At 43.2% G+C, this 72,089-nt stretch overlaps 1 protein-coding gene across 1 annotated transcript; it reads left to right on the top strand.

Annotated features, from left to right (window-relative positions):
• Positions 1-34,934: 34,934 nt before the first annotated feature.
• Positions 34,935-36,546, top strand: CNR1 (cannabinoid receptor 1). The gene has a single exon (XM_080341868.1). It carries the CDS (start codon positions 34,950-34,952, stop codon positions 36,369-36,371), a length of 1,422 nt encoding a protein of 473 aa, XP_080197994.1. The 5' UTR covers positions 34,935-34,949; the 3' UTR covers positions 36,372-36,546.
• The last annotated feature ends 35,543 nt before the right edge of the window (positions 36,547-72,089 follow it).

Below are 72,089 nucleotides of genomic sequence, written 5' to 3'. Positions count from 1 at the left end.
GTACTTGTTAGTACTTGTTGGGAAGCCAGAACTGCAGTAGAACACTGATTTTTTTAATTTTTTTTTTTTTTTTTTGTGCCACACATTCACTGCTAATCCAAATAAATATTTCCCTTCTCAGATAGTTTTCTCTCAGGAGTTACTGCATGTTGTGACATTTTGGGGGAAGATGTCTGCTCTGTTCCTGCTCTTTCCCACCTTTTTTACAGAGGTGCTACAGGGCTCCAGAATTCACTTACTCTCCTCTTGGAGCAGTCCCCAGGTTCAAGCATGGCAAAGAACACCAGAAGGTGGCTGTGCCAAGCACTGCAGACCTCCGCTGAGATGCTCTGAGTATTCAGGGCAGGGCTGAGACCACAGCAGAACCTGGAGGAGATGCCACATTGCCCCTCCTAGGAGTGCTAAAACACTGCCATGGACCTCAACGCTCCCCAGAGCAGCTGAGAACCCAGAGGCACAAGTGTAATCCATAACCATATCGGCCTCTTCCCTCTCACGCTGCTCTCTCACCTCCCTCACACTCCTCACTATGATTTGTGTTCATGCAAAGTGACGTTATGCTCAGGCACTTTTGAAACACCTGAATCCCCAAGTCAGACAGACAGACTTGTCTGTAATTTCCTAAACTCTGCCACGGATAGTTACAATTGTCAGTTCTGGCATCTGCCAAGAGGCTGACTGAAACTGGATCACCAATAGACTTCTGACAGGTCTTGTGTTCTATACTGAATATCCCAAAGGAGCAGTTCGGCTACATAAAAAACCACTGGTCTGCAATATTCTGGATTTCTCAGAGAAGCTTCCAACACATTGACTGGTGGCTAGGAGCTGTTACGTGCACCATCAAGTCAAATACAGGTAATTATAAAGAAACTGCAAGAGTGAATAATGTATCACACATCATCATTTGAACATATGGACTTGCAGATTCTATCTAATGAGCAATAGTGTGTGTATTGCTGGGATCTCATACAGCTTGGGGAGTAGATTATATATTCATATAGTGTTATGTGGCAGTCCTTCAGCTGATATGTCCCCACAAAAAGAGAGGAGCTGCTGCAGCTCTGCAGTGATGCTGCTGGATGTGAGACAGGTCAGAAATAGACATACAAGAGAACCATGTGATCAGGCCCAGTTAACATGGGTTTATGAAAGGCAAGTCCTGTTGGACCAACCTGATCTCGTTCTATGACAAGGTGACCCACTCAGTGGATGAGGGAAAGGCTGTGGATGTTGTCTACCTGGACTTTGGTAAAGCCTTTGACACCATATCCCGCAGTATTCCCCTGGAGAAGCTGGCAGCTCACGGCTTGGATGGATGTACTCTTCAATGGGTAAAGAACTGGTTGGATGGCTGGACCCAGAGTGTTGTGGTGAACGGAGCCAAACCCAGTTGTCTGCCGGTCATGAGTGGTGTTCCCTGCAGCTCAGTATTGTGGACAATTCTGTTTTATCTCTTTATCAATTATCTGGATGAGGGGATTGAGTGCATCCTTAGCAAGTTTGCAGATGACATCAAATTAGGTAGGAGTGTTGATCTGCTGGAGGATAGGAAAGCCATGCAGAGGGATCTGAACTGACTGGATCATTGGGCTGAGGCCAGCTGTATGAGGTTCAGCAAGGTCAGGTGCCGGGTCATGCACTTGGATCACACCAACCCCAGGCAGTGCTACAGGCTCGGGGAAGAATGGCTGGAAAGCTGTCTGGAGGAAAAGGATCTGGGGGTGTTGGGCAGCAGTGGCTGAACATGAGCCAGCAGTGTGCCCAGGTGGCCAGAAAGGCCAACAGCATCCTGGCTTGTATCAGGAATAGTGTGGCCAGCAGGACTACAGAAGTGATTGTGCCACTGTACTTGGTGCTGGTGAGGCCACACCTTGAATCCTGTGTTCAGTTTTGGGCCCCTCATCATAAGGAGGACATTGAGGTGCTGGAGAGAGTGCAGACAAGGGCAATGAAGCTGGTGAGGGGTCTGGAGTACAAGTCTGATGAGGAGCAGTTGAGGGAACTGGGGCTGTTTAGCCTGGAGAAAAAGAGGCTGAGGGGAGACCTTATCACTGTCTACAACTACCTGAAAGGAGGTTGTAGCATGGAGGGTGTTGGTCTCTTCTCTCAAGTAGCAAGTGATAGTACAAGAGGAAATGGCCTCAAGTTGCACCAGGGGAGGTTTAAATTGGATATTAGAAAAAAATTCTTCACAGAAAGAGTTGTCAGGTATTGGAACAGGCTGTCCAGGGAAGTGGTAGAGTCACCATCCCTGGAGTTCTTTAAAAGGCATTTAGACGAGGTTCTTAGGGACATGGTTTAGTGCTAGAGTTAGATACTATTCAATATATTCATCAATGACTTAGATGGGGGAATAGAGTGCACTGTCAGCAATTTTGCTGATGACACCAAGCTGGGAGGAGTGGCTGACATGCCAGAAGGCTGTGCTGCCATCCAGCAAGACCTGGACAGGCTGGAGAGTTGGGTGGGGAAAAATTTAATGAAATATAACAAGGACAAGTGTAAAGTATTGAATCCAGGCAGGAACAACCCCAGGTTCCAGTATAAGTTGGAGAACAACCTATTAGAGGGCAATGTAGGGGAAAGGGACCTGAGGGTCCTGATGGACAGCAAGATGACCATGAGCCAGCACTGTGCCTTTGTGGCCAAGAAGGCCAATGGCATCCTGGGGTGTATTAGAAGCAGGGTGGTTAGTAGGTCAAGAGAGGTTCTCTTTCACCTCTACTCTGCCCTGGGGAGACCACATCTGGAATATTGTGTCCAGTTCTGGGCCCCTCAGTTGAAGAAGGACAGGGAACTGCTGGAGAGAGTCCAGCGTAGGGCAACAAAGATGATCAAGGGAGTGGAGCATCTCCCTTATGAGGAAAGGCTGAGGGAGCTGGGTCTCTTTAGCTTGGAGGAGACTGAGGGTTAACCTCGTTAATGTTTATAAATATGTAAAGGGTGAGCGTCTCGAGGATGGAGCCAGGCTCTTCTTGGTGACAATCAATGATAGGACAAGGGGCAATGGGTACAAACTGGAACACAGGAGATTCCACTTAAGTATGAGAAGAAACTTCTTCTCAGTGAGGGTGTCAGAGCAGTGGAACAGGCTGCCCAGAGAGGTTGTGGAGTCTCCTTCTCTGGAGACATTAAAGAAACACCTGGATACATTCCTGTGTAATCTCATCTGGGTGTTCCTGCTCCGGTGGGGGAATTGGACTAGGTGATCTTTTGAGGTTTCTTCCAATCCCTGACATTGAATCTAATTGATTTCTAAGGAAACCACTAGTTTTATTGTTTATATGCATCAAGTCCCCAAGCCTATTCTAAAAATGGCAGTGCTAAGCCCCAGCTGCACTGGGTGCCTAAACCAAAAACTGGAATAGTTTATATTTTTTTCTAGTGAAACATGACTAAGACACAAGTGCAAGGAGTTTCACACTCTTCCCTGTGCTGTCAAATAGTTAGTCTGGGCCCTGGAAAGGTTTTGATGTGGATCAAACAGTGCTCTTCCAGACAGCAGCCAGGGTCAGGGATTGCTGCAGGCCAGAGTGCTCTCGTGGCTGGGCATCGTGAGAGAAAAGGATTTCATTACTCCAGTTTATGCACCTGGCATTCAGCACACATAGGTCTGAAGCTGGGATTGTCGGCTCAGGTCAGCCCTGGAGCTCCTCCGTTCCTACCCCAGCCTCCCTGCTGAGCTTCATAGCTCCAGGCCAGGCCACTCCACCAGCACCACTGAAGGCATTGCCTCCTATCCATAACAACCGGGTGGCCACAAAATCTCCTGGAACAGAGGTTTCCTACTAACACCAGTTTATTGGGTTTGTGTGACAAGATTTTAGTAGCAGTGGGGGCACGGGGGTGGCTTCTGTGAGAAGATGCTAGAAGCTTTCCTCATGTCTGATACTGCCAGTGCCAGCCGGCTCCAAGACAGACCCACTGCTGGCCAAGGCTGAGCCCATCAGCAATCATGGTAGCACCTCTGAGATCATATAGTTAAGAAGGGGAAAAACAACCTGCACAACTGAAGCCAGACAGAGGAGTGAGAATATGTGAGAGAAACAACTCTGCAGACACCAAGGTCAGGGAAGAAGAAGGGGAGGAGGTGCTCCCTGCAGCCCATGGTGCGGCCCATGGTGAAGCTAGCTGACCCGCTGCAGTCCATGGAAGTCCACAGTGGAGCAGATACCCACCTGCAGCCCAGGGAGCAACCCACAATAGAGCAAGTGGATGCTGAAGGAGACTGTGACCTCATGGGAAGCCCGCAGTGGAGCAGGCTTCTGGCAGGACTTGTGGTCCCATGGAGAGAGGAGCCCAGGCTGGAGTAGGTTTGCTGGCAGGACTTTTGACACCATGGAGGACCGAGGCTGGAGCAGTCTGTACCTGAAGGACTGCACCCCATGGAAGGGACCCATGCTGGAGGAGTTCATGAAGAACTGCAGCCCATGGGAAGGACTCACATTGGAGAAGTTCATGGAGGACTGTCTACTGTGGGTGAGACCCCACGCTGGACCAGGGGAGAATGTGAGGAGTCCTCCCCCATGATGAGGAAGGAGTAGCAGAGGCAATGTGTGATGAACTGACCACAACCCCCATTCCCCATCCTCTGGTGCCAGTTGGGGAAGTAGAGAAATGAGGAGTGAAATGGAGTCCAGGAAGAAGGGAGGGGTGGGGAGAAGGTGTTTTAAGCTTTGGCTTTTATTTCTCATTACCCTACTCTGATTTGATTGGCAATAAATTAAATTATTTCCCTCGAGTCAAGTCTGTTTTATGCATGACAGTAATTGCTGACTGATCTCCCTGTCCTTATCCTGACACATTAGCCTTTTGTTGTAATTTCTTTCCCCCGTCCAGTTGAGGAGGGGAGTGATGGAGCAGCTTTGGTGGGCACCTGGTGTCCAGCCAGGGCCAGCTCACCACAACCAGGTAAATCTGGCCTAACTCTGGATCTGCAGCCCCGTCTTGGTAGAAAAAAGCTGGGGCAGTGAGCAGCAGTGTCTTTCTCAGCTGTTTTTCTGAAGAAGGAGCATTCTTCCGTGGGTTGCTCATGCTGAAGGAGAAGACACCCACCTCTGTGTCATGCATGGACAGAGTGACAGCTGTGATATATGTGACCCAAACGTCTGGATCTCCCATGGAGCATAAGCAGCCCTGGTTCCTAACCCAAGGATTCAGGACCAGGAAGGCCAAGGTCAGATGCCATAACACCTAAGAACAGGTGGGATTTCTGATGGATCTGGAGTTTGCTGCTCCAAATGGTAACCTGAAATTTCCATTCTATGGGGAATTACAACATTTTTCATTCATCTTTGGCATAAAAAGCCCCCAGGATTAAACTTCCCATACTGCAAATTTCTGTGAGGAAATATAATTGCCATCACCTGAAAGGTTTTCCTTCTGTTTTGATTTGGAGAGTTTTTCAATTTTGTAATTTAATTTTATATATTAATAGAGCATAATAATTATTTTAATTATAAACAATATCAGATACGGTAATGCAATAATTCATTAGTATTCTAATTGGTAAGTGTTACTGTAACTGGTATTTGCTTTGGTAATTGGCATTTTAATTGGCAATTGCTATTCCAAATGGCCATTGGGGTAATTCTTACTAGTGACTAGTAATTACAATGGAAATTCTTAATTGGTATTCTAATCGGTTTGGTAATTCATATTTGGTTTTCTCATTGGTAACAGTGCAAAGTGGTCATTTGTAATAGATAATTGGTTTGGTAATTGATTTAGCAATTGGCACTGTAGAAAGTACAAAATAAGTTATCAAAACACATTAATTAATTAATAATATAAAATATTTAACATTTTGAAAATAAAGCCAGTTTATGAAATGGACAATCAAACATTTCTAAACAGAAGAAAAAACTTACTGAAATCTCTAATTCTAAGAAAAATGCCTAATTCTAAGGACTTTTTAACAATGGAAATTTGTGAACATCAGCAAGATCCTCTCAAAGTTTCAATTTCAGCAAATAGTTTTTTGCCATTAAATAAGTACTCTCCTGGAGAATTTTTGATTTGCTTAACTGTACCACCCCATGGAATCAACACCCAAACCTGGTACATAGCCGGTCTATCACCTGCCTGCTACCCCTGTAGGATAAAAGGAGGGTGAAGCATCTCTGCGGGTACACAGTTGTGTAGCCACTTACATCACTCACATCCCCATGGCATCAGCACCATTGGACTTCTTCCCTGCCCCTGAAGAAAGTCCTAAATGTTACTGAACCAAAGGTGAGTTTACAGGGGCAGTGGGTGAGGGGATTCCTCTCCCCCTTTAAAGATCATGCGTGGGATCACGTGGCAGGAGATCAGCCCCACAGCCAAGCTGGTCCTGCTGAAACCCAGCTCTGACAGCACCCCCTTGCACACCTCCTGGGCAGGGTCCCCCGTGGAGCATTTCCTCATTATCCTGCCTTGCAACATCCCCTCCCAAACTGCCATCTGAACATCACCTCTCCCTGTGGATAGGGCAGAATTTTCCCCAATATAGCTCTTCAACAGGTATTTTTAATGCTGGATGAAGTCCACATATGGTAAAAGAAGATCAGCCCATCAAACAGATTGTTCTTCATTTTCCATTATTTCCGGTACTGAGGGTCCTTTGCCTGACATTCTGCAATACAGGGAATTCATAGTGCAATACACTGGGTCAGAAACCACACAATTTTGTTAAAAAAAAAACCCTTTAGAGTGTTGAGATATGCGAATGACATCCACATAAAGACAGCAAGGCTAAGATCTGAAGGGAAAAGTAACTAAAATTGTTCACTACAGCCTTTGATGCAAAAAATTCTTGGTTACTTATATAACTGATGGTACAAATTTTCAAAGAGAAATATCCAGAACTGCCAGTACTATTTCTGTCCCATTACGGCCTTTGGAAAACTAGTGATTTTCTTTCAGATGCATCAAGTTGAACATCCAACGTACACTCCTCCTGGCCAACACGCTTTGCCTGAAGATGTTTGAATATCTGGCTCATTAGATTGTGTGTTTCCATGATTGGCATTGAAATCCAAGATAGAAAAGACCCCTTCGGTCATCCAGCCCAACCCTCAGCACTGCAGAATTGTTCTCCCTCCCTCCCTCTTATACATTTTTGAGTGTTTTGTCCAGCCCAGTTATAAATGCTTCAGATAATGGATTCCCCCTAGAAAACTGCTCACCACTAGCAACCACTGTTATTATGAACTGGGACTGGGATTACATCCAGTCACAAGAAGAGAGATTTCAATGCAATATGTACAAAAGGAGAATGGAGGAAGCAGCCAAATTAAAGAGATGAACTGAATACAGAGAGCCTGTGTTTCAAAGTAAAAGACACACCACTTAATAAGAGACTGCATCTATTTCAGACAATAAGAAAGTAATCTAGACCTTTAACTACAAAACAGAAATTGGGTGGTTTTTTTCCATCAGCTGAACCTCCTTCAGCAGGTAGTAGGAGCTTTCATGAGAGCTCAGTTGCTATGATGGACATTTTGATCTTCAAACTGTAAAGTTCTGCTTGTAATTTCACCTGCCTGAATTCTAAGAGATATTTCCTTCCTCTACTTCAAATAACAATAAGAATGTGGAATTATCTTTAAGAGGCTCCTTATAAACTGAAATATGAGGTTGCATTTCTAACATCATATTTGAGACCACCTTTATCCTTCTTAAATTATTTTAAATCTCTATGAGGGTTTCAGCAAAACAATCGAAAATGCTTGTCTCTACTACCCAGTAATGTGAGGCTGATTTGCAGATCCTTACATAATGTTCATGGATTTTGTAGTGTGAATTTACATTTTTCAAATGCTTTTCCTTTCACTTACTCCTTTACCAAGTCTTGTGTAATTTAACCAATCAAAAATCCATTTATTTCTGATTTGAAAATTAGTTAACGCAAATAGACCCTGGCTGACATTTGCGAGTAATTTGCAAATGCCCCTATAGCCTGCAGTTGCTACTCTTTCCTCTTCCAAAACCACATTTACTCATGTCTCTTTGTGACTGTGTGTGGGGTATATACGTGTGTGTGCCACATATTAATTATTATTCACATCTAAGATTTCGGCTATGCCTACATTGGAGCCCATGGCAGACACTCCTTCAAAATTAATGATGAAGATACCTGAAGTTCTTCCTATACAGCAAAGATACTAGCTGAGATCAAAACCTCAAAGTAGCTGTGCTGTGTACCTTTGTGCCTAACAAAGCCCATGTGTGCTGAGTTCTGGATTCATGCTTCATTGCTATACTGTATTGCTTCTGGATTCGGCACAAGTATTAGTATGGGCAGCCTCATACAACGCTCCTTTGCCGGGGTAGGCTCGTCCTTCACTAATCTACAGGCAGTGTTGAAGGATTTGCTACTTCATTTCTGCTGTAAGAAAAAGCAGGAGAACCATGACTCCTATTAAAAAGCACAACATTAAAAACCTAGGTTTCTACCTTCCCCCAACTCTTTAGTTTGAAACTAATTTCTCCCCCAGCATAGAATCATCACATGCTCATCTTCTCTCCTTTTGCATATATTTTGAAGCTACTTTAAGCTCGAAGCTAATCTTAAAGCTGGTTTCAGCATTTGGCTGGGGACACCTTCCATGCTAGTAGCAGTGCTGGTCAAGTGATTGCTAACATTAGTCATTTGGCATTGTTCCTTTTTTTTTTTCCCCTTCTATCCTTCTCTCCAAGAGAAACTGTAGGAAAAATACAGGACATTTTGTTTTAAATCCTAACTTACATGTTTGATTGATTCAGTACCATTTAAACAATGCAAGATTACATCACCAAGTTAACTTTCACTTCTCCTGCAAAGGGCACTGACCTCATGATCCTGAAGATGGTGGTTCAATAACAACATTGGCCTAAGGACCAGCAATCTTCAAGTGCACTTCCATTCCAGGCAGCAATGCAACACAAGGATATCAGACAAGTTTAAACACATTAGCTCAGGTGCTGGAAACTGATTTACTGCAGTGGCACAGAGCTCTACATGTGCTAATTTAGGTTGCTTCTCAATTAACAGCTGTGTCCTTGTAGTAATTGCTATGACTTTCATCTGTTGTTTTGTAGAGTCTCACTACAAGAGAGGCCAAAGTTGAATCAACCCTAGACTAAGACACTTAATATTTTGGTATGTATGTGCAGGTGTTTAGGTGTTAACTATAGCTGTCCAAGCCCCTAAGGTAAGTCAGCAGAGAGCTCATCAGTGCAGTCAGTGGAATTTGCAGAGTAATTCAATTAGCTCGAACTTATAAACGTAGAACTTGACTGGGTTTCCAAAACTACATACATCTAAAGTGACTGACTATCTGAGATGTCTATGCTGAAGCAGCAGGTATGATCAGGACCTACAGGAAATCCATATACTTCTGGAAGGGCAACTGTAGGCAAAATAGGGTGCTCTAAGGAGGACTGAATTGCAGTTGAGGTGTATAGTTCAGTATGTTCAGTAATGGGTCAGCTGAGTCACTTGCCATGTTCTCTTGACTATATTGACTGGGACTTCACAGTCTACCATGGAGCTCAGACACCCCACGTGCAGACAAATACTCACTTTTAAGTGTCTTAATATACAGATGGCCACCACTCCCAGGGAGCGATTATGGAGTACAGCATACTGATAAGCAAGTCTGCTGCTGTGATGACCTTGAAGGATGGATATAGGCTTCAGCCTGTACTGAGGGACCAGAGCACGGTGACTTCCCATTCTGATACGCACCACTGTCTCAGTACACAAATACGGGCACTCCATTCTCCTCCTTTCCGTCCCACTCAGGTCCCCAAGACCCTTATCGAGCTCACCTCTGCAAATTCTCACATAGTTACACAATATACTCCAGAAAAAAATTACTCCCCTATTCCTGCCCTTAACATGTGTCCCATCCTCCATCTCCCAATATCTAAAATCTCCCCTGCCTTCCTGATGAGGTCAGAAAAGTTTTGCTTCATGCCTTTTATGTGGAACAGCCTGTTGCTAAAGACAAGAGAGGACAGACAAATGAGGGTACAACATCTACTGGGAAGTGGGCGGAGGTGAGAAAGGACGTGAGTAACCAAAAAACAATGACATAAAATCTCTGATTAGACTTGTCTTTGTCAGTGACAGGGAGGGAGGGTCAGTTATTGGTGGCTTGGTTTCTTTCTTTCCTCTTTTCAATGTGAGGCTTTGGTGGCTGGGCAGCTGGTGTGCTGTGACAGCTGCTTGTCACGCTGTTCATAATCGCCCCATTGATACCTTGAGCTGCCTCTGGCTGTTTGTTGTGTCCTTGCCCACCTGTTGTCTTTGGTCTAAGCTCCTAAACCCTGTGTTACAAGGGCTGTTGCTTTCCAGTGTGCTCTGTCTAACCCTGCCACCAGCCCCCAATTATTTAAGTAACAGTGCCGTGGGAGTTGGATTTCTGGTGGAAAGATTTGGCAATTTGCTCCAAGTGTGTGGGATGCCATGGGAGAAGGCATGGATAAATTTGCAGGGGTAGGAAATGAGGGAAGAATTAAGGCTAGTGTTGTCACTGGACATATTTTATTACGGCCATTTGGCTCATTACTAACGTACTATTTCACCATCTCTCACTGCACTAATACCAGTGGAAAGAAAAACCAGTAAGGTAAACCCCCCACATTTATGGTAGTTCTGTATGTATTTGTATGTTTTGGTTTTTTTTTATGTTTCTATGTCCATATATTCCCAATATGAGGCTCTGGAACATTTGGAGTCATGGGATCTGTAGAGACTTTCATCTGCTTGTAAACACTGCCAGCTCAATGGATAGATTGATTGCACTTGGGACAGGCGATCACATTACAAAAAGTGTTGTGTTCCATAAAAAATAAGACTTTCCTTTTTTTTCTCCCACTTCAGTCAAGTTTTCCAGAGCATGCTAGCCAAAATTATACAAGTAGTGACTTTACAAAGTATCTGTTATCTTCAAGAGACACTGACTCAGTAGTCTTGCTGCCTGCATTGCGTTCTCCAGTTTATCAGAGAGGGAGGTGGCAAAAGCTGGAGCTTGTTATATAATAGGAAGCTTCACGGTGACTTTGCACACAGCTAAAATGAACTGATGAGGAAACTAATATTCATAAAATACTGAAGACTCAATATAAAAGCTCTAGTTAGTCTCAGACAGTATGAATCTGAACTTTTCCACGGAGGGTTTGTTCATGCCAGTGTGCCCACATTGTTTATCAGAATGTCATCTTCCTGAAGAATTTTGACCTTGACTGTGGTTCTTCCTGGGTAACAGAGGCATTCAGAAATGAAATCTAAAGTAATAAGTAATACAGAGGCACAGAAACCCTAGATCAGAAGGGATAGCTGGCGGTCATGTAGTCCAGTCCCCATTCAATTCAGAAGTCACAAAAGGATGCTCAGGGCCTTCCCAAGCCAACTTTCAAGTATCTCCAAAGACAAGAGACTCTACACACTGTCAGGAAAGCCTGCTCCACAGCCCCACCACCTTCACAGTGAAAAAAACAAAAGAAAACAAAACAAAAATCCCAATAGTTAATGTGAATTTCCCTTGCTGCAACTTTGCCTTTTTAAACCACTGGTTACAAAAGACTAAAAACTCTTTACATCATCTCTTGTGACGCAGAGAAAGATCATCCACATGCTAGCCTGAAGAACCTGGGCACAGGAACATTTTTACAAGGAGCAAGCATTCAAGCAAAATTTGGGGCTGATTTCACAACAAAAAGAGGTTCATAGGATCAATGGGTTTGTGTCTGTCTGTCCCTCATTAATACTTTCTGAACTTGGTAGTTTGTATGATGGAAGTATGATGGAAGTATAGCAATCTCAGATGTCAGCTTTCTACAAGTTTAATGAAAAACAGTGGTAGATGAGATAGACTATTGTCAGTACCCTCATTGACAAAAAGCTGCAACTTGAACTCAGTTGTTATTAGATACCTGAGGATCCACATGGCACAAAGGCAGCCAGCTAAAAAAAAGACAACAAAAAAAGTGATCAGGCCACTAGCGCTGTATTAGTCATCAGAGAATCCAACCACGGGATACAAATCCATAGGGAACTAGGCTTCATTAGTTCTGCCGCTCATGAAATGCTTTGGTTTTTTTACCTTTACTCTTATGCTTCAGCTGAGTGGTCATAAATTTCTACGAGCAAAAAAGCTCCTTCACATAATCTCCCTTTATATATCATCCTTCTCTTACATGAGAAAGAGAATGGCTAAGAATAGCTGGTCAGATGATTTACTATTACAATTTTCTGCGGGTATATGGGATTTCTGGATGTCACTCAGCTGCCCTTAACAATAGCAAGGACACAATTGTTTCCATAGTAATACCCATTCCAAAGGGGTGAAGGTGTGTGTGCTGTGGGGGGGAGTACAAAGCAAGTGGGAGGCACAGGTTACACAGACTTGCATAAAGGACAAAAATCAGGCACGACAGAATTTGATTCTGTGATTCTTGCTATAGAAATTCCTTTTTTAAGGTCATCCTATTGGACTGAATCCAGCAGAAAACTGACTTAGGCAAGTATGCAGGCTAAGACTCTTTCACATTTTACACATTGTAAATACGTGGGAGAGCTTTATGTCTTTTGTCGCTCTTCTGTCTTAACCACAACTGCACCACTATTAATGAGAGAAGACATCCCTAGTTTGTGGTGACAGGGTACTACACCTTGCCATACTATTACATTTCTTACTCGATACAATAGACAAATGTGTTCCAGCAGGCTAGCCTCCTAAATAACCTAAAGGTCTAAAATAGATGGTCTCTCTGTGTTGCTCTTAAAAAGAGCTAACTGAATAACAATTTCCTGACAAACATGCTAAGTGTGTCTTACACCTTTTCATCGAAAGATACCTTCTGAACAGAGAAATTCTGCTGCTACAGCATCTGTCAGGGCTTTTCTGCCACATTCTAGTATTGTTGGTCACCCTGAAGGAAACAAGCACTGCAGAAACAAAGAAAAGCCAGTGCTGAAGTAAATAAAACACTTCTGCCCCTTTCTTCTATGGTTTTATAGAAAATGCTCATCACATGGTCTCCTAGCTGCAGCAGGAGAAGTACCCAAGAAGGTTTTAATAAAAATAGCTTTTATAAATGGCTGAGGAAGGGGGGAAATTGAAGGATTTATCCGCAATTCCATTTGTCCAAGATGGCTCCTTGTGCTGGTGCTAAAAGCTCTGCTATTGACTCGGCTGGTTATATGACCCTTTGAGCCAGAGCCAATATAGATGAGCAGAAGATAAGCTCAGGCCTCAGAAACAGGAAAAGGGCATTGGAACGTAGATAATAAAATAATCTAGTCCATCTTCTAGTCCTTAAATTATCCTGTTGGTTTTCTTATTATTCTGCAATATGAGTTGTGGATCTATATATTGTAGAGAAGTAGCTATCAAAAGAGCACATTTTACTTCTGAATCTCCTCCTCAGGCTGGAGTTCAGAAGTCTGCTTTCCCCAGCCAACCATAAAGGATGCTTCCAAGACAGTGTTTTCTCAGGGAGACATCATGGTGCTAATTTTCCTAGAGATAATACATATCTTCGGGCCCTTAATTTGTTTAGTGTTTTCTTCATAAAGTGAATTCATTCTGGAAGCCAAAAAGCCCTTCCCAACCACAAAATGATGCAAGAAAATCTAGCTCTTCTCAATGGGGCTCCAAGACAGGGTCATGCCAAAACACAATCACAGGAAGGCTTCCTCTGAAGAACCCTTGTCCTACCCGCTAGTTTAAACTGCTCTTCTGTAAGTTAATGCCGCAAGGTGAGCTGCATGGGTTGATGCCAGGCTGATCTGTGCCCAGAACCTCACTTCCATTAGGGTGGATTTAGTTTCCAGTGGATCCAGGGACAGTATGGGGCAGTGAAGTGACCAGCCGTCAGCATGCAGTTCCCCCTTGTCCTGGTAGAGAAAATGTTGAGTGAGCTTGAGCTTTGTGATTTGGGTGGTGGTGTTTAAACCTGCAGTTGTACAGCACACACATGCACAACTTGCTTTACAGAGCTGAAAATGCTACCTCTCAGCAACACAGGGGCCACAAGATTTAAGGAGAATATCCTGAAATAACAAAATCTGAGCTGACAGTGCTTGCATGACCAAAGTGCTTTATTAAACAAAAGCAAGGACAGAAGTGTACATTCTATATAATGAATAATCTGTGGGGCAGGAAGGGATAGCATTAGCAATCTTTGACCAGATGAGCAAATGTAGCCACAGTAATTATAAAAATTGCAGAAAAGGCATAGAAAAGCTAGTAGAAGCAAAAGAAATAGCCAAGCTGTCTCTTGAGGACCAGACTGTGATCCAGCCTGAGGGCTGGTACGAAAGAAGAGAGTGAAGTTTGTGTTTCTTTCTCCTTTGGAGTCGCTGCACGTTTCTACTGAAATGCAGGGAGAAGCAGGTTCTCCAGGCTGACCATGCTTCCCTGTGCCAGGCAAACTGATGGGGTGGCCCAGGCTGGGGAGGGAGCGGAGGCTGAGGGCAGGAACACCCTGGGCTACCCAGGAGCACAGCGGTACCACTGCACCCAGCAGAGTGTGCTATGACAGGGAAAAGACCCACAGCAGCACTCTGCATCCCATGGGGATGATGAGGATAGTGGATTATGAATTACTAGGTCCCTTTTCCTTCTGCAGCAGTGTGCCTTTCCCTGGGATAGTGCTTACACACTGCTATTTCCAGTGCGTTTTGTCATAGCAGGGATTTATAGTGATTACGATAGCAGTTGAGCTCTTTCCCTCAGCCTCCAATAACAGCCTCATTTTATTAAGTGCTGTTCAAATACATACACAGAAACAGTGCCTCCTCCGCACAGCTACATCTCTGAAGGAACTTGAGCTAGAAAATGTGTAGCTCCCATCCAAACTTGTAATTGTTTCTCTTTTCTGGAGCTGCACATGTATGTCACATACACTGATATATACTGTCCCTATTTAAAACCTGACATGATGGGTTGTTTTTGTATCTAGCAGGAACAAGGAAAATGTGAACAAAAGTCAAGAGAGAAAACAAATCTGTGTATTTCCATGAAAGAACCAATCTATTTTAGAGTCATCTTAGGCTGTGTTTTCAGTTGGGTTTTGTTTGTTTATTTGTTGGTTTCGTTTGCCATACTGATGAATGGTATCTATTTGCATCGCACAGAAGTTGCAGATATAATCCTAAGCCTATTTCCATTAAATGCAACACTGACAGCACCCAGCATCACTTGGAGACTTTCCTGATTTTGATGCCTCCGTACACTAGCGAAGGTAGAGCATCAGGAAAAAGCTTTGTCATCTTGTTTTCCTTAATTCCTTCTCTTCACCACACAGCTGTTTTGTTTATTTATTTATTTTAGGAACCTACTTTTTTTTTTATAAACTTTTCTATGCATATTTATAATGAAAAGAAGATCTGTGTCCTCATTACTGTTCTATTGCTTGGTGATGAAAAAACATGTTAACAAAGGAAAATGCTTTTCAGTCAGCTCATAATGTTCCCTGCTGTTCAACTGGGATTGTAAAGAGTATGGTTTAATGAAAAAAGGTGAGAAGGTGAAAAAAAACCACTAATGAGGGTGTTTCTCTGCATTGAAAGATCACTTAGGAGCAGCAGTGATTTCCTTTGTGTTAGAAAAATATAAAATATAAGGTTCAAAAGCAGCATCCCCAAGGTCAAAGAGGCCCCTCCTCTCTAACACAGTGTACTCACTCTCCTCCCTGACAACCTTCCTTTTCCACCTGGACCAGTATTTTGTAATTTTCAGATGGTGGAGAAAAGAAAGTCATGTGCCTCGGCCAGCTTTTAGATCTGAAGGAACACGCAAAAATGCAGCAGCAGGCGCTCAAAACCACATGCACCATTAACAGAGCAGCTCGTGACCCCCTCACCTAGAGCTACAGCCACAGATTCAAACTCCACAGAAAAAAAGATATATGAGAATCATGATCTCTACACTCGTGAGATTACTGCCATTTGCTCTGGAAACTTGTGATGAAGAGTGAGTCAATACCAAGCCACACTGAGCAGAGCACACAGTGCCGAATGGTTCAAAGCATGGAGCCAATTAGAGCTGCTGAAGCCAGAAGGGCCGCTCCGAATGGGAGCACCATGTCACTGAACACAGCAGCTTCTTCCCAGTGTGTCGGAGCCGAGACTTGGGCATCAGAGAGAGAATGAGAAAGGAAGGAGGAGGAGATGGTGGCCTTCAGCCCAAAGGACCATTTTCTAAGAGTCCTTCCCCAGGCATCAGCAAATGTGCGGCAGGCAACAGATGTCAGATAAGCAATTCTCCGTCTCTGAATGTGGGGAAGCCTTTGTTTTAGAAGAGAGGTTTCTCCATGGTGAGTGCTCACCAATCTTCTGGCTCTTCTTCTTTTCTGCCATCTTTGTCAGGAGCTGGTGGAAGGAACGTGACACAGCACAGTATCACCGCCATCAGAGCAAAAGAAAAAACCTTGTTAGTACCCTGCAGTGCCACCCACAACAGGATAGGCAAAACATTACAAAAAATCAATACAGCAGAAAATTAAGCTCAAATGTATTCTGCCTGGTATGGCTACTATCACCCTCAGTAGTAAACAGATTTTTTTTTTTAGATATGTATGCATTCTCAACTGTGTTACATGTCTCTCTCCTCTTCTTAATTCGTTGACTTCATAACCTAAATTACATAGAACACTGGTTAAATTGGTTCATCATTGCTCAACTCCAATTTAAAAGGACAAAGGAAGAAGCTGAAGAAGATAATATTTAGGGACCTGGATAGCTTTAGGGGATAGTTAATGATGGGACAGAGAGACTTGAATGCCTGCATCACTGGTTTTAATTTGGTTCAGGGGCAGCAGTGACACAAAGTCATTACCATATGAGAGCTCTTCGTTTTCCTGTGTGAGATGAGTGGTCTGGGTCTGCTCCTAGCTGGTGTCCATCTGTGTTACAAATCCAGCAGCACATCTCCCGCTCTCAGGGCCTGGTGTGGTGGAACAGCCAAGGTCAGGCTTGGGGAAAGGGCAGGGCTACCACACCACCCCAGCAACAGGCCAAAGTGAGCTGTGGGGACAGCCCAAAACAAGGACACTGCCATGTCTCGTCAGTGACACAAACAGTGACTGCCTGCTGGCAGCTCAACTCTTTCACAAGAGACCAACATTTGACTAAATACAGAACTGGATAATTAGCAAAGCCCCCGGGTAACCTGCTCACTTCCATGGGTTTTTTCATTCCCTGGACCATTTTATATTTTTTTTATTTGCTGGATGGCAGTAAAGCTACTCCTGGACAATAACATTTCTGATTGGGTTTTTATTGTTATTATTTGCAATGTGTTAGTGCCTGCAGGTCACAGCCAGGATTATGACTTTGTTGTAATAGCTGCTCACAAACTACTAGTAAGAGACAGCTCTGGCTTTGGCGACCTTATGGTTTAAAATAGAAAAACCTGAGAGTGGTGAAAGAAAGGACATACTATTGTCTTCATTTTACAGCTGGGGAGCACCAGCACAGAAAGATGAATAGCAGAATGTCCAGGGGTGCTGAGCTCCCAGAGCTCTTGCTGAACTCAGTGAAAGTTGTGGGTGTTCAACACAACTGAAAAAAAAGGGGCCAACATCACAAAACAAGTGATGGGCGGAATCAGGAGTTGGTGGGGCCCAAACCAACTTTGCTAGTTGATAGCTCACAGAGAAAATGTAGAAAAGCTGAAAAATCATGTTGCCTTAGGAACACTTGCCATTACGTCTGCTGCAGCAGCACCTGAACATGTCAGGTTCTCAGGCTCTGTGGTTTAGGAAGAGAAAGCTACTGCAGGAAACTGTCAAGGTTTAAAGTCTTGTTTTTCAGCCTTTCCTTTTCCTTGTCCAACGGAATTTCTACCATAGGCCTCGAGATACACAGGAGCAGAACTGTATTTATGGTGAAGACTCACCTCAACTTTTTCCAGAGATTTTTATGACTGTGAAATGGTGGAAGGGCTTGTGTGCACCCATGGTGCTCAGTGCTATCCTAGCAGCAGAGCCTCCTAAACTGGACAGATAAAGGTGAACCTCTGGGACAAGCAGACAGTCTTCTAAATTAGGAACGGACATAACACCAAATCTTGTCTCTCATTCGACAATGGTTTAAAAAACTGCCACACAAACCTTGTGAAAACCCAGTTGCCTGTGGACAGGACACAGGATCAGAGTGTTAGAAGGCAGTGTCCTCCCAAGTGCCTCTTAGGAGATCATTTATGTCTTGCTTGATAGTTGTATCTACCTATGGATGAAAGGATAAAAGTGAGCAAAACCTCCAAGCCTGTAATATGATGTGGCAGCAGGAAATACTCTTCAAAAGAAGAGATGGGAAAATCTTGAAAATAGTCATGGAACTCCAGAAAGCAAGCAATTCAAGTTCTGAGATGACTGAAGAACCTAACCTGATAATTGTATGGATTCTTGCTAAGTAAATCATTAGACTCACTCATTAGGTGCCTCTAATCAACCTAAACACATAAATAAAATGCCTTGTGGATGGAATAGAACATTCATGAAGTGATGGAAGTTAACTTCTCATAAAAAACATGAAATACAAGTATTTGAAAAAAAAAATCTGAGAGGGCAAAGCATTGGTGGAAGTAATGATTTTGAAAAAGCATGGGATCAGCTGGATTCTCTCACCTGTTACCCCCTTTCCTCTTCTTCCTGAAATGAGAACTGAAGGAAATTCCATTTGCAGTTGTACTGGAGGTAGCCAGCAGACACCTGATTGAAATATGCTGCTTTGAAATATGATAACTGGGAGCAACCAAAAGAAAAGTGAGAACTTCGACTTTCAGGGCCTATGTCCATCCCCATCTTTTCCCTCAGACCTCATCTTTGTTATTGAATGCTTTTTTCTTCAGTGGCAGCCAGGTTTAAAGTGGGAGTAAAGACAAGATTGCAACTAGCCCTTCACTATTTTAAGTATTTGGTAACCATACTCTTTAAAAAGGCGACTGTTGATGTGTTCTGGAATTCCACCATGTGATTGAGAGCCTAATAAAATTCAAATGTTTTAATTTCCCTAAGTGTTTGGGATTTAAAATTTCGCTCCAAATCAGAATAGCTGAATTCTTTACCTTGAGAAAGTTGTGGAGAACATTAATTTCAGGTCAAGGGAAATATGTGATTCAGCTTTTCAAATTTTGTGTTATTTTGTAATACATAATATAAAATGAAATATTTTTAAACCAGAACTCATTTTGAAGGAAGAAATTGAAACATTTAGCTTGGAAATGTCAAAATGAGATGTTCCCACACTGTTGGAACATCCCTCCACCACTTACTCTTTTTTAAATGACATTTTCAGTGCAACCGACACAAGTTTGCAAAGTGTTTCGATTTTGACAGGGTTGCATTTTCCAGTGGAAAGCTGTTCTTTCAGAGGTTTTCCAACCAGCTCTGCTGGGAACAGGTGTCACAGGATGGTAACAATCTCCCCTTTGCCAAATCGCTAAATTGAATGCAAGATCCTGGAAAAGCAGCTGGGTTGTGCAAGGTTTAAGGGGTCCCACCATGAGATGGTTGAGAACCTGGTGCTTGTACCACCTCTGGCTACCCATACGTCTTCTCTCCTGTGGAACTGCCATGCCCGTGGGCTGAACTGGCAGTAGCAACTGTGGAGGATTTTAGGGGAAAAAAAAAAACCCTCAGTGTGTGGGCATGGCTACATGTTCCAACACTGCAATTTCCCTCTCTACCATCCTAGTTTAGAAGTGACAGAAAGAAGGATTACCCTGAGATTGGAGTGACTCCCAGTTCAGGATGGGGATCTTTAGCAAGCCCTGAATGTGGAGGTGGGATGAGCAGTAACACTTGCCCTTAAATTGTCTCTGTGGGCTGATTTCGGTCCAGCAATGTCCACTGGATGTGATTTACCTTTGCCGAGGGGATGTGTCCCTCCACGAATGAGGAAAAGAAGCTTAATCTGGTAGGTTCACATTAAAAGAAAAAGTATGAAACTCTTTCAATAAATTAAAAAACAAGTCTTAGCCCTCTGAGAAGTCCATGCTTTCTGAAATGCACAGCCAAAAAGAAATCTGTTCTGATTTACTGCAGTGTTAAATAAAGTTCTTTTTACACACTACTTCCGCATGACCAAATAGACAGACTGACTAATATCAGAAACTCAAGCTGAGCACCAATGAGTTAGCCTTTTTTTTCTTTTCCACTTTTCTCTCAGGAATGCCATTTGAAATTATCTCCTTTCTTGTTAATTTAACAATTACCATTGGAAAGAGCCAGTGGTGGAAAAAATATAGGCAGTAATTATGATCTTGCAGACTCACTGTGGGAACCAGATGCAAGAAGAACATTGGACTGTGAGATTGGGTCTGCACTCCCCAGCAGATGCGCTTCCCTGGATGGAGCCTTGAAATTTTGGGTGCCTTGGGGGACCAGCTCAAGAGACCTTTAAGAGAAAAACTTCCTGTGAGATGGCAGGAACACCTCGAGTTGGGCACCCCTGAAAAATAATGCCATCCAAAATCTTTAACCCTCAGTTGTGAAGAGCTGAGTGCCTTTTTTCCTGAGAAATGAGGAGTATGGCATATTCCTCCTCCACATGTGGATGCAGTAGATGGACCAGTTAATGTCTACAGACACTATGTCAAACGATAAATATTTATCATGTTGCTGTATTAATATGTGTGAAGGCAAATACATATTTATGACACTGCAGAGGCAGAAGCATGTGGAGCAAAGCCAGCTGTATACGAGTGTCTTCAGGAACTGGCTGTTGAATAAAGTCCAGCTTCCTGGTTCTACCCATTGCCCATGAACCTTTGGAGCCATTTTGTCTCCCAGAGATGAGGGATTCCCCAGCGCGTCTGAGGGCTGCTGTGACCGCTGTCATGTAAGCCCCAAAATACCCAAAGCAGGGCTCAAAGATAGTGAGGAAAAGGGAAACAAACGATGGTAAAACTGGCGTTTCACAGGACAAAGTGGCACAGGGAAGGCGCTTGGCCTTCGGGGACCTATGACCGCTGTCACGGCCGGGGGCCCAGCGGTCGCCAATGCATCCGGCCCGCAGGGCGCACCGACCCCGAGGCCCGGGGGCGAGTGCGGGGCCCGTCCCCGCGGTCCGCGCCCGCCTCAGCTCCCGGCGGCATGGAGAGGGCGGGAGGCCGGGCCGGCCCCGCGGCGGGGCAGCGCTGCCCGCCCGGGTGGGGAGGCGCCGTCCGCCCCCGCGGGCCAGAGGAGGCGCTGCCTTCCAACATTGGCTGCGGGCCCCGCGCGTCGCCTCCCCCGGCCTGGCTCCCCCGCGCCCGGCGGGGCGCCGGCACGACGGGGCTCATCACGATTAATCATCCCCGGACCCGCGGCGGGGAGAACGGCAGGCGGCCAGCGGGGGGCGCGGGGCACGGCCCGAGCCGGACGGGGCGGCCGGGGCCCGCTCCCCGCCGCCCCCGGCTTCCCGACGTCCGCCAGTGTCCCCCGGTGTCCCCGCGTCCCGCCCCCGGGACGAAGTTTGGCCGCCGCTGCCGCCCGTGTCCCCCGGCGCTGCCCGCGCGTGCGGAGCGCCTCCGCCGCTGCCAGGGCCGGGACAAAAGGCACACTGACACGTGATGGGAGCCGGGCTTCATAAATGGGACCGGAGCGGGGCGGAAGGCGGGGGGGGGACACGCGGTGGCGGCGTGTGCCGGAGCCGCGCCGGGCGCCCGGCGGCTCCCGCGCTGCCTCCCCGCGCCGAGGCGGCGGCGGCGGCGGCGGCGGGCGGAGGCGGCGGAGGAGGGCCGGGGGCGGTGGCCTGAGGGGGGCGGGCGGCACATGGAGCGGCGGCGGCGGGGCGGCGGAGCCCGACGCGCCGCCTGAGCCCGGCGAGCGAGGGCGGCGGTGGTCGGAGAGGAGGCGCCGAGGGGAGGGAAGGGAAGAAGGGGAGGCAGAAGCCTCCCACCTCCTCCTTCCCCTCGCCGGCACCGCCTCCTCGGCGCTCCCCAGTGCCGGGGTGCCCTGGCGGGGCGGCGCTCCCGCTCCCTGCCGGGGGTCGGCGCGGCCGGAGCAGGCAGGGGACGCGGCCGTTGCCGTGCGGAGGGTAAGAACGGTGCGGGGCGTGGAGGCGGGAGGGTGTGTGGGGTCGTGTCCTCTGCTGGGGGCCAGGCGGCTGTCGTCCCCCTTAAAGTTTGTTGGCGGTGTGGGTGACGAGGGTCCGGGAGGTGACACCGCTGCCCCGACGGCGGAGCGACGGGAGAGGAGGGAAGGCGGCTGCCTGCGGGACCGTCCCTCCCCGGGACCCACCGCCGCGTCCCGCAGTGCCGCGACCCGCGCTGCGGAGGGGGCCGTGGGGAGCGCGGGTCTCGCCCCGGGCACGGCTCCGCTCCGCTGCCGCGGGCACCTGGGGAGAGTTGGAGACTGCTCCGGGAAAAGCCAGTGGCCCGAGGTGCTGCGGTTCGCTGTCGTGCTCCCGGCCGGAGGACGGGGTTCCCCGGCAGCGGGCGGAGGTGCCGGGGGCTGGTGGCGTTGTGCTTGACACGCGTCTATTCTTCTGTGCGCGGAGCCGGCAGCCTCCCGGGTCCCCACAGGACCTTTTCCGACATCGGGGGTTTGTCCTCTCGTCCAAACCCACCGGTGATTTACAGCGGGCGGCGTTCAGCTCGGTTTCCCTGGGCACTTGCCCTCCCCAAAGTCTGCCGTTGAGGCTGTAACCGAAATAAAAGGCGGTTCGTGATTTTGTGCGCAATGATGTTCCGTTAAGAGATGTTACTTAGGCATCCAGCATCTTCAGAATATCCCAGTAGGGTTTTTGATTGGTTCGCTTGTTTTTGTCTGAAATTCGGAGGTCTAGGGGGAAAAACAGCAGAAAGAGTGAGCTTTTTAAACTTCACGAAGTGTTTGTCATGTGAAATCTTCAGCTGTTGAGAAATAATTCTGAGTAACCAGATGGGCTTCTTTTAAATGGGCATCTTTTTGTCTCAAAGACGTCTGCAAATCTCCACTGAGAACACCCCTGGATGAGGTATGTACCAAGCCTTTGGTAGGAGCGAGCTCGTTACTGTGATTTCAGTTTGATTAAGTAAAATGGTGTCAGAAGATGAAGTCCATAGTTTTCCTTCTTTTATTTTTTTAAGATTATTATCAGTGTTATTTTCTGTATAGCAGCAAATGAACATATTAACAGTTTTGGTGTACGTTTTCTTCTGTCAGAAGATAAAGGGACATATATAACATAGAGCCAGATAGCAAAATACTCCTTGAGTATCTACAAGTTAAAAAAAAAAAAGAAAAAAAGAAAAAAAGGAAACAAACAACATAGTGTGGCTTTTTTAACCTGTTAAAGATGTAGCTATGTTTCTTTTTTTTTTTTTTTTCCACCCCCCCTTAGATGTATCGTCTTGTTTTCATTGTTATTGTTCACCTTTTCTTAAAGGAGTATAACATTCTCTGCTGGGGGTGGCATTGCTGTTCCCATGTAGCAAGATCATGTGAAGGATCGAAGTGATACTTAATACGATATTTAATATGCAACGTTGGAAAAATTACTTAGGCGTGCTTAATTCTTTTTCGATTACACCTCGTGTGGACTGCCAGCGTGGGTTTTCCCTTCTCAAGAAAGCAAAAAGCCCCTGTGACCATAGTAGGAATATTTATTATGCAGGCAGTGTTTATTAAATCAACTGTAAAAGAAATGAACGTAACATCTTTAAACAGTTTAGAAGATGAATGTGTAATTCCTGATTTGCTTGAGGTTAAAATTAGTTTTGTAGCAACCAGGAACAGCTTTGCTTTATTATCCATTGGTCTTTGGAATGAGAGGCAGAACCATTTGAATAAAAACATTTTAAAGCGGAATTGATAAAAGCAATAATTGTTTGACTGAGCCAGCAGGCATCTATTGCTGCGGGGCGGGGTGGGGGGCGTGTAGAAAGTGGGCTAGGTAAAGAAATCGACCATTTGCTGTGAATTCACCTCATCAACCATTTGACAATACCTAAATCCACATTAAGCAAATAAAAATACCGACAAAACTCAAGGGGAAGGGGGAAGCAGGTTATTGTATCATGAGAATGAGCCGGTGGGCGCCTTTTGATCCTGGCTGTTGTTCTTTGATGAATTATATTTGCTCACTTGCATAAAGGAGCCCGTTAAGCCCTGCTAAAGGAATGGTGTGTCTTGGCCAATGCAAGCCTTTCTTTCCCTTTCTCTCTTCACAGGTTTCCGACTGGACAACAAAAGTTTAGAAATGAAATAACTTTGGTTTTTTAGTAATTTCTGACTTTTAGCCTTTAATGTGGCTGTCCCAAAATGATTGCAGACTCTCACCCCACTGGGAATTTTGGTGGTGAAAGTGTTTCATGCTGGGGAAGGGGAGCTGGGATGGCTTTCTATTAAGTAGACGTAGGTGAGGAGATTAAGAGGTAAGAGAGAACCCAAACCCCTCTATTCATTTAGTACCGCCCAAGATTTTTACAAATACATTGCCATTCGTGGTTCTGCAGGTCTCGTGCACTATTTTCCACTCACCTAGTTTCTCTACTTCTGCACTTTTTAAGATAAATTACTGTAACTTCTTCAATGCAAACTTTGTGACCTCTCTCGAGGCTTGCAGTCAGCTATGTTGGAATCCATAGAAATATTTTTTCTCAATGGTAATTGGTCTTTATTTCTTTGCAGATGTCTATATTGGCTTTATCTGAGTCTTCTTCTGAAACAGTAAATGATTTTAGATATATTTCACTTCAATTTCCCAAATAGTTTAGGCTATGCAAAATGATGAATGTTCTACACAACCACTCATCAACCATTTAAGTGAGATTTTGGAGATTCTTCTCTTCTGTAGCAGCAAATTTGCACAGTCTGCTGCTGATTTAAAATATGTACTGCGGGCGACCCTATCACTGGGATTTGGCCAAGTTCAAAGCAGCTGTGCAGATGGACACAGAAGACAGAAGGCAGAGGGAAGTAGACCCTTTTAATCATAACAAGGCTGCTCTTGTTTTCCTATCTATAGTGGAAATGCATGCCAGCCCCTCATACTTAAAAGCAAGCTTGCGAATGTGTCAGAATAGACAGCAACAGCATTTGTTATTAATGCAAAGTTAAAAATGTGACAAACTGTCTTCTCAGTATTGCTCTTTACATCTCCATTTGTAGACTGACACTGTACTGCTGCAAGAAGTGCACATGCGATTGCTGGTGGTGGGATAAGAATTTCCTCTCCCCAGAACTCAGGCTCTTTGAAAGTGTGTGGCTTTGTTAATGATCGCTGAAACCAGCCACGACCTGTCCTTTTGAAATGGTTATAATGACTTATAAATCAATTTCTCATTAGAAAGAACTTTTTTTTTTTTTCTTTTTCCCGAAGGTGCCATTGTTACTCATGAAAAATGATTTGGTTTGCAACATAAGGTTGGAGCACATTTTATTCTGCCATTTGTGCCTCATGCAGGGGCATTATGGTGATGCACACACCAAGCATGGTTCTGCGACTCTTTGGCAGGAACACTCTTTATTGATCAAGCTACCAATATCCAAATTACAGATAAAATAGGTATTTCACTACTGTGCGTGTGTTAATATAAGGTCACTCATTATACTTTGGCTGGACTGTTGGTGAAAGTGGATGTTTCATATGTTTTAGATGTTGTCTTCTTTGTAGATTAAGGCTAGATGGTATCAAATTGTACCTCATCCTGTGTTAACCTGTTTAATGGCAGTTTTATATTCTTCTTAAGAAAGGCATGTTTATTCACTACACAGTACTGAGCACGAGCAGTTCCGTAGGGAATACTGTCAATTCCTCTTCAGCCCTCGCCCGAGTCATTTTCATATTTCTGCATTTTAGGAAACCTTTCAAAGTTTGTGCTTAGGGGCTTGGGGGCTCCCACTTTCCCATTGTTGTGAATGTGTGAAAAGTGCCCTAATTGTTTTGAGCCAATTCTGCCTCTGGTTAAAACAATATCATACTGGAGTCAAGACTATCATACTGGAGTCAAGATTATGTGTGTGCCTGGAAAAATAGGTGGAATAGGTTTGGAGTGTGTATATAGGCACCCATATGTATATATACATGCAAAATAATTTTTACATGATCTCTGTGATAATGTACTCATTTTAGATTCTTGCTTTTTCCCAAGAAGGCTGTGTGTGTGGGAATTCAAAAAGATACTCTGCACTCATCGTGCCTTATTTTTTATGCCTACACTTCTAGCTTGTCTGCTTGTCTTCTGGCTCTGGGAATTTGAGTTTACGCATGACAAACACTACTGCAGTGTTTGTGAGACTTTGCATAGTTGTTCTTCTAGGCATGTGTATGTGTTTGTGTATGTCTGTAAGAGTATGCATAGATATATATGTATACACACACATACAAGTAAAAAGTCATAACTCATCTCCCGGTATCTTTTAACTATTTCTCCAAATCTCATGTAATGTTGGTTGGAGTCCCTCTGCAATTGTTGTTCTGGCTACTTGGATCTCAGATTCTACTTTAATTCTTTCTCACTTCTCCTCTTCTCTCCCTCTGTCCTTTTTTTTAAAAAAGAAAAGCATCTGCATATTTCAAAGACATGCACCATTGCCAAGCAATCTGGTGTAGTGGCTTAATATGCTGGCAAATAATTTCACAAGTTGTTTGTGTGTGTGAAGGCAGTATATTTGAATATCATTATATTCTGAATGTAGCTATGAAGAGAGTTATCTGAGCTTATTTAAATTTTATGAAGGGCCAGACAGCTCCAGAAATGAAAGAATGTTTTACATTTTTTAATTGGAGTGCATATCTTCATCGTTCACTAATGCTGGTGAGGTGGAACATCACATTTACAGAAAGCCTTTCTGTCCTGTCTTCTCAGTGCTGCCAGTACTTGGTGGTCCAATAACAATTTTTGGGAGAAGTAGGCTCCTGAGGACTGAGGTGGAAGGGAAGTTGCTTTGCAATGTGTTACTGACCTTCTGTGCACAGACTTTCATTGTTGCCTGTAAACCCCGCTTTCCTTTTCCCCTCTTGGTGTGTTTACCCGCTTGATGGGTCACTCAGTGGCTTCATTTGAGCTCTCTGTCTTCCCTTCCACCTCTGAGCCCTGTATCCTGTGCTTCACTTTCCTTAAGCATTTTGATTTTTATTAACGTCCCTGACCTGATTTGCTCAACTGATCTCTCCTGGGTGTCCCCAGCTCAGTCCCTTGTGTCAGTGGGGACAGCACTGTCCTTTTCTGTGACCTTACTGAGCCCTTTGCATATTCTTTTGCTGTTTGAATACAGATCAGAAATGGACTTTCAAAAGAGCAAGTCATTGCCTGCAGAGCAGTGGGTCTGTTCTTTCTTTACTGTGAGATCTGAAAATCTCACAAGCCATATCGTTCAGCTTATGGAGATGTCTCTGAAGTTCACAAGTCTCAGAAGAGGAAGGAGATTGTGTCTCGTGAGTTTTCTTCTTCACCTGATCTGCTTTCCCCAAGCCAGTCACAAAGGCAATACTTCTCTTTCCCTAAAACCTGCATCCTCTGCCTCCCTGGGGCTCCCTCCACTTGGCTCTTCCCCTCTTACCATTCCCCGCTTTGCTCCCGTCTCACCTGGAGACGTCCCAGTCCCCGTATGAGGACAGTAGTTTTCTCAGTCCCTTTCATACCAATCACTTAACCTGCATTACCTGTGCTCTCAGCATCTCCCCTGCTCTCTCTCAAAGTCTGATTAAAACTTGTTATGGCCACCACAGCTTGTTGCGAGGGGAGGAGGCAGCAGACTTGCACTCTCTGCAGTTCACGAGAGCTCTCCCTGGAGCCTGGTGTTTTTGCTACCTTTCTGTCTCTAAGCCTTACTCTTTTAATAAAGTTCACTATTAGTTTCTACTGCAACAAATTATTGGCCTTTTTTGTTCTGCTCTGGCCATTTCATGAAAGCTGTTTTCTTGGAGTGGTTATTTCTGTTGTTTGGGGTTTTTTTCCCCTAATAAATGTGGTTTTCCCCCCAGTTTCATCCTCTAGACATTACATTCTTCTTTAGCATTTAGCATCCGGTGGAACCTGTGTCTTTCATGTCCTTCTCTTCTCTTTCAAATGACTTTTCTCCCTCAGCTATATGTTGTGTGCTAAGTTGCCGTCTCTTCTGCCTATTTCCAGGAGACTGAGTGTTCAGCCCCCATCTCTTTTGCACCTGGCTGGGCTTCTCTGTCTCCATTTAACATTTATGTCAATTCTGCTTAGCAGTAATAAGTGCTTTCACCTTTTGGCATTAGAGAATGGCCAGAAAAAAGGCTGGAAATGAAGCAATTTCTGTTGGAATACTGAAATCCAAGATAAACCCTTTTGTGAAAAAGTTTGAGACTTCAAAATTGATCACCTCAAAGAATTCTCTTCCATTTTCTTTAAAATGTAAATACCATAGCGTTGTATCAAACTCTAGCTGTATTACCTGCTCATTCTCCTTTATTGGGAAATGTGTCCCTAAACTGGAGCCAGTTTTAAGCAAATACCAGTTTACTCTTGCTTCACTGTTTCCCTTTCATCTGAACCTTTCATACTTGAGCAAGCCTCTTCATCCTCTCCCGAAACGATGTCTTTAAATGAAATTAAGATGTATAAAGTAAACTATGAAAGATGTTAAAATTCCATGTTCATACCATCTTCTTGTTGTTTTAAGAAAGCCACCTCTGCCTTTCCTCCTTTCTCCCAAAAACTGGGCAGACCAGGTAGACGTAGTTTCCCATTAACATGACCCTCACAGTCCCCTTGCTGGTTTGTGCCTTCAGTACTTTGTCTTGTCTCAAACCTGGTAGGAAATGTGGCCGGGGGGGACTGTATTTCACAAACTGAGGGATTTTGAGTGAACTCAGGAGCTTTGGAGGTTTTTCACGGGCAGAAGGGGCAGCTGTCCCTGTGCTTCCCCCTGCAGCTGGGTGGGATGTGGGAGAAGCCTCGTTTGTTCCCTTAATTCAGAGAAAAGGCTTCAAGCTAAGCCTCTCACCTGCCAGATGTGCACTCCGGTGCTTTTAGTTCCTAATGTTTGACTCTTGATCCAACATGGAACAACTGGAGCAGTTTAGGGATGGGCAGCAGAACAAGGAGGTTGGCAGCACTGCTTGCAGGAAAGCAAAGTTTGGGACCTTCGCCTGCATCAAACGGTGCAGGACTTCAGCCTTGCTTTTGAACTGCTCTGATCATAGACCCACGCCTATACCCTGGTTGTCTGAGATAAGACGCAGCCTCTTTTTCTCTGCCTGCAAGTCAGCTGTGCTAAAACTGGTACACACATCTCACCAACAAAACTTTGGAGGGAAGAAATAATGTTATTTCTTTTAAAGGCATTGTTGGTCACCGATTAATGCTCAGTTTTACCCATTGTTTTAGTTTTGTTGTTCAGATTGTCAGCTGCTGGATGCTGAGTGGTGTCACGTAGGGGCAGTTTGCCCCCAGATTAGAACAATCCAGACCCTATCCTGCTAGTATGCTATTGGTATATTAATTAACACAACCATGTAGCAGTGGTTTCTTGCTAATTAAGGTTCAACTTGCCAGAGATATCATCGTGTTACATAAGAACAAAATTTGTTTCAGTACTTGCACACCCTAGTTTAACCCGTAGTGGATGGTGCGTTGCTGCAGCTAAGACGATAGCATCCCTCATTTACTCTTCACCTGGTCTCTGTGCTCCTTCCCAATCCCTCACACAGAGAAAATTCACTGAAGTGAATTTAAGTTTTCCTGAATTAGGAGTGACAGCATATTTGCCATTTATAGCCCAGCAATAGCACAGTGTTGGAGATGGAGTAGTAAAACAGTACATAGGGTAAGGGTAACATTGCTTTCACGTTCTTGTCAGTGTGGTTTTTTTTCTTGCTTGGTGTTACTGAGTCTTAGAGTGCCATTTCTCAGGCTGCGCATTTCTTTCTCCAAGGCTTAGAAACCTTGTTCTGTCCTCGAAGCAGTGTTGTTCATTGCCATATGGGATAAGGTAATTATTAGCCATATAAATTTTCATTTTATAGGACAGTTGTAATTCCTGGTGGCCAGCAGTTACTATGGTAGATCTCATTTCTCTCATGCTTTTTCAGCTGACTACACGTGAATATGAATTAGTGCTGTTTCTCCTGCGGCAGTGGTTTGTGCACCCAGTTTGGTAGGAGTCCCAGTGTACTGGGTGCTATGCAAACTTACTGGAAGATAAAGCCCTTTGAAGGACTTAGAAGCCTTACAATGTGTAGGCAAGGAGAATACATTTACATACTTTTGTGCATTCAAAAACTGTGTTTCAATTATACCTACTTGTCCTTTAGCCTGTTCTTAATTAACTGTGGGTATCATAGAAGAAATGTATAGACACGGAGATGAAAATATTTTCTAAAATAGAAGCTAGAAAGGTTTGATTATGGATTTCCCTTTCTTGTTTTGATTCCTTTTCTTGCCACATCAACATTTTTGCAGTTATCAGTAGCATCATTGTATTGCTCATAATTACTTTACGAGGAAGAACACAAATATTCACTGTTTCTATTCAGGCTATTAAAATTGCTCTATCAATCATCCTGGTGTGAAAATTATAATAAATTCAGCCCTTTTTTTTAGTCAACAATAAAAACTTTCCAGCTCTCCCTCTGTCCCAGAACAGCAGGAGGAGATAGATAATAGCATTTTAATGAAGTCATGTTCTTGTTCCCGGAGTGACCTGGTCCTGTGGACCAACGAGAAGTCCAGGGGAGATATAATTGTTCCTGTTGTCCAAGATGAGTTACCAGCCTTTTACATATATATATTTTATATTTTACCTAAGGGTTCTACATATTCTGATATCCTCCAAGCTTCTTTTAAGCTTCTTGCCCTCTCAACTCTTCACTATCTATTTTGCTTTGAGTGCAAAGCCTTTCGTAGGTGTGTCTTCAACCTTCAGCTGGTCTTTAACACCTCATATGTTTAAACCAAGGTAAAGGAGGCTGGAAGAAGAGGGCTAGGAGAAGTTAAATGCAAGTCCCTGCATCAGCTAAGCGGTGTGTTTGTAAAAGCCACCCCATCTAGTGGCAGTCCCTTTGCACAGCTGGTCTGGTAGTGCCCATCGACAGCCGTGGAGTGATGGGAGAAAAGTCTAAAATGGTGTTCGGCTATACGTTTTCTGCTTTTGGCCTCTAAGACACACGATGCTTGAAATCTTTATCTATTGTTTAATCCTTATCTGTAATCATAATTCATTACTTACTGTGAAATGCTGCATGCTGTCATGGAAATACACAAAAAATTTTGAGTGACACCATCAGCATGGGCTCTTCCTCGTCTTTAATCAATGTTTCTGTGCTTTTTAAAGCCATTTTAAAAAGAGTGAGTTAGTAGAGCTCATTTAAGGAAAGAGGCTGAGAGCTTTGGAGATTCAAAGGCTGTGTTGGAAGAGCAGGTTTTGGCCAGGCAGGGAGATATTCCCTCAGCTGGGCAGGGGGCTCTCGCTCACTGCCACCCTGCCCACGAGGGGACCTTGCTGCGGCACACAGCCATCACCCCAGCCCCGTCCAGAGAGGAGGGATCTGTGCAGGGGACCCTTGTCCATGAGGGAGGCTGTGAAAAGGTTCCCAGAGTATTTCATGTAGAGATGTTGATGCGTCCTGGGTAATACAGGTTTGGGTTGTGTTGATGCCAGTTGCAAAGAGCATTGTGGCCACATGGAGTGTGGTGTCCCGTTCTTGTGAGCAGTGCCTCCTTGCTGCTCCACGTTTGGTCAGAAGAACTCAGAGCCAAAATTTGTGTGACACTGGCACATGCCACCTAACCAAACAAAAAGATCAGGAGCCAGACCACAGCTCCCACCATCAGCTTTTCAGCCTATGTCAAATCATGCAACACCTCAAACCATGACCTGGGCTCTCCTGATAACCCCAAAGCCAAAGGACCAGTCTTGTTTTCCCGGGGCAGCCATGGAAAACCTCACTGATTGCTTCAGCGCATTTCAGTAATGTAGCTTGTAGTGGGGCAAGCTAGTATCTAAATTAAAATAAACTAAATTCCAGTAAAGTGCAATTCCAGAGCAGGTGAATGTCTGTTTTACTGCAACTTTAATAAAAATCAACTGCTACTTGAATAGGTGCATGCACACATACTGCTAGAAATTTCCAATTATGATATTCCCAGCAGCAAACAAAAACAAAATTAATGTCAGCTGCATCCCCCAAAGCCTAAACTACACCACTAATGAACTCCCAAGTACTCTCAAAGAAAACTCTCTTTGCAGAAACAATAAGGTGGAAATTACTGTAATAATCTCAATGTAAAAATACAGAGGGAAAAAAATCATTGAAATTCAGAGTAAGACTTGCCTCTCCTGATCCCATTAACTATGTTGTTAGCATAGCATATGCATGCATAGTGATATTGTCACATAACTCACTGCCACCTTCAAAAGAGCACACAGGAATTTGTGTTCTTTCATTTCTATTTCAAACAAAGGTAGGGGTTGCACGGCAGCTTGCACCTTATTCTGAGCAAGTCTGTACTTAACATGACTCCAGCAGGGACCAGCTACCTCATAACAATTTGTTTGTCTGTCTAGTAAGAAGTGCTCAGTTGCATACAATTTTTGAAGCTTTGCTCAAAGATAATCTTCTCGCCATGGGGCTGTGGCTTTAATCATTAAAATGGTTGTCTTTTTTCTGTCAGAAATAAGCTGGAATAACAGAGAATACCACAGCCATCTTTACATGTTCAGAGAACTACTTCATTTCTTTAATATTTTTGGGTAGTTTTCAAATGAATATCACATTCTTCACTTCTGGTTTTAAACTGGTGTTATAATGCCAAGTTTGAAGTTGCTAGACTTCACCCAAAGCAGATTTGTCAGTTGTCAGCAGGATCATCTTTGCAACATATAACATCTGCAAATTCTAGTAGGAACAGCTGTAAAGCACCTTCTGGATGAAAAGTACATTACGTATTAGATTATTGCTGTTCATTTTTAATATGTGCTTCAGTGACATTTCCCTCCCTCACTGCTCAAACCCTCGAAATTATGTTCCGTAATATTGTCTGTCTGTCTAACAATTAGGCTGTTATTTGCTGAGCAACGATATCTGCAAAAGCTGACATGGCAAGAGTCTGTGTTCTGTGTTAGACCATCCTGTAAGTGTTTGTTATACTCGTCCTTGGTTGCAGCACAGGAGTCACAGTGTGTTCTGGGGGTCTAGGTTCCTACATTTCCTTCAACACTCCATGTCTAGGCCTGCTGAATCAAATGGACAACTTTAATGAACTATGGAGAAGGTCTTGAGTGTGCAGATGTCATGTGTAAGTGCAGCGTAAATATCTCAGCAGCCAAATGATCTCTGCTTCTTTTGGAAATGCTCATGATTTCTTCTGGTTTTAAGTATTGGTTTTATTGTAGAGATGCATCGTTTTCTTCTTTCTTTTAGTCTTCATGGGAAAAATGAGCTGTAGTACCTAGTATGCAATTCTCTTCAGGAGCTGAGTTGATCAGTACTCTGGGTTTTGGCAGATAATCTCTCGTGACCTTTCTGGATGTTTGTTGTCAGTTGTATAAAGTGAACAGGTTAAGTCAGTACAAGCCTGTATATGGCATCTGTGTTTTCTTGGGTGTTACAAACAATTTCCTCCATTCTAAAAGCATGAAAAAGCTCGATTTTGCTCCTGTTGCTAATGTAAGGATTGGCATGTCACATAGCAGACGCAGAGTAGCTGTAGCACTCTGAAGCAATGATTCTGGGTCTTATTTACATTCAGACCACTCAGCCACTCTGGTGGTGCAAGGAGGCCGTAAAGCAGGTGTTCAATGTATATTCAAAGCATGTTGTATGGGCAAAGTTATATAAAGGAGCACAGTGTAAGAAGAGCTGTAAGACCTATCTTACACGTTGGTGCAGGTGGGATGCTCAGATGCCAATGAGGGTGCTTTCCCAAGGGACCCCCAACAGAAGTTACGCCCTGCAGTTAATCACCATCCACAAGCAAAGGCTGAGGCATGATGAGGTTCAGAGACCTGGGGACCTTCTGCTGGGCTCCTTGTTTCTGAGGGGACAGAATGTTTTTCAAAGTGTCACCAATGAGGAGAGTTACATGCTTCTCATAGGAGCAGTGGCTCCTGGTCACTTTTTTGCTTGCAGTTTGGGCCAGAGCTGCACTCTGACCCAAACCTGGTGCAAAGTTTTTCTAGGCAAGCGTGAACTGCTCTGATTGAGGCTTCTGATCCATGCAGAATGGGTCGCTGATGTGTTCACTGACATAACAGTGCTGGTCACCTTTCCTGAAAGTATGGACATGGCTGGGTAACAACCCACCTTCCCCATAGAGTCCAAACATCCCAGTTGCCTTGGTATGTTTAGCAGAATGACGGAACAGAGTAATGAAGATACATCCAGATCCCTGTATTTGTAGATGAAACACCTTGCTAATAAATTTGCAATAGAAAATTCAGGATGTTAGTAGACCTCAGATTGCCGTAGCAGTGTAATGTGAATATACAGACATAGTGGGTGAACTGTGAAACTTAGAATGCATGGCTCTTTCACCATTCCTTCTCTGTTGTCAGGTTTTCAAAACCCTTGGTGCCTTTTGAAAGAAAAGCAATGAAGGCGATGATTCAGTTTAATGCTGCTCCTGCAGTGGCAATTGGTATTATCTAAATGAAGCAAGCCCAAGGAATATTGGTCTGTAAGGTACTTTGCAATCAGAAGGCAAGTTCAGACATAGAGAAAAATACCTTTCTGGTGGAGCCACTCAGAAGGTTTTGATGAGAAATGAAAATGACTTTCCTGTGGAATACTGAATTCCCTGCTCCTCTGTTTTTCACGTCACTTCTTAGTGTAATTCAGTTTTAGTGAAATCCGGGTGGTTCCTTTCTGAGTGCTAAACTCACCCTGATTCCTGCAGGTGGCAAAGGCTGGACCTGCACTGAACACAAGAGAAAGGTCCATTTTGTTTGACACTGTTCGACTGAGTTGTTTGTGGAGTTTGTTTCCCTGTTTATGTTAATGAAGTTTGATCTTTTCCTCTTCTAGGATTTCCTCTGATGCATTTTTCCCTCCCCCAAGTCTCTCTGAAGCCAACAAGACTGAGGTTATGAAGTCAATCCTAGATGGCCTCGCAGATACAACTTTTCGAACAATCACCACAGATCTCCTTTACGTGGGCTCCAACGATATCCAGTACGAAGACATGAAGGGTGACCTGGCATCCAAGCTGGGGTACTACCCCCAGAAGTTTCCTCTCTCTTCCTTCAGGGGTGATCCTTTCCAAGAAAAAATGACTGCAGGAGATGATCCCCTATTGAGCATTATTCCCTCAGATCAGGTCAACATCACAGAGTTTTACAACAAGTCCCTGTCCACGTTTAAGGATAATGATGAGAACATACAGTGTGGGGAGAACTTCATGGATATGGAGTGCTTTATGATTCTGAACCCCAGCCAGCAGCTGGCCATCGCCGTGCTGTCGCTCACCCTGGGCACCTTCACGGTCCTAGAGAACCTGCTCGTCCTGTGTGTCATCCTCCACTCCCGAAGCCTCCGGTGTAGACCCTCCTACCATTTCATCGGCAGCCTGGCTGTGGCTGACCTCTTGGGCAGCGTGATTTTTGTCTACAGTTTTGTGGATTTCCATGTTTTTCACCGGAAGGACAGCCCCAACGTCTTCTTGTTCAAACTGGGTGGAGTTACAGCCTCCTTCACCGCCTCCGTAGGTAGCCTTTTCCTCACGGCAATAGACCGGTACATATCTATACACAGGCCGCTAGCTTACAAAAGGATTGTTACCCGACCAAAGGCTGTCGTAGCGTTTTGTGTGATGTGGACCATTGCCATTGTAATAGCCGTTCTTCCTCTGCTCGGCTGGAACTGCAAAAAGCTCAACTCTGTTTGTTCGGACATATTCCCCCTCATCGACGAGACGTACCTGATGTTCTGGATCGGGGTCACCAGCGTCCTCTTGCTGTTCATTGTCTATGCCTACATGTACATACTGTGGAAGGCTCACAGCCACGCTGTTCGCATGATTCAGCGGGGCACGCAGAAAAGCATCATCATTCAGTCAACGGAGGATGGTAAGGTACAGATCACTAGGCCTGATCAAACTCGTATGGACATCAGGTTAGCCAAAACCTTAGTCCTTATCCTAGTAGTTTTAATCATATGCTGGGGCCCTCTCCTCGCCATCATGGTGTACGATGTCTTTGGGAAAATGAACAAGCTCATCAAGACTGTCTTTGCCTTCTGTAGCATGCTCTGTTTGCTGAATTCCACAGTGAATCCCATCATCTACGCTCTGAGGAGCAAGGACTTGCGACACGCCTTCCGCAGCATGTTCCCCACCTGCGAAGGGACGGCGCAGCCCCTGGATAACAGCATGGAGTCTGACTGCCAGCACAAACACGCCAACAACGCGGGGAACGTGCACAGGGCTGCCGAGAGCTGCATTAAGAGCACAGTTAAGATTGCCAAAGTTACCATGTCTGTCTCCACAGACACGACTGCTGAAGCGTTGTAAATTCAGAGACTTCTCAGTGTTGTGAGAAAAGGAGTTGGTTTAAAAAAAAATTTAAAAAAATCATTAAAAAAAATCAACAACAGAGAAAACCAAACCCGTGGCTTAACGTGTTTGTACCCTCCTGTAATAGTTTTTTGGTTTGTCATTGTAAGCTGAGCAATGATTGTGTTAAGACCATTACCATCAGCCAGTCCTTCAGGTTTTACAATTAGGGATTCAAGCTAAATTTTAAAAAGTTTTTTTCTCAAAAGGTGTTTACTGAATGATAGCAAGTTTCCTGAAAGAGCACAGAGAAAATACCAGGTTAGCAATGGTGCCTTTTGGGAGTGACAAGAAAAATTGTGAAACCTAATCGAAAACGAATGCATCCTAAACCCATGCCATCAAGTAAGAAAAAAAAGCCTTGTTATCATGATGTTCATTTCAATGTAAAGTGTATTTCATGTCTGTAAGTAATAGAAGTCTTCACTTTTTTCCAAAAGCGGCAGTGCTGAGTTTTAGGGGTTTTGTAAAACGTGTCGTGTCCCGTGAATTGTGTGCTGTTTTATTATGTGTTATTGATATTTGTCTGATTAAACAAAGTGATAAGGTAGATTTCTGTGGAAATAATGTGAAATGTGATATGTAAACCCCCATTGAAAACACTTACTGTATTTGAAGAATTCCTATGAGCTATTTTGGAAATTTTACACTTTTAGTGGTCTTCTGTGGACTTAGAGGAGAGGCTTTGCGTTCTTCTACTCAAATTATTTCCCCACTACCTTTTACTTTCACATGCATACAAGAGTAACAGCAACAAAGGAATAGAGGAGGAATGTAAGAGAGGGATGCACTGGTTCAGACTTTTAGATACCACTGCGTTTATACAGAAGGACATTTGTGGTTGTACAGACTATCGCCCTGCTCTTGGGCATTGTGTGAATACGAACACTGAAAAGCAAAGGTCCTGGATATTTGCTCCTTTAATGGGCAACTGGTTTTAACCACGTGCTGGTGCTGGACCACTGAAGACAGCATGTGTCAGACTCAATGTGCAATGTTATCACTGTGCAGTCAATGTATATTTGAAGTGTGTCGCATTCCCGTATACCAGGTTTAAGCAGATTCAGAGCCTGAGATGCCAAACTCCCGTCTTCACTAAAAGAGGAGGAAATATTGTCAGACTTAGACATTTTCTTATTGTGTGAGCGTGTATATAAATAAATATCTATGTGTGTGTACGTGTGTGTGTGTGCGTAAGTATCTTAATCAGTGTGAGTCATGGTAGCATAACTAAGATAGGACACTATGACCAAATGTAAACTGTATTTCTTGTTGCACGCTTTGCACACAAATTCAGTTTTCTAAAATTGAGTTCTTCCAACTGGTTGCTGATGAAAGTACCGTATCTAAACCAACCCGATCAACTCTGAGGGGTGTATCCATGTGCTAGAGAAAGCAAGCTTTCAGCTGTATGTGAGATTAAGGGGAAACAGGAGGCAGAGCATGGCATGAGCCTGCACTGACAACTGCAGTGGCTGACCATGGTGTTCCTGGAAACTGAGAAAGCCAGAAATAAACGTCAATTTGTTTGAAGGCTGTCAGTATTCAAATCTGATTGCTTTAAATGAGGTGAGTCTCACTGTGAAACCAGGGTACAGATGAGAAGGTTTGATACTGTCAGCTTCGAGGAAGAAGTTACTGCAGGGAAAATGGTGACTCTGTTCCATGGTGGGATTGTTTCTGCAGCATGGGACTTTCACAAGGAATATGTTACTGGATAGTCTTTGAGCCATGGATATTCTGTAATTGCATTCTGAATCAGAAGGTCTGGGGTCCTCTTCTCTGCTGCCTTGCGTTTTCGGACTGTTCCCTCACCCTTCTGGCCGATTACTCCAGACACAGCTGCAAAGGCGGCTGAGGCCACTCACCGCCTGACTCTTTGCTGCGAGAGGGGTGTCTGCCTCCATGGCACCGGCTGTGCAGAGCCAGGTCCGTGCTGCCCCACCACCTGGCCTTGGGGTTACATAGGAAAAGAGCAGGGTGGCAGACCTGGGTCTCTGGCCATCCTGGTGTCCCCATGGTGTTTTTGGTGCAGCCCAGAGCAGCCAGCAGCACAAATAGACCAGCTGATACCAGCCAGTGGCTCTGTGGGGCCCAAGTGGCGCCGAGTCCAGGCTTGGTGAGGGGTAGCACATTGTAAAGATCTCATCAGGGGAGGTGCTGAGCGGAGCTGGAAGGCACAGGGTGACTTTCCTCCTCCATCCCATCCCCTGCAGCTTACCTGGTGGCAGGACAGGGCACCACGCTCTTGAGGGGGCCGTGGCAGTCAGCCAAAACCAGCAGGTTGCAGGGGATTCCTGGAGGACGTGCAAGTCCTCTGCCTGAAAGATATTTCTCATATCTAGGTCTAGTCCATCCTAGAGCAGTCCTCTTGGAGGAGCGGGGGGGCAAAGCCCATTTGAAATGTAAAGGTATTTTAAGAGCCATTTTTGAAACTGTATTGTTGTGAATTAAATGCAAATTTCATGGACTTTTGTTGTGCATTCAAGTTATAAATTTTACGTGATAAATCATGGGACAATGGGGCTGTCTTGGCACTTAACTTGGTGCTTACTGATATAATAAGAAATAGCATCCTGTGAAATGTTACCGTCTATCATCAGTATCTTCATTTGCATAATGAGTTTCTAAAGCTCTGGGAACTGTGTTGGTTCGCTTAGAACCATTTATTAAAGAGGTGGCAACAACGTCCCTACACATTGTGCACTAAACAGAACTACTCTTTCATTAGAAAAATCTGCTGCCACTCCAGGATAAACTGTACTTCAGCTTTAGGTATTCCTAATTTGCAGTTGCCTGCCTTCACTTAGGGATAGCACAGACAAACGATACTGTGTCCCACAGCCACCCACACCGTCATCCTCAACCAACCAACAATAGCTGCAGTTACGTATATGTACCAACTCCAAGTGTTGCGTATCTACCAAGAAGACCATCTATGTTACGTGCGTGCAGAGTTAGATTCTCAACAGTCTAATTGTATATTTGTATAATATAATCTCCTCAATGCTGTGCAGTCACTATCCACATCTTACACTGGCCTTTCGATGAGAATTTTAGTGTGTCTATTGTGAGATAGACAGCGCGTTTTACCTGCTGTTATTGGGCTGAATGTATGTAAATAAGTGAAAAATACAAAAAAGTCATCTGTACAAGCAGTGGCATAAAAAGTCTGTAATTGTAGACTAGGACAATTGTTGAAGTTGCTGTGACATCTCAAATACTACCTTTGAATAAACTGTTTACAGGGTCTCTTGGGATGCTGTTTCGGAGTGAAAGGAAAATCTTTCCTTGTGATAATATGAGGTAAAGAAATTGAATTACCTGAGCTCTTTATTTCCAGTGTTTCAAAGTGAAGAACATAACTCTTTATTGTCTGTAAATCTAACATTATTACTTCCTCTTAGAAGAATATTGTATCATTAGATGTTTGTTTGAGCTGGTAACATCCTTGCAACTGCTGCAATATTTTTCATTAGCAACCTGTATAATAGTTTGTACACAGTACTGTTCAGATTGTCATGAAAAGTAGCTTTGACCATTTACCTACCAGTAGCAGAATAGTATTTCTGTAAGATTTCCAGTGTATTCCTACCATATCATATTTTATTTCTATAATGTAATTAAACTGTTATTTATTCAAGGAGAAAAAGTATTCCTCTACTTTTTTTGTTTTCCAAATTTTGAGATAATCGAGGAAGCCACGTGATGATGCTGCCTCATCCCACAATCTGGTGCTCTACGTTTTGTTTATAAGTTTGTCTGTCAGATTCTGAAACAACTGCTGAAACAACCTGACAACAGGTTGTCAGGCTCTGTGGGTTTTAATTGTACGTTGATATGTTTGAAGGAGAAGGTAGATTATATATTTTATATTTGTGTTTTCAGTACTATGGAGACGAGAGAAATGACATAGTTGAAACTGAATCTCCTGTTTCATTATGTAGGCAATTTCCCCTTTCCTCTGTATTAGCCAAAATGCAATAAATCTCTTTTGCCTTCCTCAGATGCATATGTTTGCACAGAGAAGTCACATTAAGACAAACCCATATACTTCAGAAAAACAATCCACAGAAGAGCAGAAGAAAGGAATACAAACTAAAATAGCGCTGCCAACGGCAACGATGACCTAAATAAGTTAGTGGTGGTTGTAAATGCAATCAAAGACTTCAGACTAACAAAAAGTTAGTCTATCTTTGGTCAGTGCTAGTGGGGACAGAGTTATCTGGGCAGGCAGGGCAATGGAGTGGTCCAACAGGGATGCTCAAAAGCTGTGCAGGGAGAGCCAGCTCAGCTGTGCCACTACCTGCAGTGCCTCACCACTGCTCATCCATGATTGAAAGGAAGGGTTGAAAAAACACTGACAATCTCTTTGTGGTCCCAAAGCCCAACAAATGCTGTAGAAAGGTCTCTGCCTGTTGCCAAGGATCAGTTTTTCATATGACTTAATCCCAGATTCATGTTACTTGGGCAATTCTCTGCATTTGTGGTTTGAACACAGCAGAGGTCCTTGGAGGATGAAGTGAGGCTGTCTTGGGGCCTTGGATCATGGTAGTGCCACAGTGTATTTTTAAAAATTAGGTCACTGACGAATTGAGAAAGTCCTGGCAAAACAACAGCAGTCGGAAATGAAAGATTAGCTCTTAATCTTTAGCTCCATACTACATTTAAATGAAGAAATCAGAATATTTCTGCTGAAAGCTGTCACTTCCAAAGCAGCCGGGAGACAACTCCCTCTGTATTCACATGCTCTTCACCTCTTGATGGTAACACCTAGATTACAAGAGGACCAAGAGGAAATAATGAAATAATTCAACACAAGGGGAAATAATGACAACTTTCAAAGCAACTGCTTTCCCACACTATACGGGCTCAAGAAGTGTGTCATCGTTTCACCCTTTCACATTAACATCCATTATTATTTCCGCTCTTCTGACAGCTGTTTTAAGAAATCACAATATCATCATGCATGTACATCATCAAGAAAACATCTAAATTTTGTTGTTTTTTTAAAAAAATGTTTTGTCTTCAATAAAAGCCCAGCTGTTGCTTGATTTAAAAATTAAATCATCATATCGGGCAACAGATTATAAAAGAAGAAAAAAAAATTGCCCATGTTCAAGAAAGGGTGGGGGGCTTTATTTAACAGTTTAGAATACGTGTCTTCCTCTGTTCTGCCTTTGTCCATTAGTCTTTTTAGGTAGTGGATTTATATAAAGAGTAGCAACAGAGTTTTCTTTAAATAGCAGCACAACGTATGAAGCACATGATTGCTTTTAACAGGGCTCCTTAATATGGACAGTCATCTAATACTAATCTTTAAAATTCAGTTAGGAGAAGGAGTGATAATAAGCCCAAGGTAATGTTAATGACTAGGTATGACATGCCCTGGTATTGCTTTCCAATAAATCATCTTTGGCATTCAGAGCAGCACTCAGTTTAATGTTAAAGCACATTAAGGTTTGGAATCCTTTCTCAATAAAGTCACTAATAATTTTTTATTGACTTCAGCAGAAAAGATATCTTACCCCAGATTTTCAAACTGAGTTTGCATGTGGAAAGTGCAATTTTATATTCCATTGTATTTGCATTTTCACTGACATTAAAACAGAGATGAGACAGAATAAATAACAGCCTCTATATTCTTTTCTCTTTTTTTTACCTCCAAGAAAATCTATTTTGAATTCTGGTGGGTCAATGCAGAATCATAAAGTCTGGCAGGAGTTCAATGGACTTGTCATGGGAGTGAAGCAATTTATTTATCCATATGTGTGCAGATAGGGTAGAGAACATCATGAGCAAAACTGCTCTGACAGTAATGCTGACAGAGTCGCTTCCTGACCGCTTGCACTGATGCCATTTTGACACTGCTTTCTCTCCCTCTCTCCATATGTACCCTTATAATTCATATATGTATATGCGTGGTGAAAACAGGCTACACACATTTTCAACAATCTTTCCCCAAAATAAAGAAATCTCTTTACATATAATAGTAATAGTAGTAATAATAATAATAATAACAACAATGTGAAACAACTTCACAGCCACTGATTTCATGAAGTGGAAACCTCTTCTGCCATTTATAGTGATAACTGCCATTGCTATTTTTTTTCCCCATGGATCTTACTCAGAGTCCCTCCAGAGCTCAGCACCACAGGGGTACCCCACTTTCCACCGACCTGAAGAGAGGGAGAAGGGAAGGGAGCTGGAAATGCCCTGGTTCTAGTTTGTGGCAGGCTGTTCCCAGAGCCACTCTGTGTGTAATACTGTGAGGGTCTCTGGGGACCCCTCCATGGTGTCCCTGTCCTCCAAAGCAGGGCTTGGGGGTGGCTGTAACCTGGCTGAAAGCAGAAACCTCAAAAAAGGCTTGAAGAATAAGCATCTCTGGTTGGAATTCTGAAAAGAAAGGATTTAAGATATATCAGGGTAATAATGCAGAGGTGGGGACCAGCTATGCATCATGTCTCAGTTAAGGAACAAGGATTAGGGGTATCATTTTAATAGAGGAATGTGGGGAATTAGACAGGCTATGAATCCATCTAGTAAACACTCCTCCCAAACCTTCACAAGAGTAATAATAAATCCTGTAAGGCCCTTCGTCAGCAGCCTGGGGAAAAAAATGCAATCATTATCTTTGCAATGCTTAACTTGTAACCTAATTCAAAGTCATTTTTAAATTATACACCTACCTGCTACCAATGCAGTCTGAGTAGGCAAAATTAATAACAGGCATGCTCAGTAAATCCAAGGTTTAAAGCTTTAGCCAGAATGTTAATGTCTAAATTGAGTAATACTATCAGTCATGAGAATTACAGTTATCTGCCTCCTTATCTTTTCCTATTTATTTGAGGGCTTTTATTTATTCTTATTATAGTACTGGCACCACCTGACAGCTCTGGCAGAGGGAGAGACCGTCTCTGTTCCCCGCATACAGCCCATGGTGTTGCTGAGTTCCCCGCAGCAGCAGGGCTGGGGTGCCCGGGCACTGCAGAATGCTGATCTGGACAAGGAGGTGAAGGGAGAGGATTTTCCACTTCACAGCAAGCCTCGTAGGAGATGAGAAAAAAGCAAGGACTTCCAGGGCACTGCTCCTTCCCCATGGACCTACATCCCACTACAGCTTGGGAGGTGCTGGGTGCATGCTGCTGAGGGGGAAGAAAGGTTGAGGTTCAACCCCCGCACTCCCACCTGAGCAGCTGATGATGGGCTCCTTGGCAGGGACGTGGCCAAAACTGCTGCACCCAAGGGTCAGTGCCCATGGTGAGGCACTTGCAAAGGGAGCTGGCTTCCTCCGGCCTGTGCTTCATCAGGCATGAGTGTGGATTGTGCATGGATTCAACATTTGGTTTTTTTTATGCCAAATTGTTCTTTAAGACAATCTACCACTTTCAGCTTTGGTGTTCCTCACTCAGGAACCTGGGGCTGACCAAAATGTGGCTATGTGCAGATGATTAAAAAGCCACACTTCTACAGTCCTTACAGATAGATTACAAAAAGACGAGCTTGAGAGCAAATGTCATAAAAGACTCAGAAAAGACCACATTATCCACCTACAATTTGGGCATTTAGCCCAAATAGTTTTATGTGGAAGCAATAGCTGCAGATAAATCATTTAACCCCATTTTCCCCCGGGAAAGTTGAGGATCAACTTTAGCTTAAAGGACTGAGCTGTCTCGGTCAATGGCAATGCAGGCAATGGTTGCATCTGGTGGTGGAAAGGACCACTCCTACAGAGACTGTCAGCTGACCTCTAAACAGATATCTACACTGAGACCTTTGGGTTCTCTCATTCAAGAAATTCAGCCCTTATTTGAAGTGAGAATGTCCATCATTTTGTTTCTTTTTAATCCCATACAGAACACCACTGGGCCCTGCAGTTACTTTATTTTATTATTGCAAACAAGATGAAGCTACTGGCTATCATAAGGACAGAGGAAGCCTTCAAACTCAGTGCTGCTTTATTCTTATGCTTTTGCTCTTTGCCCTTTCTTGATGATTACATGAGGTTTTTAAATAGATATTTGGGATCTAATCTTAGCTGCTGTGTCAGCTGGCCCCTGCTGAGGCTTAAATCCTTCTGCTGACTATGAAAGTGTAGACTGATGTCTCAAAAAGGAACAGGGCACTTGCCTTCTAGAGAGCAGAGTGTGGAGGTGGGAGTGAATAAGAAAGTGTTTCTTGTAGGAAAGTGAACAATGGCAAAGCATGAGAACATGGGCTGATGTACATTTTCTGTGGTCCCTTGCTCTCTGGCAGTTTGTTCCTTCTCCTCCCTATGCTGCCTCCTCCATAGTGCCAACACAAGTGCTTGCATGGCTGCCTGGTGAGTCAGATCCAGCTGAACTGATACAGTTAAAAAATAACATTTTTATTTTTTTTTAGTTTTTTGGACATGTTATGCCTGCCAGATCATTTCCAGACTGCATGACCTGGGTTTCAGAGCTGGGAGCTGGCACAGGATTTGTCAGATGGGCAACTCAACAGCTCCATCAAAACAGGTTCCTACTCTGCCAAGCATGTAATGGGACTTTCAGGGTTGTCTTGTTCATTATCAGAAGTGTCAAAAAGTGCATTTCCAAACACAAGCACGAAGAGCAACTTGAGGTTCAGAGCCAATTGAAGCACCAAAACTGCAGGGGCTGCAACTGCATTTGCAAAGGCAGAGCTAAGAAAACTCTCCCCATTCTCAGTGCAAGACACTTTCCTGGCATTAATGCATTTTTGTTTCAACAACAAAAGTAACAGTTGGGTTGGAAAATTCCCTTTGGCTTTTCCTTCTCTTGAAAGATACACCCATGTTGAGCTTTTGGAAATGCTCATGTTCAGGTGGATGGGCAGAACATGCGAGTCATCCCTCTGTCTATCACCCACAGGACTGGGTTGCTGTGGGCACACCTTGCCCTGGGCATGCCATGGTGAATACCTCTCTGTACCGGCACACACAGTCCTAGGGCAGGCATCTTGGTGCTGCTGCAGCCCTCGCATCGCAGTGTCAGCACCCCTTGGCACAGGTGCCCATCACCTCTGGGGCAAACTCCTCTCACTGCCTGCTTCGTGTTGCCCCTCTCTGTACTGCTGTATTTGCTTCTGCATTGTTGTTACTGGGAATCAAAGTGGTAAGTTTCTGGAAATCGAAGCAGTTATCTTCTCATCACTGCAGAGAGGCACAGAGATGCTTTGCAGAAGGAGCTGCTGACCAACTGGTGGGGAATCACAGAACCAAACTACATCTCAGGTGCATCCGCAGCACTCAGGCAGGACAACCACTACAAGCCCTTCAGCATTGTAAGCACTTCGTGCCTTTTCTCTCCTCAAATTCTTTGAATCCCTACCAATGACAACCTGAGAACTTGGGAAATGTTCACTCTTAGAAAAAACAAGTCATACTTTGATTTTATAGGCCTGTATTGTTAAAAAAAGAAACTGTCTAGTTCTATATCAAAAAAATAATCTTCTCTGGAGGCTGGGTTGGTAAATAAATCAAGAGGAGAAGCTGCTGTAAATTAGAAGAGCTCTACCACATTCGCAAGCAGAGCGATAGAGGCCAGTCATACATCAGTCAGTTGCACTGCTGAGTGTGGATGTGTTTACTCCACAAAAGTAATTGCAACCATTTCCTTTCACAGGAGGGCAAAATACCACTCTGTTTTCCCTGGGGTGCAAAGATGCACATGGGAAGATGGTGGTCATCATCATCCAGGGTAATCCAGACTATCCTCTCTTCACAGTAACTTGCGTGTGTAGCTCGTGCACCCTTAAGACAGCCTAACATAAACTTGGGACCAAATGAGCCAGATGTTACCACTAATGTGTAAGCTCTCTGGCCAAATAGCAGTAGAGTCATATTCTCCATTGCAAGTTGCTGAGTTAATGGCCTGTTAGTACATATATTGCTGTTACACCTGGCAACACATAATAATAGAGCCTTGCGGTATTAGCAACAGCACAAAAAATAAACAGCCTTTATCCAACCATTCCTATGAAGGAAAGTACCAGTATTGCATATGTCAAAGGCCGCATTATTAGAGTTGTATTTAGTCTGCAGCTAAAAGGCAACACAAGCCTTTATTTCTAACTGGTAACTCAGGTCTCCCAAAGAGACTTCACTGGGATTTAAAGGCTAAGTATTGTGGAATGGTCTGCAGAGGAGAGAGCAGTCCCCTTAATGCTGTCTTTTCAGGACATTATTCTTTCCATTTGTATAGAGACAATTGCTCCAGCTAACCTGACTGTCCTGTACCCTAGGCAACCTGACAAATTAAAACTAACTGCCTAATCCATCAAACAAATGGTTTGCCTTGGCTCCATCAAGAGTAAATAAATAGCTATCCCCCCTCCCTGAAAAACAAAATGTTTCAACATCAAAGAAAGCTTCTTCCCTGCCTCATCTTTCCCTTCTCCAAATGCCCAAAGGGAGGACCTTGCAGCATGGCCATGAGGTTTGCAGAAGACCAAGATCTAAGGACTATCAATTAGCACAGATATTTTCTCTCTACTACATCCATGAGCTCAGACATCCAAGGGGGTACTTGGGAGTGACACAGCAAACCAAATCTCAACCCATCTGGCAGGGCTCCAAGATCAAAAGCAAACCTTGAAGCTGATGGCTCATAAGCCAGGAGCAGATCTTGCAGTGCGCTCAGCATCACCTCTTCCTTCCCCACTGCCATCAGCAGCCTGCAAACGGTCTTTTCCAGTGCACCTCACAGTATCTAACCTTACTTTGAAAGTCTGAATATATTTACTGCCTTTGATTTCCTGGCTGGACATGCGTGCTTGGAGCTTGCTAATGAAGCTCAAAGAGCAGAGTCAAAGTACTTTCTCCCTGCTGGCTGGCACAGGTGGAAGGAAACTGCCTAGCACCAGTCACCATCCCTTCATGTATGCAAGAATATAACACCATGGAACACAACACAACAAGGACAGGCACAAGGCTGGGGCCCTTTGCCCCTGAACATGCAACTCTGCCTGATGCCTCCCCTGTCCTGTACTGCCACGAGCCATAAGCAGATTTAAATCCCACCATATGCCAACTTCAGGCACCCTAAGTCTTATTAATTCAGCATACATTGGCAGCATCTAATATCTAAAGGCATTTAAAATCATTAGCGACCACAATTAGCACCCCCATTCCGGAATACAAAGGTTTATATGCACCTAAACAGTTGGGGTTGTTCAGCCTGGATAAGAGAAGGCTCCAGGGAGACCTTATTGCAGCCTTTCTTTAATTAAAAGGGGCCTGTAAGAATGATGGGGACAGACCTTTCAGCAGGGCCTGTTATGATAGGACAAGGGGTAATGGTTTTAAACTAAAGGAGGGAAGATTCAGGCTAGACATAAGGAAGAAATATTTTACAATGAGGGTGGTGGAATACTGGCCCAGGTTGCCCAGAGAGGTGGTAGATGCCCCATCCCTGGAGACATGCAAGGCCAGGCTGGACAGGGCTCTGAGCAACCTGATCTAGTTGTAGATGTCCCTGCTCATTGCAGGGGGTTGGACTAGATGAGCTTTGAAGGTCCCTTCTGACCCAAACTATTCTGTGATTCTATGATAGGAGCTCTGGGACAGAACCCTGGTCCTGGTCTGGATAGATGGGCAAGGGCTGGCTGCCTCAGTCATCTACCCTTTGCCTTGGGCTCCAGCCACATCTAACCTCTTGCAACAGCCATGCTGGGTTCAGCAGCAGGCACAGTGATGCTTATCACTAGCTGGCCAGGAATTAAATGAGCACAGATGGAACTGAGGCAGCCTGAGCCCAATGCAAAGTGCTTCCAGTCCTTGGGGTCCGCAAGCTGCAAGAATAACAGTGCTTCCCAGTTTGATCATAAAACTTCCTTAAAGCTATTCGTTGTTTGTTTGTTTGTTTTTTTAAGTGAAGCTTTCATTATCTAGAAGTGACATTCAGAGACACTCACAGCTACTTATCACTAATAAAAATAAACATTAGTCCTGGACAGGCTAGATACATCAGTCCACTTGTTCAATAGCTGCTTGTTTCTTGTCCAATTAACAGATGGGAATGGCCACTCAAGACTCTCTTCTCTGAAAGTACCATTATTTGCAGAGAAATTGCCAACCCTTAGTGTAGCAAAGCACAACACAAAAAAAACCCAAAAGAGATTCTCTGTGGTGGATCCCTGAGGGACCATGCCCAGGAAGCACCACACCACAGTGTGGTTGCTCATCCAACAGCCCATGCTTTGTTCCCCGCCACAGGAGGTTTGCTTCAGATAGAGAGCATCAGATGCCAGTCCCCTGATGCGTACCTGGCCCAGGAGAGACACACTGCCAGGTGCAGCAGGTTTTTCAGCCAGGTCAGCCAAGGGAACATATGGCAGCATGGTCCTTCTTGCCAATCTCTTGATGAGCTGGGAGGACAGGAGGGAGGACATGCATCTGGATAAAGACTTTATTACTATCTTGAGCCTCGTGCCCTGGGAAGGACAAGACTTAGTTTTCAGGTTGCGTTGAAGTGATTGAGAAAGCTCAACACCTCCCAGGGCTAGACCCAACTGTTGCATTTATGCATGACTATGTCTTGATGGCACCTGTACTATATCCTAAATGGACAGAGGAGAAAGCAGCAGAGCTTTCTTCCTACCAGACACCTGAATGTCATTTCTCGTGTGAGAAAATTGGAAAAGGTGCCGAGAAAGCCATAGAAATGATTTAATGACTTGACAATCCATTTTTCTGTGAGAGACCTAGCTCATAACATTTGTTTTTTTTTATCAAAGAGAAGACTGAAATATGACTCTTTTGTAGCATGTGAAGTATTTCACAGGAGGAAATACCAGCTACTAAAAGGTTCTTTAACCATCAGAAAAATGCATAACAAGAGCCAGTGGCTGAAAGCTGAAGCCAGACAAATTAAAATAGGAAATTAGGCATATATTTTTAAGAGTGGAGGTAATTAACCACTGGAACAAATCCTCAAGGGAAGCTGTGGATTCTTATCTCTGGAGAGTTTCAAATCATGGCTGGATGCCTTTCTAGAAGATGTGCTTTAGCCAAAGACGCTATTAGGTTCAATACATGGGTAATTGTGTGAAATGTAATGGCCTGTGATATACAGGAAGTAAGAACAGATGATCTAATGTTTCTTTCTGGCCTTAAACCTAAGAAGCTATTCATCTAGATGGGAGCCCAGTGCCTATAGCTGAGAATTTGATCCAAGGCTCCCACTGCAACATTTATAAACCCATGAAAAATGAGTGTATAAATGTGCCAAAGAAAAAAGAATAAAACGATGGATGAGGAGCTAAGGAAGAAAAAAGACACACATAGAATAATTTATTTATATTTTTTACAAATTATGCTGGAATGTGACGAACACCTATAGAAACCAGGAGTTAGGCAGTAATTTACACTGGAGAAATTCAACTGAAATGGGAAGATACGATGCTATGTTTGGAGACTGTCAGGTTTCTGTGATAAAATTGCATTAGTAATTAATAATCTCCCAGAAAAGAGAGAGAGAGAGATCGTCTGCTACCATGTGTCTATTAGCAGATAAATCCAAAGTGAAAGATATCCCCTCTGGGACTACTTGATGGATTATATTAAATTTAATGGTAATGGAAAGAATACTGTAATTGGAAGATGCTGGAGGGAAAAGATATGGTGGGAGCAAGAGAAGGAGGTTCACTTCTGATACGGAAGACTCCATGATATAGGAATGGGCTTAGTTCCTGCCAAACTGCACCAAAAGAGCAGAAGAGGCTTCATTCCCCATTGGCAAGGACCAGAAAGTGTACAGGATGATCTTAGATACTATGTAAGCTAATCTATATTATTCCCAAGGGAGGTACATGTGGCAACTGCACTGTGGAAAATAAATATTAAAAACGCCAGAATTTTTTGAATCTATGAGTACATTTCAGAGGAATAAAATGACAAGTTCAATTAGGTTCCTCGAAGCAGAGGAGAGAAACTGATTAATCAGGCATGGAAGTTCCTAAGTAACCAAAACAACTGTGTGGGCTTTCTCCTCTTGACTCATGTTACAGGAGGAGGGTGTATCTATTTGAAAATGAAATATATTTCCACATGTCCAAATATATCTGGATAGAAAATGGTCCCTGTTATCTAGGTCTCTCCAGAGCCTCTAGCATGCTGTGTGAAGCTCTGGAATATGTGTAGGAATTTCAGGGTGTTTTCTTTGAAGATAAAGTGGCTTTTTAAAGAATATGTGGACTCGACTCCAGCATCCCAAAAGGGCAATATAAACTTCACAAGTAAACTTATATTGATCAGAAAGATAACTACAGCAAATGGCAACCTAGATTAAAATAAAACAGCAACACATTTGTAATATCTGAAGTCCAAAGGCGTCTTGGAAAAATAGCTGTGTCTGTCAGAAATGCACAATTTGCAAATTGCCAGCAGAATAGCAAGAGTTACCATCCTCAGCCAGTGAAACATCAAATTATTATTGCATCTGAGCTGGCTCTTTCCCAGAGCATTGGATACCATTTCCACCAGCCTCAGAAAGCTGCCTTCTGCAGATGGGCTTTTTCAGAGGTGTCACGCACCTCGCGACTCAGGGGAACAGGCAAACAAAAGCCAACACATGTGACACAGAATGGAACCGTGCGAATAGTATCACTCAAGAGGATGCATCCTGATCATAAAGCTACAGCATGTCTGCAGAGAAATTCATTTTTCCAGTAGTGCTCCGTTTGCTTGCTTTGCCTGAAGGCTGAGGGAGGGGGAAAGGAGCCCCCACTAGTCTAAAAACTTCCTGTTTTGAAAGGGACTTTGTTGTTGCTTTTAAATAATTTTTGGTGACAACTGATTGAATTTGATCACGACACCGAGCAGGAGGGCAACCCAGGTAGGGCTGTACTCCTTGGTCATGAGCAGGGCAGAGCAGAAAGCCACTGACACAGCTGCCACACTCACCTCGTGTTGGGTTTTTCCCCCTCACCCAACACCCAGCCTCGATGCTCCTGCACCCAGGTACCCCTGCCCACGGCTGGAGCGGGTGGGTGTGTGGCCTCCTGGTGCCACAACCCACTTGTGGGTGTTGGTGTCACAAGCAACTCCAGCAGCATCGCTAACTTGTGTAGCGTCATCTCGACTCAACAGCACCAGCCACTCCAACCCTGGGATCACTAGTTTATTTTTATGGAATATTTTGTTCATGTGGACTCATAGCTGCTTCCCACAGGAGAACGTCTTGGAGTTTGAAATGTTCTAAATAACATATGAGCTGCCAGGTACGTCCACCGCAGAGAAGAGAGAGCTAATGGATGGAGCACAAAGCTCAGCACCGTACCCTTGCAGCGCTTAACCCCGGCCCTGCCAGTGACTCGCTGCAAGAACAGGGATGAGCTGTTTAGCTAATGCCTCTCCCTCCCACCTCCAGTGGTTATTATAAGGATGAATTATTTAATGTGTGTGCACAGCTTTGATGTTGTATGCACCATTTCATATGTACATAAGTGCTAAAGATTATTGTGTGGTTCTGTCATTGCTAGAACACTGAACACACATTTCTGGGCTTAATTAAGTGTGTAAAAATGGCTGTACACAGCCACACTGGAAAATGTGAGTCCTGATGTATAAATAATGATGAGGCCATGGCGAAATGGATCTCAGGAAAAGAAAGCCCATCTGGATTTAACCTTGGACCAAGCCTGAAGTACCTCTAATGGCCTCTAAGCTCTTAAGGCATCCAGAGAGGATTCCCACCTCAGTCCTCTCCTTGTCTGCCCAGTATGAGTTTGAGCAGAACAGGATGATGATTTCATTTAAAAAAATCAAAGAAAAAACAGGACAGAAGTCATGAAACATTTGCTATAAGCTCATATGTTTCACACAGACTTATCAAGAAGGTTTGCAGAGGCTCCTGCGTACTCTGGGAGGGAAGCTGGGGCCCATGAATCACCTGGCCCATGTATGCATAAGGCCAACCCAAAGCATGTTTTTGTGGCTTGCCTGTCTTGTCCACTGCTCTGCTTCAGTTGTGACATGTCACATCAAAATACCTGCTGGCCACTAGCCTTAGATTGCCCTGGAGAAATGCTCCGCTTGCAGAGCCAACATATTGACACTGGTGAAATCCTTTAGGCAGGTCACAGAACCACAGAATGGTTTAGGTTGCAAAGGACCTTAAAGATCATGCAGTCCACCCCTGCTGCCATGGGCAGGGACATAAGTCAGCAAGGCGTAACAAGTTGTGATTTGCATTTGTGCAATTTACTCCTGTTTGGGGGCTGGCTAATCTCCACCAGTGCAAATAGCAGCTTTGCCTCTATGCACTTGGGGACAATGCTGACAAAGCCCCATCAGCGGCTGTCACCAGTGGATATAATATGTCAAAATCCCCAAACCAAACAAGACCTTAATTTCTCATTGAGTTTTAAGTTTCCTGAAATCTAAACTTGAAAGAGGTTTCATCCCTCGCTCAAGGGGTAAAATCTTCTGGCGAGAAAAGGCAAATAAAGGTTCACAGTGCACAGGCTTTCTGCAAATAAACGGATGAGTATCTCTCACCAATGGGATCAGCATGATGTAATTGCAACAGCATCTCAGCCTCATTTGTGTTGCAGGACCTTGGGAAAAGTGCACTCAGCTTCTTCTGATGATCCTGTGTCGTCACAGGAATGTTTTCAGAGTATATTCTTCATATGTTAATAGTTTTGCACGTTATTAAATTGGATCTAATTATGCTTGGTTTGCTAGGAGCAGCAAATCATATTCACAATTGTGTTTTCATTAAAAAAAATATTCTATATAAAGATTTCATTAAGATGTCAATTGCTACCGGAATTATATGCACATAAATAATAAACAAGAATATCTACCCATTATTAGAAAATAATTTCCACATATACCGAGCCGTTTACTTTAATTTGTTTTAGATTTTAAGTGGGAGGTAGTTTGTCTGGCTAGAATTAACAAAAGACCCTCTGTTATGACAATGTGGCTTTATTTCCTACTCTGCAGAGTGCTGCTTGCCAGGCCACACTAAAAGAATAGGTGATGCCCTTTTAGCATCAACAAAAGAAACAGCTCATATAAAAAATCCAATTATGGGAAACATTGTGCAAGTTATAATCACTGAAGGAGTCAGCACAAAAAAGCACAGACTTTGAGACAAATGTGTGAGGACAGCAGATGCTTTTCTATCTGTAGACCTTGTATTTTAACTGAGTAAGGGTAAACTTCCAGCCCTCAAAGAGCCCTGGATGGGGTGACCACATCCCTTGCCAAATCCCTTTGAATTTACTGGTCTTTCTTTGGAGAGAATCCATTGTGAGATGGCAAATGAGCTCCCTGGCCCATGGGCAACCACCAGGCCCCAAATGGCAAGGGCTGCAAGGACACAACTGTGCCCAAAACCCTGACAGAATTCCCTCCTCTGCTGATATGACAGCAGCTGGAAATGACACTTGTGAGCTCAGTCACATCACAGGAAAGCATCTGTACTTGTGCCTGTTGGTCTCAAGGTGTGATGACAAGATGGGATTTATTTTTGGCCTCTATAAAGAGGATTTCTTGCTCTTGCGGAGCATATTGGACGCTGAGATCAAACACACCCTAGGTAATGTCTGCTGACGTGCCCTGTTGGGTAACAGTCCTCCTCAGTGACATGGAGAGAAGAGTGAAAAGGAAAATACAAAAGGTCTGGTGGTATCAACAAATTCTCTTTTTTGTACTTTCCTTCTAGCACCCCAGGCTGACTCCACGGGTGGGAATGGAGAGCTTTCACTTGGGAGAAAAGTGGAAAGGAACAAGAGGAATGTAAATGCAGTGTGAATCAGAAAACACAGTCAGAATTATAAAAAGTCTCTACTTCAAGAAGAGTCACAATGAAAGCCTGAAAGCCTAAGCAATAGGAACTAGGAAATAGAAAAAGGAAATTAAATTTTTAAGACCCTGTATGTTTAGGTGGTGTTATCTTCAAGACAACAAACAGCAAAGGGGCAGGAAATTCTAAATTAAATCCAACACTCCTTATTTCCTGATTTTCTCTTGTTAAGCATAAAAAGCATAGCCAGGATCAAGTTAACCTTATATTTCCTGCCATGTGACTCTATTGGTATGATTTTTGTTGCTATGTATATGCAGACTGACCCAATCTGAAATTAAAACAAAAACAAAAACAAAACAAACACATTAATTGCCTTGACATGCAGAGAGGTAAGCCAAGAATTTAAGAGCTGTAGTTCATAAGAAATGTAACAAGCCCAGCTGCTCACCTCACAAGATTTTTTGTAAATCCAAGGTGAAAGTCTCATGGATAGAGTTCATGTCTGATGGCAATATGTTGCTACTAGATGACACTGACTGATTAGTGTAAGCTATCTGACAAGTGTTTATCATTCCAGAATTTAAATCATGTAGATCTTTGGTGCTGCTCCAGTACAGCTGCCATCTTCTACAGTGCATTAATTGCTGTGAGTCAGCTATGAAAGGCAGGGGGAAAGCTTCATGAACTCACGCCACAGCCCTTTCCACCTACCAGCTCACCAGGGCTGCTGGCTCCCTGAAGCTCTTTACATGCCCTCTTGCATGGTAAGATCATCTGAGGCACAAGACAATGATCTGAGCAACTGGACATTTCCAGCCCTGTGGGAAGTTCCTCTGCAAGGAGATTCATCTGGCAGCGAGGCAGTGGAACATTGTGGGGTGGTGCAATGAGGGGTAGCCAGACTAAGACACTAGTCTCCCATGGTTGCCCAGGTCCAAAGCCCTAGTAACACACATACCATCAGAAATAGAAATCCAAAGCAGAAATGTACCTAGCACAAAGAGCTCATTTCATGTAGATGAGACCTGTCCCCAGTTCTGTCCCAGCATGGTATCCCACTGCAATCCTGGGAAAGGGTTGAGAGAGGCTGAGAGAGTTGGGGTTGTTCAGCATTGAGAAGGCTTCAGGGAGACCTTGTTGTGATCTTTCAGTACTTAAAAGGGGCCTATAATACAGATGGGGACAGACCTTTTAGCAGGGCCTGTTGCGACAGGACAAGGGGTAATGGTTTTAAACTAAAGGAGGGAAGATTCAGGCTAGACATAAGGAAGAAATATTTTACAATGAGGGTGGTGGAATACTGGCCCAGGTTGCCCAGAGAGGTGGTAGATGCCCCATCCCTGGAGACATGCAAGGCCAGGCTGGACAGGGCTCTGAGCCACCTGATCTAGTTGCAGATGTCCCTGCTCATTGCAGGGAGGTTGGACTAGGTGACCTTTGAAGGTCCCTTCTGACCCAAACTGTTCTATGATTCTATGAAAAGTGTTTCTCTGGCAGAGACAGGCAAGCCTGCAGACACTGCCAGTGATGCCCGTGGATCGGTGGCAAGAGCTCCTAGAGTGAGGAGGTGACACCCATGACCCCAAGCACTGGTGGAAGGAAATCTGTGGCTTCCCCAGTCTCATTCTCAGCACAGGATGAAGAGCCCAAGGAGGGAGGACGCCTGGTCTGTTGCCATGGCCTGCGAAGCTCAGCCATGAGAGCAGTGTGTTGGGGACAACTGGGTATGATTTAGTGCCAATGCAGCTTATTGCTCAGGCAAAGGGGATTTTAAAGCCACCTGTGTGGATTACAGCCCCAGCTGGCCAGACGCTGGTAGGCTTGGCCTTGGCACAGGCAGCAAAACGTGTCCAACCGTAGGCTGGCGCTGGCCCTACCCTACTCCTCTCTTGGCAGCTGGGGTCCTCCCAGCCACCAAAGCTCTCTACAACCTTCCAGCAGCTTCACTATTATCAGGAACTAGTGTGGACACAAATCTTATTAACAAGATTTGGCCCCCACGAGCTCTGGGGGCTCAGCAGCCTCAAGCCTCAGGACCTGCTTTCCTCAAGTGCTTCTCCCTGCATTAATGCTGATGCTGGTACAATCCCCTTATTTGTTTTTATTGAGTGAAGTCCATGGGTGTCTGAGGGCAACCAGCAGCCAGGAGGTGTTGCAGCCCCCAGGGGAGCAGCAGATGCTGCCTGGTTCCCTCTGCCCGTGTCCTTCACCCATGCTCTGCCAGCAGCTGGTGACACACAGGTCCCAAAACACAGCCCAGGAGCTCATCCACAGTTGTCAAAGCAAAGAGCTAGACTTTGATTATTACTTTGAGATTATTACAGAGCAGTTTTAGTCACCACGACCCCACTTTTCACTGATATCTATGAGATCTGACCCAAACTTCTGAGCTAATTCTGTGCTTTGAAAAAACTATTTTTTTTTTCACAATCCTGGAATCCTCAGAGCTGAGGCCAAGAGGTGGTGTATTGTACAGGGTATTGTACTTTTCCATATGCCAATTCTGATTTTAAAAACTGCTTCCTTTTACCCAGAGTCAATAGTTTTTGAAAGGAACAAGGGAGAGGGAGGGACAGAGGAGTGCAGGAAGGGAGGAAAGGGGAAGGGAGGAAGAAGGGAAAAGAAAGGAGAAGGGGAAACAGGAAGGGGAGAGAGAGAGAAAGTGACAAAGAAAGGAAGAGAACAAAGAAAGAACAGGAGAGGAAGGGAGGGAGGGAGGGAAGGAAGGAAGGAAGGAAGGAAGGAAGGGAGGGAGGGAGGGAGGGAGGGAGGGAGGAAGGAAGGAAGGAAGGAAGGAAGGAAGGAAGGAAGGAAGGAGAATTATACTTGCATTTACAAGTGACACTTGAAAAGAAAGATTCTACACTGTGATCTGCTTTTTCCATTTTGCTTCCTGTTTAATGTGCTTTCGTTCACATTGGAAAAGTCTAGCAATAAAATTTGCATTTCAAGCAACACTGTGCATCAGTCTGCCAGAGACAGATAGCTGTAATCCTTTCTCTGCTAAGGTCTGACGTGTCACTGTTTGATGAACCAATCTTGCCAAACACAAGCTGAAATTTTAGACACCACTGAAGGGTATGGTAAGTCCTTTCCAGGATTTGCATGGAAGTTTTATCACCAGGGTTAAAAGTTAGGAATAAAACATACCAAAATTGGTGGCCTGAAGCTGCTGTAAATGATGCCTGAATACAGGCCTGCCATAACATGCTTTATGGAAACTATGAGAAAAAAAAACTGTGAAAATTAGACAATAAATTTGCTGGTTTAACTTTTGAAACTTTAGAGGTCTCTGGGCATTTTTTTGCCACATTGTCCCCTCTCCAGTTAAAAGAGCTTGAACAAATAGAGAAGGAAAAACAAAGACAGTCATGGATCATTATTTGTTTTATTCATCTTGAAGGGAGAGAGATTGAGAGACGGAATTCTAACGTTATTTTTAAAAAATAGGTATTTTTCATTATTTAAAATGTTGAAACATAAATTTCATGCTCTTTAGGATGAAAAACAATATGAAGCATCTATCCAGTTTGGACCAGCACTAGCCCCAGGCAAAGGCAGAGGAGAGCTTCCGCAGATGCATGCAATGTGTGATATTTCATGTGAGTCAGGAGGCAAGCGAATAACAGAGGTCCCCAGCAAAGAGGCAATGACAAAACATCCAAAAGCATTTTTAATTGAGTGAAATTTAATGGTTTGTTCTTTATGAACTAATCTGCTGTTCTGCTTAATCATGCAAAGACCCCATCCCAGATCCTTTGTCTCAGCTGAAGGGAAGGCAGAGCTGCATTTCCCAGGAAAGCACCACAGCTACCAATCTAGGAAATGACATGCAGGATTTCTCCCTGCATCCCACATTCCACCCTATCTATTCAAGCTGTATGATTGTGTAGAAACATGGGAGATTCCTGGGGCAGGGCATGAGGAGAATTGGGGACCTGCCCTTATGCAGCCTCACAGCTAGGAGGCTATGAGTGGTGGACTGCTAAGAGGATGTAAGCAGTGAAACAGCAATGTCTGCTTCTTCTGTTATTTTAGTATACAATTGTTCAATGTAAAATGCAGACACAGGCATCCCCTTCAAACTGAAGAAGGCATCCCCTTCAAACTGAAGAGGATTTAGAGTTGTGCTCCTACTAGCACCTTTGCATATCCAGGCCAACAAATCTTGAATTCTTCTCTGAATAGTGTCTCTGCTCCAACAGCTGCTCCTGGTGAAGACAAAATGAGTGGAGGACATGAAGATGGATGAAGCAATAATTTAAGCTGGGAGAGGCGTATGGAAATATCAGGAACATATAGGAACAAATCATATCCTTGTGCAATCTCCCAGGTCAAATGAGAAGTTGGTTCAGGAACAGGCAATGTAGTTTGTATCTACTGAATGAGGAATTGTGTTTTATAAAGATGTGACTCTGTGAAGGATGTAGAGATAGCAAGAAGCTGAACACAGACATCAGTGTCATAGGGCATATATTGTTCTTGGCTGAACAGATAATGCTGAAAAATTATAAGCTGTCCAAAAGAGTCAGAAAAAGTACCCAAATCTGAAAGACAAAAGGTTTTGAGAAGACCTTTAAGAAGCTTAGTCATAAAAGAAGACTGAAACATGATTGATTAATGTGTGTTGGTGAAGAAAAAATTTTCCATGAAGAAAAAAATGTGAAGCACTAAAAGATTGCTGATTTTAGCAGAATCAAAAACCAGAGGCTGAAAGATGAAGCCAGATGTGTTCATATTTTGAATGAGGAGCAATTCTTATTTAGCACAGAAGGCAATAAACCTCTGGAACAAATTGCTAAGAGAAGTGCTAGACTTCAGTCTTTCATTGTCCTCAAGGCTGGGTGCTCTTGCAGTATCATTTAAACATGGACCTCAGTTGAGTTACCAACCTCAGCACAAGAGTGACAGACAGACAGGGAAGAGTCTTTTGCAGACACAAGATCAGACTGGATGATCTGGTGGGTGTTTCTGTACGTGTGCTCTGTTATATGTGCACTTAAGGTCTTTAAAGCTTTCTTAGAAAATCACAAATATCTTCCTCTGAGATTAGCAAGTGCGGCACGTGAGCAGCCTAGATAAAATCAGTGCTTCAACAATAAAAATAAGAGATTCGATTATACATGACGTGCCCCTATGCTATTCAAAGGGAGCTGGCATTTTGACTTCCACTGGATGAGAACTTGCTGTGAATACCACTTGGACCAAGAAGACTGATGACATTTTGAAAGAAGTACATCATTCACCTGATGAACTTTTTATCAGACAAGGAATTTACCTTTATCCATTTATCTACAAAGATAAAATCTGCAGGCTTTAAAAGTGGAAAACAGGTGAAAAACCTGACTGCCTTTTCAGGACCATTTACAGTGAAGTAAATACACACACTGACCTACCAGTTTATAAGGTTTGTCTCTCAGCATATTGCCCCATTGAATTCCTTTCACAGTATCTGCTCCTTCTACCCGCTCCCATTAGGTTTTTAGGCACAGCCTCTTCATTACACTGATCTCAGGGTGCTGCTTAATTTAATTTTTCTTTTCTTTCACACTCCCAGTCTCTGTCCCCATTCCCAGTTTTCCCCCTCCCAGCTTGCTCTCACTGGAGCCTCTCAAAATACTTGCCCAGCCTATCTTAACCTTCTTGCTCTTTCCTTCTTCTCCTCCATCATCTCCAAGTCCCACAGCTCACAGGAGAGCAATCTGGGTTGCAGGAAACTGGGACAGAAGCAGAAACTAGGAAAGTGAGAGAAATGATCAGGATGGGATTAGCAACCCTTTTTTCTTGTGTGCCCAGAAAAAAAAAATGAAACACTCGACTGCACTTTCTGCATACTCAGAAAGAGAAATAGTAGCCTGAGGATCACATATTCAGCATGGAAAATTTCTGCCTAAAGACTAAAATTTGGTAGTTATAAGCAACAGAAAATTGGATCATTGTAAATCTCAGGGAATCTTCATTAACAATTTGCCATTATTCTAGGCATAATGCAACATAATATTATCCCAAAATAGTAACTGCTTCATCTGCATGAGAACTTCATACTATTATTTAACTCTTATGTTGTCATAACGTGTGATACTCTCAATAAGGATCAGAACATCATGTTATAAGACTTCGTTGGCACATGTACTACAAAACCATCTCTTTGGGAAAGGGCTTACAGTCCAAAATGAAGATTTAATCAGCTCATGTCTTTTCATTTTGCCCAGTAACTTTTTGATTATAAGAACATGAGGATAGAGTGCAAAACATTTGTAGGTTAAGTAATTTTAAATAATCAATTATCCATATCCAGCCATGCTAGATGTGTGCTTTAATTGATTCAGACACGCAAGCTTTTTCTCCAGTTATCTTTTCACAGCCCACAAACACAATTTCCTGTTAAAGTAGCATTGTCCTGAAAATTCACCATAATGGATTTTCCAGTCTGAGCATTCTGACCCAGTTCTAAGTCAAAAGTTTCCCTCTACAGCAAAGTAAAAAACTTAGTAAATTGTAACTGAACAATATTGGCCTAATATAACAAGATTCTCATAATGATGTAGAAGTTGAGTGCCCAGCTCCTGAAAAATGCATCTCTATACTTTATAGATAAACGACTGGAAAATGCAAGAGCTGTATTTCTGAAATCCATATGAAATGCTGTACATTTGACTTAACATTTAGTTGTAGCTTTCTGATTAATCAAATCATAAATCAAATTATTCACTTATTTTCTTCCTATAATAGTTGCACAATGCTCAAATTTTGCCACCAGTCATGGAGCACTGAATCTGTATTCAACTAGTATTTCTTTTTTTTTTTTACAGCATCAGGTTAAAAAATGGCCCATATTTCTGTGGCAATTTCTCTCCTGTACACATAGCAGCAAAGAAAGAAAAAAACATGAGTACTTATTATTTTGTTAAGTGTGTTTGACTAAATGAAGTTATAAAAAAATAATGAAAATCTCTGCAATTCACCATAAAAATTTCATTTCCAAAAAGCGCTAGTAAAGCTGTCAAAGAAAAAAAAAATCATTTTTATGGTATGTACTATTAGACCATACATAATTGAAACTGCACATACATCAAGACCTAAATAACTATATAAATGCATCCTAAATTTCCTGAGACAGATGGTGGATCATACACAGACAAGATATGCATTTCAAAAAGATTTTTCTTTAAGAAGAATAAGAAAGGGAAGATGAAAGAATAGTGGGGAAATGTTTAAAATACTATTAAATTAAAACAAAACCCACAAGATTATGCTGCAATATTAGACAATGCAAAGCAAGTGAAAGCAAGGGACGACACACTCATTTTGTCCCTGATTCAGGAAACTGCTTAAACATATATGTGAGGACATCTTCATTCAGGAAAGAAAGCATAAGCAGTGTAGGGAAAGGGACCTGGGGGTCCTGGTGGACAACAGGATGACCATGAGCCAGCACTGTGCCCTTGTGGCCAGGAAGGCCAATGGCATCCTGGGGTGTATTAGAAAGGGGGTGGCTAGTAGATTGAGAGAGGTTCTCCTTCCCCTCGACTCCGCCCTGATGAGACCACACCTGGAATATTGTGTGCAGTTCTGGGCCCCTCAGTTCAAGAAGGACAGGGAACTGCTGGAGAGGGTCCAGTGTAGGGCAACAAAGATGATTAAGGGAGTGGAGCATCTCCCTTATGAGGAAAGGCTGAGGGAGCTGGGTCTCTTTAGTTTGGAGAAGAGGAGACTGAGGGGTGACCTTATTAATGTTTATAAATATATAAAGGGTGAGTGCCATGAGGATGGAGCCAGGCTCTTCTTGGTGGCAAACAACGATAGGACAAGGGGTAATGGGATCAAGCTGGAACACAAGAGGTTCCACTTAAATTTGAGAAAAAACTTCTTCTCAGTAAGGGTGACAGAGCACTGGAACAGGCTGCCCAGGGGGGTTGTGGAGTCTCCTTCTCTGGAGACATTCAAAACCCTCCTGGACATGTTCCTGTGCGACCTCACCTAGGCGTTCCTGCTCCAACAGGGGGATTGGACTAGATGATCTTTTGAGGTCCCTTCCAATCCCAAACATACTGTGATACTGTGATACTGTGATTAAGAGACTTTCACCTTCACTCTGTCCCCTGCCTCCTGGATCCAGCAGCTAGAGTAGTGGGAGGAGACACCGTAAGTCCTCTGTGCAGCATAGACAGGTGAAAAGGTGATGAACTGAACTTGATGGCCCTCCAAGGTGTGGGATCTGAAGCCACGAGCTTCCAGAGCACTGGGATTTCTGTACAAATCACACCTTTGCAGAGTGGACGAGGGAGGCTGCCTAATCTCTTTTTAAGACCAGCATTCCAGACCTAATCCCAGAGTCACCGCAATATGCTGCCTAATCTGCCTAATCTCACCAAAAGTTCTTGTCAGCAGGACAAACTCCTGAGACCTTGAAGGTGTGACTTTCGTCCCTTCTGCTTCCATTTCTTCTGTGGTTCTCCCATTGGAAATGCAGCAGATTCTCACCTCAAGAGCTTAAATACCACTGGCTTAAACAAGAGTTGGGCAAATGCCTAAGGTCTGAGAGTAAGAATAATTTCATACCTTGGGGTGATCAGTAAAGTTTCCAGTGCAGTCAGAAAGCAGGAGACAGAAATACTTTACTTAAATCTGTGGAAAAGCAGAAACTCTTGTTGGTTGTCTTAATTAACCCACTGTCAGAAAGTAACAACAAAAACAATCTTTATGTTTGTCAGGCACTGCCGATAAAAGGAGTTAGATCAAATACACTTATATATCCTAGACAGTGAACACTTCTTACCAGAAGTATTCAAGCAGATTGTGACATGTTCTTTATCTCTTTTAAAATACTTCAGTTGAAATACTTATTTCTGAATGTCCTTTATCTGTTATGGCTGTCCACCTTGTTACCAAACTAATAAGTACATTATTCAGATTATGGAATCAAAAGCCTGGGAAGGTTGCTGTGGGTTGTGCTAAGATAATAATTTTGCACTTCTTATGTGTTTTATGCTGCATCTAGTACAAAGAGCAATTAATTGAAGTTTATATTTAGGGTAAGAGAACGATAATACAGTGGTTGTGTGATGGCTGCTTGGACAGAGTAATCTTAACCACGGGAATTTCCTCACTTCTTGGAGCTTCTGATTTCAGCTTCAATAACAGAACAGCCTTTTTACCCTATCCGCTGAGAAGCAAGGCACTCTTCTGTATTTTATGCAACCATTTTTGCATCAAATTTTCTAGCGACTTTTTTCCTAGGTAACTTCAAGTATTTATAAGAGAACAACAACAACAACAACAACAACAGGGCAGAAGAATTTAATAATATTTTACAAAATGTAAGTCCATAAAGACCCAAACCTCCGTGATGTCCCCTAAGGACCCCCACACTCACCAGTACGGATTAGTTCAGCTGTTTCTGAATTTCATTTTCTGAACTACTCTGCTTATGTATCTATTACTTTTTCCTGGATTTGGCAGCAGACCATGGAAATTTAACACCTTCAAAATATCAACACAAATGAGACCAGAGGTTCTTTGCAAATGTTATTAAAATACAAAATGGTTGTTTAATAGTACACCTTTGCATCATTATGGAAAAGTAGAATCTAGTTCCCTCTCTTTCAGATACGTCACACCTAAATTAGAACATGAAATCGAGAGTTCAAAAGTCAGTCGCAGGGCTTCATATTTATCATACTCTCCGTGGAAGCATTTTCCTCAGTAATAACAACTGGGTTTAGTCTCTTTTTAAGACCAGCATTCCAGACCTAATCCCAGACTCACTGCAATACGCTGTCTTTGATTGCAGGGGATCAAAATCTCACATTGAATGCATAAGCTAGTTTTGCAAACTGCAAAATTGTTTTTGTCTGTTTTTTCCTTCTCTATCCATTTTCTCCCGAATGTTGCAAGACTTTTAGGTTTGTCCACCAAATGATATAAAAGGACATAGCTAATGATAGTGTTACCAAAAATATCATCTCTTTTTCAAAAAAAAAGATATTTTTATAGAATTAACTGCACGTCATTTTTGAATATGATATTTTATTTTCAAAAACGTAAATGATCTTTTCACTAAAGAGCAAACAAAATTATGTATCTCTGAAAAATATGATAATGCTTTTTTAAGGATGTGCAGATGGTGCAGTTAGAACATCTGCAGCAATACAGGATCTGAAGAGAACAGGAATTCTTTGAGAGGATGAGTTACTACCTCCAATCTATTTTTTTGCAATTTTTTCACAATGTTCTGTACTGAGAAGCATTCTCTACCCTGGAGTGCTCAATATTTGGCCTCTTTTCAGAGCTTCTACTATACTCAAGAGAAAATCTTAATCATAAAATCTATTGAACATTTTAATAAGTCCACTGCCCATTTTTCAACATGCCATCAGCTCAGGTTTTTTATTTGCATCAAACAAGGTTTATTCACACAAACAGAAAGCACCTTCCTAAACAAGACAGCCATGTAATGGAGGAGGGTTAGAGAAGGTCAGCAAGGATGGTCAGAGGTATGGTACAGTTTCAGGATGAAGAATCACCGAGTAATCTTGTGCTTTTCACTCCAGATAGAAAACAACCAGGGAATATGCTAGAGGACTGAAAGACAGTCCCTTTTAGGGAGAGGATAGTGTGGAATGACAGCTCAGTGCCTTTTCAAGAATAAGATGTGACACATGAAGCTAGAAGGAATGGGATTCAAGCTGGACAAAAGATGTGATTGCGCTGTGGATCTCCTTGCCATAGGGTGTTTTATGTGACAGAAGCTCACACAGGTACACAGGGACGCTGAACAAAGCCATGGAAAAGAAATCCATTCAAGATTGCTAACCACTTAGAAATTGCATCTGGTTTAGAAAACCTGCAAATGCCTGGAAGCTGGAGGAATACACGTGGGAAACATCACACATCCTTGTCTTGTTTTTGTACTCTTCCCTAGACATCTTTTTTTTGTCCATTGATTTGATACAGATGTAGATAAACCCTTCGTCTGACCCCACAAAGCTACTCTTCTGTTCACATCTTTTGGTCCCCTTGATGGCAGAAATAGTTGTGTGCACAAATGTGCAGGTAAAAATATAATGAAATTTATGAAGCAACTTTTAATGATCTTCCCTACCATTACACATCCTTCCATGTGTCAAGAAGAAACTAGATTATAGTGATTACATAGTAGGTGCTGTGCTTGAGGATCATCAAGATTAGGAGCCCTTTACAAAAAATGGTCTCTGCCTAGACTGTATGTTTAGTTTCACCTAGTCCAGATTAATATCTTTGCGAAAATAAAACATGTTAAATATATCATTTTCAACATCCTCATGAAAAGCTGGCTTTGGTTGTCCAGTTCAGAGGTTCTCACACTATTAAACTACCTGGGGACTTATGTTGACCTTAAGATAGAAGTATTTTTACCCATTTCACATAAAGTTCAGTGATCCAAGACAGTAAATGAACTGTAAAAAGTACTTCTTAAAACCAGCATTTCAAACATATTTTAATATTCTTCATATCTTATTTCTATGTAATCTATTTTTTTTTTTCTAATTTTGTTTGTAATGTCAGTCCTGGAAGGATTTCTGTACTTCATCCTCTCTGAGTGAGGGCTCTCTAACTTCTTGTATTATAACCAATGCAGATGGTGAGAACACTGTAGCTGTGGATGGAGACTCCAGTTCCTTGAAAGGCCAATGTGGACGCTGAGTGGTGGAGCTACTTTTTGTTGGCCAGCCTCTTGTCTTGCTCAGATTTTAATTGCCAAACAGATTTTAGAACACCCCTGAAATGGAAAAAAGTAATTAAACAAAACCATACCTTTAAGTAGGTTTATGTGAATTGCTCTGAATCATTCCCTTCCCATCCACAATCACTGTAACTGTTTTGTAAAGTACTTCTCTCCGGTCTCCAGAAGCTCATTCCTGTTTTCTCTACTGGCAACACAAATATTAAACTACAGAGAAACTTAAATAGTTCACCCCAGGTCATATTTGTCACCACTAATAACATATTTAGATTAAATAAAACGTAAATGATATTATACGCTGACTACCTACCAGAAAACAACAATAAAGATCATGGCAAAGATCTCAAGAGCAATCACAATGAATCCAGTTATCACACAAAAGACCAGAATGGCATCTAGCATTGTTTTGCTTGATGGGCTCATTTCTATTGTCCTTGGCTTTATTGTTTGCATTCCTGGAGAAAAGAAATCCATGGTCATTATTATGTTCAAATTTTCAAATGCATCAGGCATTTAATATGATGAACAGGACTAAAAAGGAGCACAGCTTGACTATTGGCTGTCTGACATCTTCCACAACATCAAGCTTTTATTAAATCAGCAAAAGTCAGAATAGTAACATTTTATACATTCTTTGCAAAGGCCTATCTAACGAAGGAAGATGCAAGAAAGCAGAGATCAAGGCATGTGAGTGGGATACATGTCGCTTAACAGTCATGAAACACAAAGAACTGCAATTCCTAAAGACAAGGAAAAAATTAAAGTGTGAAAAGTATTAATTTGGTACATGTTAAGAATGACTAATATAACAATATTTTTGCTTTAAGAAATGCTTTAATGTATGATTTCAAGACATGTCCACCTAAGGTAAGTGAAGGATAACAACAGGAGAATTATGACAGGCTGTCTGTCACCTGAGGCAGGCTGACTTCTTTGTCCTGTGCTGGGTACCAGGTGCTCCATCACCCAGTGCTAAGGCACCAAGGTACCACTGTGCTACAAAATAATTCTAACAATTGTAATTGCTGCAATAATAATGATAATAATGAAGCCAAAAGAGCATATGCTAACAAAAGACTGAACTCAAGGACTTAAGTGCTTTTTTTCAATTTTCTGTCTCTATCTAGCTCTGCAAAGCCTTTATTTAAAGCAAATAACCACTGAGCATGGAAAGGAGTTCTGCATGGCCCAGAAATGTGTAGTGAGGAGCAGCTGCAAGAAGCTGAGACATGAAAAATGTAGCAAGGCTATAGAGTAAAAATGCATTTTGTAATGTTGCAGCCTGTTCAACCTAAGGAAACTGAGAGCCCTGCCACTATCTCTAAGACCAGATGTACCAGTTAGGAGATGAGTCTAACACACAAACCAGGAAGACTGGAAAATGCTGAAGATGGTCAACCAGCTTCCTCATCTGTTTTTTGACAGTGGATAAAGAAATGCCTGGAAAGCAAACTCAGTCACTTTGTGCTGAAATTTAATTGACCTTATTTGTTCAGTCACAATCAACCAAATCAAGGAACCATCAGGCATGTTCCCAGATCCCTCCAGCTTTGACAAATTTACAAAAGTCAACCCTAATTTCTCTTTCCTTTTTCCCCATATAGTTTCTAAAACTATAAGGTGCTATCTTATTGCTGACTGGTATGCAGAATTCATGTTCACACTTCTAGGAATTCTGTGTAGCAGAATGACTGCAGGAAACACTTTTCTATTTCTATTTCATTTCTACTTTTATATAAGGTCGGGTGCTACTGTCATCACTGAGTATCTAAGCAACTCTTCCATTGCATCATTTGAGTTTCATTCTTCTGCATCACAGAATTTTCTTTTTTATATTCTTAAGCCATAGCTTGTCTGTAGGACTCCCCATTTTTTTTCTACAAGAGACAGGACAGGTAAGAATGGTGAACTGGCTGAGAATATCATACATAGTAAGTCTGAATACTGGGGTTTCCATACAGTGTAGATCTAACTGCTTTCAGACTAATTCACTTTAGTGACTAGACTGTCTCTTTTAGAATTACATGCAGTTGTGGGGCATGAAGGTTAATGAAAATTATCTTTGATTTTGCAGTTTCATTAATGTAATATATTTCCCCTTGGCAAGATGTGAATTTAGAGCTCTAAGAATACCTCCATTTACAGGCTGTAAGAGGAGCCTGCTGAAGAGAAAAGCAAGTTTTATGTTATCCATGGCTAATCCACCCAACTTTTCTTCCTTGGCAAGAAATTCTTCCAATAGTCAAGAATCAGAACTGCCCAAGAGACAACCTGATAGTACAGAGGGGTTGTCTTCCAAGTAAGTACACGTTTAAAATGCAGGCAGTAAGCAGGCAGAAAAGCAGTTTCCTGATAAGCTGGTTTATAATGAGCAAACACTGATTCACGTCAGGTGCAATTTTAAGCCCGACTGCACTCTTAAAGTCCAGGCAACAGTGAGGATTTTGCCACAGCCAGAACATGCCATAAAAAAGTATTCAGCTTACAGTTAAAGTTACAAAGATGTATTCACACCAACTGTTTTAAAAAGTCCACTTATCTTCATAAAAGTAGGAAAAACAATTCATTTTTGAAACATTCAAAGTCTGGTTCAATCACTTTCAACTTGAAGTCTACAGCCCACACTGTGTCTGTGGACTACTTCACTATCAAGAATGATGCAGAAAATCACTATTGCATATATGCCACAATTACATTGTAAAAAATTTCCTAAGATTGTGTGCATCTCCACTGGGAATTTTTTAGGGACCTACAAACAAAAAAGAGATTGGTAACATGCCTGATAGTTTTAAGCACATTGTTTCCAACCCTACCAAAAGCTTGGCATTCTTAATTAACCTATTGATTATTTATATTCATCTTGACTGAAAAAGGAATGCACTTAAATTAAATGCAAGGGTGGGATACTGCAGTTAGATTGGAGGCACTATTGGATCTAAACTATGAAGATCCATTTATTTGTGCAGGTCTGAACAAAACAGAAAAGAAGAAGGAATGCTTAGATTTAGTACTTAGCTTCCACCAGGGCTTGGTGAGCTGAGGCCAGCCATGTGGCAGAAAGCCCAGATGTGCTGGTCATGGCTCACAGAAGCCTTTCCAACAGCTCAAATGGTCCAAGCACCTCACACTCCCTCCACTCCAGCCCTTATCTGCTATGCCAATGAGGGACCAACAGGTTGAATTAAAGGAAACAAAAGTTTCATCTGTATGGCCACAAGCAGCTGCTAAGAAGGTTGACAGCTTTTTTACCTTCTTTGTGTCATCAGAAGAATAGGACCTTAGCAAGTTACTGCTTTCTTATTTGGGTCATAAGAGATATATCACATACACCTCTCACACCAAGCACCAGAGCAGGATAGCAACACTGCTCTGGTGTGGCCCAGCAACTATATCTGCATTTTATACCAGAGTTTAACAAAGCTGCTTTGATTTCTATGCAGTGCAGTGCATCTCTGGACTGTCATCTGCCTTCATGGAACCCTTTTCGCCTTTAATTTGCTTAAATCCAAATACATTCAGAAGCACCTGTTGCCATTACTAGCATTTCCCTCCATAAAATATCACCAATATAAATTCTGTCTCTGCATTCTATTCAGTCATTTCTTCAGTAAGAAAAATTCATAATAATGAATGGAACACTTGCTTTTTCAGCATCATTTGTGTCCAAAGGAAACCCACTACTTCTACCAGCAGCAATGTTCCTCTTCATCCTCCTCTTCCTCTGGGTTTTTCATTGAGCTGGAGTTCCTTCTAGACCATGATGTTGACTGTACAGCAGTGCTCCATCTATAAGCAGACTCTAGACCAGCTGTTTATATGGTCCAGCAGCCAACAGGAGTTTCTGCCAGTTTTCGAATCCAGAAAGTTTGTATCAGTTTGGCAGAGTGGAAAGAGATTTTGCCTTTGCAGACTGTTGGGTTTCTTTCCCCTTAACAGAATGGTGATGTGTAGCTTTTTTGTTTCCCTTCTAGATTATCTGTAAGTCTTTTTCTGTGTATTAAAAATGAATGGCTATACGCTAATGTGAGAGCAGGATTACATGCACATGGAGGAGATCCAGGCTGTTGGGTGCTGGGATTTTCCACTTCATTTCTGTCCAAGTGCAAGGCCAACACGGCCATGCTGATTACATATTTGTACAGCAGGCAGTTAGAGAGATGTGATTTTTCTCTCTCAAGGAAGCTCTGGCACTGAAGTCATCAGTAGGAAACTAACTGAAGAGAGATGGGGGCTGGAATAGAGTGGCCTCTGAGACACAGAAATGCTATTGCCTCCATCTTCTCCACAGAAGTGCCACCAGACACACACCCCAGCTCACTCTTTCGTTCATGAGAAGCTTGGAGCACAGCTGGGATCTCAGCAGGCTGACACCCTTCACATAGCATCCTAATGAAAATTCTTCTCTGCTCTCACATTCCTCCCTTGCAGGGTCCTCCCTCCTCACAGGACTATTATTAGTAAGTACCAATAAACCAAATAAACCGCCTTCCAGCTCCAAAGTCTTCACAAAACACCAAAAGACATGATGGGCGGGAGTGTGAAACAACACCCTTCAGTGTTGCAGGGCAGTGATTTTGTAAGAAGGACATGTAGAAATGTCAGCTATTAAAAGATGGGATTTTCCTCGCAGTGATCCCAATAATTTTTGATGAAGATAAAATACTTCCCCCCCCCCCACCCCGTTATGTTTCTTGCTATAAAAAACAAAGAGAACTCATAGGTCTGAACAGCTCTGAAAACAAAAGAAAAAGCCAAATCACTAAGGACCACTCACTTATGCAAAAAGATCAAAACGTCTATTCATCAAGAAGCCCACTGACCACTGGTAAAGAACACATAGAAGTTCTCTGTGCATAGATTTAAAATTAACTCATACAAAGTTTTGCCTCACCTCCTGTGTGGTTTTACCTGCCCTTTTGCAACATTTCTTTCCTTCCTCCCACCTCACATGCCTCAAAATCTGAGGCAGAAAATGTGCACTATGTATTTTCAAGTAGTTTTGGGGTCAGGCTTGCAGATGGTGTTGCTGAATCTTGCCACCACTGTTCTTGTGGGTAAAACATCAGAATGCTGGGAAGAGGAGGAAGGATGAGACAAAAGCAAACACATTCATCCCTTAACAGCTGCATTGGTAATTTCCAGCTCTGTTGATGAATTCAAGGCTTCCTCTCTAGGAAGATGCCAAGAAGAAAGGCCAGCCACAGTGCAAACACATTTCCACTCCTCTGCCCCATCCTGGAGCTCTGACATGAAGAAATTTATCTCTGCAGAATAGTGAAAGGCATGATTTAGGTGATGAGAAAGACAAAATATGCAAACTTAAGCTTATTGACTTGAGTGAGGCATAGAGATGGTCAGAATCACCTCAGCTGGATTTTTTTATTTTTTTTTTTTTTAAGAGGAGGTAATAGAGAAGACCTGCTCTTTTCCTGATTAAAACTGATCTGCCCTTTTAGCTGATTCAAATACACTTTCCAAAATCTATACAGGACCCTCTCTCCGCAGACAGTTTGGCCTGTTGTCCCAGGGGCCGGTGCCCAGGCTGTGGGGGCTGCAGGGCAGCCACTATGAGGAAAGGCCAGGGCTGCCTGGTGGTGGATATGGCCAGTTCCAGCCGGGTATAACCAACCGACCTGGGTGGGGCTGGTCACCAGCCATGGCTGACCCATCTGGATGGGGATGGCCACCAGCCGTGGTCAGCCCACCACACCCGCCCAGCTCATGCTGACTAGAAATGTTTGTGACCAGTTTTGGATGCTGGAAGAAAAGCTAGTGTGGTCCTGTAGATTACCTGAAAAAGGAGATTTTTGTTCTATTTTTGATACTGATTTTGTGGTTCTACTCTGCTTCACATTTCAGCTTGGAGGCCAGATACATAAATGGCACAGAAAATGATGTTCACTCAACAGACTTAGATTTTCTGGATTAGATAGAGAAACCTGCTTGACAGGGATGATAAACGTAAGTCTGAAATTCCCAAGCCCTCATGTCAAAGTGTCTTTTAAAGGGGACTGGGAAAGGCAGCATTGTACCATGTGCAGAAACGTTAGCTGTTCCCAGAGTCTGAACAACACAGCGAGCCACGCTCCTCGAGAACAGCACAGGTCCGTAAAACACAAGGCAGCAGCTAAGAAAATCTATATCCAAACACAAGCAGTCTTAATTTGCCCATTGAAACTGTCAGAAGGA

Source organism: Nesoenas mayeri (assembly GCF_963082525.1).
Source record: "Nesoenas mayeri genome assembly, chromosome: 3".
Taxonomy (NCBI): Eukaryota; Metazoa; Chordata; class Aves; order Columbiformes; family Columbidae; genus Nesoenas; species Nesoenas mayeri.
The sequence above is the reverse complement of the archived record's forward strand: the minus strand, read 5'-3'. Positions and strand labels throughout refer to the sequence as shown.

Coding starts and splice junctions, on each gene's coding strand:
- CNR1 (XM_080341868.1), top strand. CDS start 34,950: ATGAAGTCAATCCTAGATGGCCTCGCAGATACAACTTTTCGAACAATC.